Source organism: Glycine soja, chromosome 11 (assembly GCF_004193775.1).
Source record: "Glycine soja cultivar W05 chromosome 11, ASM419377v2, whole genome shotgun sequence".
NCBI classification, from domain to species: Eukaryota; Viridiplantae; Streptophyta; class Magnoliopsida; order Fabales; family Fabaceae; genus Glycine; species Glycine soja.
Window position 1 is genome coordinate 31,600,230 of NC_041012.1, and position 72,089 is coordinate 31,672,318.

The window sequence follows — 72,089 nt, forward strand, 5'->3', positions numbered from 1 at the left end:
GGGACATCTTCGGTTAGAAATTTGGCAACACTGCTCCAACCTTCATGTCTACAACTCTGCAGATAGTCTTTAGGCATTTAATGTGATCTACAAGGAGAAATTATTTGCAGAGCATAAAAAAAATCTAAATATAGAGTTTTTGTTAATGTAGTAGAATAATGCACATGTTCAGCCATTATAGTCCTACAAGGGGAAAAAGATAGAATATTAGGCAGGATCCAGACCTTCCAATGACAAACCATATTTTTAACATGATCTTTGTTTCGCCAAGACTTGTTATTGTTCAATATAATTTCAGGAGAAGAAACTATCTTCTAGCTGGCCATACCATTATAATTTACAGCGAGTCAAATTACTTTTCCCTCTATTTAAAATTCATGATTTTTGAAATTTTATGTATGTTCTCCAATAGTTCAAGAAAGAATTAACCAGTAGCACAATACCACATTATAAAGTATAGATGGTGCTTTGTTAATCCTCGAAATAATCATGTACCTGAAATACAAATTTCCAAATATAAATGGAGCGCAAAAAGACTAGTTGTACAGGCTTAACAAACAAAAAGAGTTCATGAAATCATATCCTTTAATCATAGCAAATAGAAAGATATTTTTTTGGAAGGCCAAATAGAAAGATTTTAATGACACTAATACATTCAAATAGTACAATTTTTGAATTACACCAGCAGATAACTACTAATCAGATAAATATGGACAAAATATATAGAGAAACACAAGTTTAGTTTAGTGCATACAATCAAATTATCATTATGCCTATGATATGAGGTAAAGATATTTGTGACTTCCACCCTTTTCCCTCAGAAGTTCTACAACATGATTAAAATGAAACTTATAACCCTAAAAAATCCAAAAAAAAGGACTCAGAAGATATACATCTATTAGTAGCCAAGAAAGTTTGTGGAGACCACCTTCTCACAACCAGTGGGAAGGATTTCTCTTTTACTACCCACACTAGAATCCCATACTTCTAATGTAGGACTAGTGCCATACCCTGTTGGATCCTAACATTGGATCTTGGTTAGCATGTTGCTTTTGCTTGTATTATTATAACTTTATAACGATATTTACATCTTGGTTAGCATCTTGCTTTTGCTTGTATTTTTATGACTAGTCTCACAACTATTGATGTCGATATTTGTATGTTGTTGTACGTCATCAATGTAATTTGCTATATAAACAACTGTTGTTCATGCTGAGTGAACCTTAGATTCCCATTTGAGATTGCATGCAATGATTCTTGTGGACAGTTTGCATTAGTCATTGTATTTAGTCTTGAAATGTCCGTTTGGACAGTTTGGGGAGACTGGTATTTTTATGTTAGATTCATTCGTTAAGGTTATTATTATTTTGATTAATTTGATCAAATTTCGGTACAATGCATTTCACGTTGTTCTCTGAGTGCATACTTGATTATCGGGAAATTAATTTCACCGATGTCATGTCGTGTACTTGGAGACCAATGCAAAATGCTGTCGAAATTTAGTCAAAATTTTCAAAATAATGCTAACCCTGACGTTTGAAGCTAACATAAAAGACAGTCTTCCTAAATGGGATAGGGCCACACATATAAATAAAAAAGTGAGATTTTCATGCATGGAATTGATTAGATGGATCAAAGTTGGATGAATGAAAGTCGCATGAGCCTAGAATATGAGGATGGCGTCGAGCAGTTCTTGCAATTTGCTTCAGAAAGAGGTCGACCGAATGAAGAAGGAAAATATTATTGTCCTTGCATCAATTGTTTGAATGGAAGACGACAACTACTGGACGACATACGGGACCATCTGTTGTGTGATGGGATTAAGAAGAATTACACGACGTGGATATGGCATGGTGAAGTGACTACATGCAGAGTAGGTCCCAATCTGAACCGTTTAATGTACAAATAGGAGATCGCTTGGAGGACATGATTCGTGACCTTGGACAAGAGTCTTTCCAGCAAGCAGATGCCCTTGTGTATGAAGGATTGTAGAGTGATTCAAAGAAGCCTTTGTATACGGGGTGCAAGAATTCCTTAACCCTGTTGTCTGCGGTGTTAAGTCTGGTTAATGTGAAGGCCATGTATGGGTGGAGTGACAAAAGTTTCACATCACTGCTTGAGGTAGTGCACAATCTACTTCCAAAGGACAACACGTTGCCTAAAAGTTATTATAAGGTGAAAAAGATATTGTGTCCGATGGGTATGGAGTATTAGAAGATTCATGCTTGCCCCAATGATTGCATACTGTACAGGCATGAATTCCAAGAAATGTCAAAATGCCCTATCTGTGGGACTTCACGATACAAAGTGAAGGATGAAGAGGAAAATAGTTCTGATGAAAACTCCAATAAGGGCCCCCCAGCGAAGGTTTTGGGGTATCTTCCAATCATTCCAAGGTTTAAGCATCTTTTTTCTAATGAGGATGACGCAAAAGACCTTACATGGCATGCAAATGGAAGGATTTCTGATGGAATGCTCCGTCATCCGACTGATTGCTCGCAATGGAAGAAGATTGATGGTTTGTATCTGGATTTCGGGAAAGAGCCAAGAAATCTAAGACTTGGACTAGCCAGTGATGGAATGAATCCATATGGCACCTTAAGCACTCAACACAGTTCATGGCCAGTTCTGTTAGTAATTTACAATTTGCCTCCTTGGTTGTGCATGAAGTGAAAATACATGATGTTGTCTATGATGATATTGGGCCCAAGACAGCCAGGAAATGACATTGATGTTTATCTAAGTCCGTTGGTTGAAGATCTGAGAAAGTTGTGGGACGAGGGGGTTGTAGTGTTTGATGCGTTTCGCAAGGAGACATTCGAAATGTGTGCAATGCTTTTTTGTACCATTAATGACTTTCCAGCATATGGGAATCTCAGCAGTTACAGTGTTAAGGGTCATCATGCATGCTCCATCTGTGAAGAAAACACAAGCTACATACAACTAAAACATGGGAGAAAAATAGTCTACAATAGGCATCGTCGCTTTCTAACACCCAATCATCCTTACAGACGACTGAAAAAAGCTTTTAATGGAAGTCAAGAGCATGATATTGCACCGATACCGTTGACTGGTGAGCTGGTATATCAGCAGGTTCAACACCTAAATACTATATTTGGAAAGACCCAAAAGAAGGATAAAAGTAAGAGTTGCATATGGAAGAAGAGGTCCATTTTCTTTGATCTTCCGTACTGGTCTGATCTTGATGTTAGACATTGTATTGATGTTATGCATGTGGAGAAAAATGTTTGTGACAGTGTGATTGGGACGCTCCTTAACATTCAAGGCAAGACGAAGGATGGCTTGAATACCCGTTAAGATCTAGCTGATATGGGCATACGATCACAGTTGCATCCAAGGTCTGATGGGATGAAAATTTACTTGCCACCAGCCTGCCATACTTTGTCCAAAAAGGAGAAGATAACTGAATTTAATTAATGTTTACTAATATACTAACCCATATTTGTCTCCACTACAGCGGACACTGGCAGATGGTGGTCATCCTGCCCAAGGAACACCTAGTTGTCTGGTTTTGTTAATTGCATAACAGGCCAGACAACTACCTTAAGGGGATTATTAACAGGTTAGTATTCTTTTCAATACATTTGCATTGAAATACCTCAACGTACAACACCAGTTTTTAATTGTTACTCATTTGGAACAGTGCTTTAAAAGGTCTTGATGATGCTCCACAGCCTAAATCAAAGGCTCCTGCTAGGTGGTTGTCGTCAAGGTACGTCATTTTCATAAAACTTCCATTTATATATATTTCTCATGTGTCTGTACACTAATTGTTTAATTAATATCCAAATTTCATTATGTATTTAGTGTAATAGACAAAAAGGAAATACTGAGTGCAGTTACTGTGTCATGCATTGGATGTCCACCATCATTTTAGGAAGTTTTAGGAATAATTGGGAAGCGGTACATTTATTTCAAACAAATTCGATTTTTTATAATTTGTATTATATTATTAACTTATTATCATTTATTTCATCATGCAGTATTTTAACGATCCTAGACCATTGGACCCAGAGAGATTAAAGGCGTTGCGAATCCAGTGGGCACAGTATTATCTCCGAGTTAGAGATCAGACTTAAGGTATAGGGACATTAAGTTTAGCTTAGTTTACTTTGGTTTAACATTTTTGACATTTCCTATGTAATTTGAACATTGACACTATTAGAAATTACACTTTCAACATCGGTTATTTAGAACATTCTACATCGATTCTAAAACCGATGTTGAAAGTATCAATGTTAACATCGGTTTTGTAAAACCGATGTTAACATAAATATGATAACATCGTTTCTCTAAATACCCGATGTTAAACCCAATGAACTACAGCAAAAAAAGTGTACGCATGATGAACGCTGACATCGGTTTTGCAGTAAAACCGATGTTAATATTGTATATTAACATCGATTTTTTATAAAAACCGATGTTAATATAATATATTAACATCGGTTTCCTACGATAACCGATGTTAATATATTACATTAACATCGGTTTTTCTAGAAAACCGATGTCAACGTTGATGATGCATACACTTATTTGGTGTAGTTCTTTGTGTATAACATCGGTTATGTGTAGATAACCGATGTTAATATACAAGCATTGACATCGGTTATTTACAGATAACCGATGTTAAAATACAAACACTGACATCGGTTATACACAAATAACCGATGTGAATATACAAATGTTAACATCGGTTTTCTATTACAACCGATCTTAAGGTTCATGTTGACATCGGTTTTTGTAAATAACCGATGTTGTTTACTATATTAACATCGGTTTTTGTTAATAACCGATGTTGTTTTGAAGTTTTTTTTTATATAAACTTTCTATTTTTACAATAACCCAAAATTGTACCTGTAAAATTCAATTTCAGACCCAATTCACAGCAAATAAACATTTTATTCTGGTTTCAACCAGTTTTAATCATAATAAACATCAAATAATTCATTTATCATAAAGAACAATCAACAAATGAATTTAATGTTCAAATTACATAGGAAATGTCAAAAATGTTAAACCAAAGTAAACTAAGCTAAAGATAATGTCCCTAAATCCTAGGTCTGATCTTTAACTCGGAGATAAAACTGTGCCCACTGGATCCGCAATGCCTTTAATCTCTCTGGCTCCAATGGTCTAGGATTGTTAAAATACTGCATGATGAAATAAATCATAATAAGTTAATAATGTAATACAAATTATAAATAAATCAATTTTGTTTGAAATAAACTTACCGCTTCCCAATTATTCCTAAAAGTTCCTAAAATGATGGTGGACATCCAGTGCATCACATAGTAGCCGCACTCAGTACTTCCTTTTTGTCTATTACACTAAATACATAATGAAATTTGAATATTAATTAAACAACTAGTGTACAAACACATAAAGAAATATATATAAGTGAAAGTTTTATGTAAATGATGTACCTTGACGACAATCCACCTAGCAGGAGCCTTTGATTTAGGCTGTGAAGCATCATCAAGACCTTTTAAAGCATTGTTCCAGATGAATAACAATTAAAAACTGGTGTTGTACGTTGAGGTATTTCAATGCAAATGTATTGAAAAGAACACTGACCTATTAATAATCCCCTTAAGGTAGTTGTCTGACCTGTTATGCAATTAATAAAACCAGACAACTAGGTGTTCCTTGGGAAGGATGACCACCATCTGCCAGTGTCCGCTGCAGTGGAGACGAATATGGGTTAGTATATTAGTAAACATTAATTAAATTCAATTATTTTGTTTGACTTACCCATTTAGGTAGGCTCCCAGATAGACATCGCGTTTTGAACTCTGCATCCAACTCTTTATGTAACTTTCAGACTCAAACTACGATTGCCCAAACCTCTGAATGGACTGTGGCTCGAGGAATCCATAGATATCAGAATTCCCTGCTCGCATACATGTTTCAGTGAGATGCCTGTTTATGTTAAGTCAAAGTTAAATATTTATGAATTGAAAGCAATAACTTAGGTAATTAAAAGTAATATAAAATGACTTACAGAATCCACAACTGTAACACTGATATGCTGAGACATTGACCACCGTGTGCGATTTCAAAGAGGTCTTCATGCTTTATATAGAGTGGGAAATCTGGATTAAAGACCCTGAACACGGTGGCATCCCATGTAACCTGATAAGGCCTCAAGAAAAGCTCTGGGATGGTCAATGTCATCAGATAAAGCGGATCATCGACCTCCGGATTGGGCTTTGGAGGTGGTTTTGCCGGAGAGACAGTTACCTGTTCATTAAACAAAGTTAAATTGCCTAATTTGAGGCATCCTGCATGAATTAATTTAAAAATAAGAAACATATAGTAAGAGTAAAGTACCTGCTGTGATAAAGACTTGACCAGATGTGTCGGCAAAGCAAGGAAGGTGTGAAGTGCCTACCCCACTAAGGAAACCTCATCAGTGGGAACAGGAACTGGAGCATCTGCATCTGTAACCTCCTCCACACCCACCTTTACTTGTCCAGGCAACAAAGGAGTGTTATGAACAACAGTGGATCCCTAAAAAACTCTCCCTAGGGCAACCAGGCGGGCAGGATTTGCTTCAATGTACAAGCTGCACCTATCTGAGTCACCCGTCTTAGGATCGTTTCCTGAGGGATCAACACAACTCCCCTTTGTGCTCACTCGAGGACTGGAGGGACCAACCAAAGGGTCAGGAGGTAGTGCAAGTCCTTGACTTTGCATCTGCGACTGAATCTGAGACTGCATCTGGTTGAAGGATGCCATGACCTGCTCGTCACTCTCTCTGTGATGGACTCCTTTAGCTAGTCCCTGATTTGCTAGGTCAGTTGCTGCAATTCTTCAGGAGGCAGGGAGGAAGAGCTACGGGACATCCGTGGAGCCGATCCAAAGTATTGCTTGATGGTGACACCGGCTCCAGCAGCACGGACACGTCCAGGGTGCTCTGGACGTCCAATAGCAGCGGCGAGAACATCCTAACATCCATGGGGGACGAAGGATCCCTGTGTCGCCTGATCCTCAAAGGAATCCTGCAGAGAAAACACACAGTTGTACATGGCATTCACAAAATATTGAAATATAATTCTAATGGTTAGTTGAAAATGACTTACGATCTTCACAGCGATTTCCTTTGCGGCCTCAGTCGTCATGTCCCCTGATTTCTTCGTGCGGGCTATCTTCCACTTCACGTGGCACCTAACCGTGGATGGAGGGTCGATGATGCCATCAACACTTCCTGTCTGTGCAGCTTCCTCCAGCTTCTTCTTGGTCTTCTCAGCCAGGAGCTTCTGCTCCAAATAGTCATAACCCCCACGAGACAAAACGTGGGGGGCAGTGTTCTGCTTCTGGATGACCTGTGCCTTTTTGCGCACATCCTGGAAAAATAACAAAATAATGTTTCAAATGGCTTGAATGAAGTATAACAAGTTAATGTCTTTTGGAAAACAACTTAAATGGCAAGGAACATACCTCCCAAGAAGGGTATCTGCGAGTCTGGCAAAACTGGGCCCATTTTTCCTTCCTGATGCCATATTTCTCACAGACAATGTCCTCCTCACCGTCTTGATCGGCTGCAAGGGCCCATTTCCTCTTGAGGTTTGATTTAAACTACCTCCATCTCTCGCCCACGGTATGAAGTAACTTCCATTTCGTCCTACTGTTAGAAGCCTCTGGGATTTCAAATTCCGCCTAATAACATCAAATAAGGTTTATTTGTTACAATAATGTATTTTTTGGCTATTAATTAAACAAAATCAAATAAGAAAAGAAAAATACCTGAATATCCTCCCAAATCAGGTCCTTATGAGCAGTAGGGACCTCCTTCCAGTTCTCGTAGGTAACGTCCACCTTATCACATGCCACAATTCCCAAATATGTTCTTAATTTCTTCCTATGGGGACCATCGGCCTTGCCGGTAGCAGGATCAACATGGACCACTGGTCTTTCAGCACCAGGTGGTCTAGTAGACAACGATCGTAGATGTGAGGCTTTGCGTTTCCGCTTCATGGAAGACGGCGAAGCCGATGCGTCAAAAGGAGCAAGAGGAGGAGGAGGAGGAGGCGAGGCAGGTGGAGAAGCCATGATCCTTTATACAATAACATACAATAACATTCAAAATGTAAATTTTGATTACAGACAATTATCAACACGAACATTTCTTTATGTAAGTAATCTGGAATAGTGGGGTTCGGGGGTGGTCATGCTTTATTATTGTAGATGTGTGTGTGTCTCTTTCTGTGTGTGTGTGTGTGTGTGTGTGTGTGTGTGTGTGTGTGTGTGTGTGTGTGTGTGTGTGTGTGTGTGTGTGTGTGTGTGTGTGTGTGTGTGTGTGTGTGCTTTCAAAAAAGGATTAATCAAAAGAGGATAAGCCATAAGTGATTTACTTGTGGTTTTTAATTGTGATTCAAAACAGGATAAGATGTAATAGTAGTGAAAATATGTCATAAATGAAAAGTCTGATAAATTGAAGTTGATGATGTCTTGTGATACTTGTGCTGTAAATTTGTTTCAAGACATGAAAGAAAATTACTGTATAGCACAAATAACAATAATCGTAGACAGGTGAAGATTACATAGTGTGCACTGAAAGCTACATTTCCATGGGATTTAAAGGATGTCAAAGTGGGATCAATGGAAGCAAACTTTTCTTAGATTTTTGGAATTGTAGACAAATCATTCAGAATAGTACTTCAAACTGTCGGGGAAGGAATGACATGAAGACGTTGAATGATGAAGGAATGACATGAAGACCTTGAAAAATACACATCTAGATGCAATCCTTAGGACTTCAAACAGCTCATGTTTGTCGCCAGTTTCATCATCCACCACCCTTACCTTCTCTGGCTTCTCACGTTTATTGTTGTTAAACCCATATTTATGCTGTCCTCCCTTCATGTCTTGTTTTATCACAACTTTAGTCGAATCTCCTATCTTCAGCACAGTTGAATCTCCTGTCTTATTCTTCAGTGACACACTTTGATGGCCTGTATGTTTTTTCTTCATATGTTCTAGTGGTTCAGCTTCAAAATGCATAGACTAATCTGAACTTTCCAGTGATCACCAAAGGCTTTTGCATCTGCATTGACACTCTCCACCCTCTTTGGTTTATGCTTCTGTGCTGCATTCGCTGCTTCCTCCTTATAAATCTCAGATTTATTAGAGGTTTCACTAGAACAATCAGCACCAATCGTTGGTTCTTCCTCCTCTATCAGCTCAATATCTTTCCTTTCACCTTTGCTTTTGTAAACTACACTGTAATTTACAAAAAAAAAGTTGGTTACATCCCCCGCAGATATAGGCTTGGAGAATATCATGTCATTTCTTTGTTAAGGGAAGACAACTGCTCCATGCAGTCAGCCTTTGTCATGTATCACCTCTTCCAAACTCTTAGATGAATGGGGTTGGAGAGGTTTGGAAGAGGGACCACCAAAGCAACATTTCTCCCACTGGTGGTCTGATTTGAGGTCCATTATTCATCACAGCAGTATGGCTGTTGTCTCTAAGCAGTTCATTTGGAAATTGGGTAGGGGTGATCAAATCCTTTTCTGGGAAGACTCTTGGGTGGGTGGTGGGATAACCCTTAAAGAAAAATTCCCAGAATTTTATCAAATTTCATCTAAAAAACTTCAGACTGTGGCAAGTATGGGTTCCTTTTGTGAAACTGGATGGGAATGAAAATTTTCTTGGAGGAGAAATCTATTTGACAATGAGATGGGGAGAGCTTCAGCTTTTATTGATCAAACTGTAGCAATAAGTCCTAATGTAACATTGAAGGATTGTTGGGTGTGGGGGAGCTGATCCTAAGGGGATCTTTTCTACTAATTATGCTTATCTTTGTATTAAAGCTAAGCAGTTCTCTGAAGATCAAAGTACTGGTTTCTGTCAGTTGTGAGACATCAAAATTCCTCCTAAAGCACTATCTTTTCTACTATCAGAGGCTTTACATAGTTAATGTCTATGCCCCTTGTGATCTAGCTGGGAAAAGAGCCTTGTGGGAGGAGTTAAGGCAGCTGAAAGTGTCTAATCCTAATGGTTTATGGTGCTTCCTTGGGGATTTTAACAGCATGAGGATCCAGGAGGAAAGAATTGGCTCATCCCAAAGGATGGCTGACACTTCTGACATTTCAGATTTCAATGAGTGGATATTTGATATGGAACTTCAGGAAATTAAAGGCTTTGGTGGCAAGTTTACTTGGTTTAGGCCCAACGGTACTATCAAGAGCAGACTTGATAGATTTCTGGTTTGAGATCAATTGATATCTCTATGGCCTGATACCTCTCTTTGGTGGCTCATAATGGATTGGCCCACCAGCTTATTATTAAAATAATCCCATATCTTAGGAAACCTCACTTGTTTCTTAGCAAAATCACAAAAAAAAATTGCAAGTGGAGGAATGACACAAACAAGGTAGAACAGTCCCAAAGACTTGACCCACAATTATGTCATCTTTATAAACAAAAATAGCCAAGGAACTACTACAGTCAATGTTTAGTTGGGTCAGCCATTATGATGTTTTCAGAGGATTCCTTTGCAGATAAATCATAGTATTATTCTCTTTCTAATGAATAATAATATTTCACTTTGTTATTACTACATAAGTACGATTTAAATAGAGATGTTTTGGGTGAGTCATATTGATTTGCAGAATCAGAATCAGAATCTCACCTGTTTTATATTAGGCACCACCCTAACTGATGCAAGCTCTATTGGAGCTTGTAGGCCTAGGATCTTCTTCATCAATGGATTCCTTTGCTTCTTGGAAGATGAATGGCAGCGGAATGGAGAAGGAAGAGAGAGAGGAGACGCCACTTCAAGGAGAAGATGAGTCTAGAAGAAGCTCACCACCATAGGAGGCCATGGATAAGAGCTTGGAGGAAGAAGGAGATGAATGAAGGGAGAGGGAGAGAAGAGCATGAAATTTTGTGCTCAAAAAGAGCTCTGAAATCTGAAGTTAATATTCAAATGATCAAAGTTGAAAAAAATGCACACACATGACCTCTATTTATAGCCTAAGTGTCACACAAAATTGGAGGGAAATTCAAATTTCACTTGAATTTGAAATTGAATTTGTGGAGCCAAACTTTGGAGCCAAAATTTCACTAATTATGATTAGTGAATTTTAGTTATGGTTCAGCCCACTAATCCAAGATCAATTCCAAGATTCTCCACTAAGTGTGCTTAGGTGTCATGAGGCATGAAAAGCATGAAGGACATGCACAAAGTGTGACTATATAATGTGGCAATGGGGTGTAGTAAGCAAATGCTCACCTCCCCCTTTAAAATTTAATTGGATTGGGCTTCTACCAATTCAATTAAATTTATTTCCAACCACACACATCAAATATCCACTTAGTGCATGTGAAATTACAAAACTACCCCTAATACAAAAACTAGTCTAGGTGCCCAAAAATACAATGGCTGAAAAATCCTATATTTCTAGGGTACCCTACCTACAATATGGAGCCCTAAATACAAGGACCAAATATAATGACATCCTAGTCTAATATGTACAAAGATAATTGGACCCAACCTTGGTCCATGGGCTCAGAAATCTACCCTAAGGTTCATGAGAACCCTAGGGCCTTCTTCAGCAGCTCTAGCCCAATCTTCTTGGAGCCTCTTGCTCATGGTTCTAGTGATTGGTCCCTTCCTAGGGAGGATTGCATCACTAACTTACGTAATTAAGCAATGAGAATTAAAAATATATGCAACAGAAACTATACTATGATTTTGCTTGTGATATCATGCTTTCAAGATGGGTTGGATTGGATATACTTGTTTGTGACAGTCTGAAAAAGTCAAATTACATGTACCATGACATATTTTTGGTACTAAGCTAACTTTCAGATTGCAACATTTTACGAATCGATCAATTGGATACTCTGCATTACCTTAGTTGAAAAATTATTGTACTAAGGTGGAATCTATGGGATTTTTTTTATCGGTGAAAGAGAAAAAGAGGCCCCCTATATGATTTGATTAATAGTCTTAGTCTAGCATAGCAGTTGTATTATATAAAGTTTATTAACATAGAAGAAAGAGGGACAGTGTCTTCTGAAAGTCTTTGCCAGGTATCAAGAAACTATAGGTTATTCTCCAATGTCAGTTTTCTAGACTTCTCAACTATAGTTTGGTTTAAACCTAAATTTACAAAATATTTCAAGTCTTACTTCTCAAAAATTGAATTTTGAGACAATTTTACTTCAAATATACGCGATATAACTAAACATGACTCAAAATACACTTAAACATACTTTTGGAACACTTCCACCGGAAATCTAAATATATACTTAATGTTTTTTTCTTTCTCTCTCTTTTTGGCATGCTTGTAAAAAAATAGTATAAGGTTAAAATATACTATATAATTTTGTATTGAGTTTGTCAAATTTAAAGATTAAGAATATTTGAATTTATACTAATGTTGGTTTATACTTTCATGAATTTATACAAATAAATCTTATTTGCTAAACAAAATTTCTTATATTGAGAGTCATGGTTAGTCAATTAGAATTTATTTGTATATTTATGACAATGCATCGAGACATAATGATCTACCCTTTAGCCCCTTTGGTTTTTAATATAGTGGGTGAAGGTCTCACCGGTATGATGAGAGAGACCCTTCATAAAACTACCCCTATAGAAGCTATCTGGTTGGGAAGCAAAAATAGCCTACTAATATCCTTCAATATGCTGATGATATAGTCTTTGTTGGTGAGTTAGCAACAAAAGCCACTTCTCAAGTACAACAGCAGCTACAAGATATGACAAAGCATGCAGAAATGCTACAAGGATTACAAAGTTGATCACTCAAAGGCAGAAGCTGACGACAGAAATAGTGAGAATAACAATGACTGGGGGTACAAAATCAGCAGTTTCAGGAACATAGGTTGCCTGACAAGAATGGACAAGTTACTGAAGTTTCCAAAGTTGATCACTCAAAGGCAGAACCTCAGGAGAGAAATAGTGAGAATAACAATGAGTGGGGTACAAAGTCATTGCTAAAGGAGAGAAAGGCAGAACTTGATCACTCAAAGACAGAAGCTAAAGGAGAGGAAGACCCGAAGAAGGGTAACAAATTCATATCAAGACAATTATTCTTTCCAAATAATACTTTGGCCTTAGAACCTTGCACTTAAACTATATATGGCTTAATCCTTCTAATTATCACCTTAACAAATTTTCATAAAGACATACATTTAACCAAAAATTTCAGATCGGATATATGGTAAAAAAGCCAGCAATTTCAAACACATTCTCAAGTAAGTAAGCTTGAACAGATGCAAAAAATATCAATGAAAACTCACAGCTTCAAGTGAGATTATACAAACTTCTGAAGTCTCTCTCAGCTTGAAGCTTCAAGGACTTTAACACGTACCTGCTAGTTGTATTTGCATGTAGTGTTTTAATACAGGTTTTAATACATGGTTTAGACATATACATGTATATATAAAAAGTAGTAACAATGTGCTTTACCTGGACTTGATATAATGAAACAGCCACAAGAACACCAATGGACAAACCAACTTCAACTACAACAAAGTAATTAAGCTTCACTTGGAGTTCATATAATGAGTAATGGCATTAGAAGAAGTCAAAGCCAAACCAACTTCAAGTACAACAAACTAATTCAGCCTTTTCTCAACCAAACTATGTCAAACTACTTGTTGCCTATTAAAAGTGTTAGTTATTCATGTGACAAGCATGCTATTGTAGTTTCTATTCATCATTAAGATTCACAAAGCACATATAGTGTTCTCATAGCAATACCACACTGAGACAGGGGTGCAGATAGCAGCCACAGGCCCACAATCAGACCAGTTTTGCCTTGCTATTATCTTGTCGGGAGTTTGTTATAGCTAATAGGATAATTTCACAAATTCTGTTAGTGATATTTCCATTTTGTTATATTCTTGTCCCCCACCATCAAGTGTATCAGCCATTATAAATACCATGAATGAATGAAATAAAGCAAGCAAAAAAAATGTTATTAGTATAGTCTCATAGCAGTAGCAGTAGAAATTAGCTAAGTATAGAAATCCATTCATATCATGTTCTTTCTCCAATGATTGCTATCAGCTGAACAAACAGATTTGTTAGAGCACAAAGGTATGAACACCAGATTTTGGGATTTCAAGATTGCTCCCTTATGATGTAAGCCATGTCTCCATAGCTCCACAAGGGTTTATAGGGTATCTTGACCCTCAATAATTCGAATTATACATGCATTGGATAGTTGACCCTCAATCAATCACACCAAATTCTTTTCCTTAAAGCTCCTATCCCACAAAATACTACGAATCAATGGGGATATTAAAAACAACAGGCAGAAGACTATGAACAATAAGGCCAAACAACTTGAACAACCACTATCCCAAAAAGCTATAAGATATGAAGGAAGAAAGTAGATGCTTCCAAGCAATAACTCAACAAAATAAGGCAATATTTTTATACAGCTTTCCAAGCAAGACTACCTGCATTCCAAACCCTAGCTAGTAGTAGTAACTAATTAAGAAACTAACTAACAATCTATAAGAACAAAGAGCACAAAGACCACGTACGCGGAAGCACAAAGTTACAATGAAGACATGAAGCTTACCTCGAACACAACAGCGACAATGCCGGTGAGATTGTACCTCAGGTGAAATGTACCTCAGCTGACCACAAAGACCACGTACTACCAGTCAAATGTACCTCAGGTGACCACCACTTCGCCAATCCTTGCACCAGAAACCAAAAAAGGTCCTTAGCCTAACCACGAGTTCTAGAAATAGACCTAACACGGTCATGGTCTTCAGTTCAATAGAACAACACAGGTAGACGAAACGTACCTGTCATGGTCTTCAGTGCAATGGAGAACAACAAGCTTCGATGTTAACAGTGCAATGGAGAAGAGAGCGCGAAAGGGTACATAGAGAAGAAGAAAGCGTGAGAGGGTAAACGGAGAATAAGGGAGCGCGAGCGAAATAGGTCGTGTCAAATATAATTTAAAATGTAAGTTCAACATCGGTTTTCAATAAAACACCGATGTTAACAAATTGATGTCAACGTTGACATCGGTTTTATTCAAAAAACTGATGTTAACTGATGATATGTTAACATCGGTTTTTTGAAAATTGATGTTAACAAAGCGATGCTAACATCGGTTTTGAAAAAAACCGATGTTAACTAAGCGACGTTAACATCGGTTATTTAAAACCGATGTTAACGTCGCTTCGTTAACATCGGTTTTCTTCAAAACCGATGTTAACGTCGCTTCGTTAACATCGGTTTTCAAAAAACCGATGTTAAGGAATACACATTATTTACAATTATGCCACCACATTTACGTTAACATCGGTTTTGTCAAAAACCGATGTTAATCCACCAATGTTAAATCTGGTTTTTCTAGTAGTGTGAATTCATTTGTTGATCGTTGTTTATGATAAATCAATTATTCAATGTTTATTATGATTAAAATTACTTCAAAGCAGAATAAAATGTTTATTTGCTGTGAATTGAGTTTGAAATTGCATTTTACAGGTACAATTTTGGGTTTATTGTAAAAACAAAAAGTTTATATAAAAAAAACTTCAAAACAACATCGGTTATTAACAAAAACTGATGTTAATATAGTAAACAACATCGGTTATTTACAAAAACTGATGTCAACATGAACCTTAACATCGGTTACGTAAATAACCGATGTTAATATACAAACGTTAACATCGGTTAATTATACATAACCGATGTTAACCTTTGTACTTTAACATCGGTTATTTATAAATAACCGATGTTAACATTTGTATATTAACATCGGTTATTTATAAATAACCGATATTAAAGTACAAAGGTAAACATTGGTTATGTATAAATAACCGATGTTATATACAAAGACTACAACAAAAGAAGTGTATGCATCATGAACGTTGACATCGGTTTTCTAGTGAAACCGATGTTAATGTAATATATTAACATCGGTTTGTTAATATATTACATTAACATCGATTTCGCTTCAAAACCGATGTGAATATGTAACATTAACATCGGTTTTACTGGAAAACCGATGTCAAGGTTCATCATGCATACACTTATGTTGTTGTAGTTCTTTGTGTATAACATCGGTTATGTAGGAAACCGATATTATCATTTTTATGTTAACATCGGTTTTGGAAAACCGATGTTAACAATAATTCACTCTACATCGGTTCTTTCAACATCGGGTTTACAATCGATGTAGAATGCCGTAAATAACCGATGTTGAAAGTGTATTTTGTAATAGTGTGTGAGGAACATTATGTTGAATTGTTTGGTATACACCAACATAAAAGTTACCAGAGAAACCCAATTAACTATAGATACCACGTGAATTTTTATGTGATGCCTACACAATTAATTAAAGACTGAAAATCAAACTTTGGAAATACCTCGTTTATGTGAAACAGAAAGAGACTCAAATGTGATACATCTGGGTGAAGAAACTAGCTATCAACATTAATTGTCGTTTAACATGTACTACTACTACTGGTGGTGGAAGACACTATAGCCGGAAAGCTTTCATCTTTCAACATTACTCGAGTTTTTTTTACCTAAATAATACCAAAAAAATTAATGATTTGTTCAAATAGTTCATATGAAAAATTATTTACATCGATGATAAATTTTATTATTTAAGGTGAGAAATGGAACCAATTTCTCCTGCTTTTTTCTTAATTAAAAAATGATTTATGAATCGATTTCTTATTTATATTTTTTTATATGTTTAGAAATTGGTTTCGCAATAACTAATTTTTGAACGCTCATTTTTTAAAAATTGTTTTTGAATTTTTTGTGTTATTAATTGTATATATTTATGATTTGTTTAAACTAATAATAATATTATTTTGCACATGTTGTTATTTTTTTTTTGCATATTTTATGTTTTATCATTTATTGAAGAGTTGAAATCATTTGTATTTTCATTTTATTTGATTATAAAATAAATAATTGAAATTAAATAAAAAAAACATATTTTACCAACAAGTTGAATTGAACTAAAATATTTAAATCATAAAATATATATAAAATTACAAAAAGTAGAACAAAATATCTAAATTTGAAACAATACAATGAAAATTTTATAATACACAAGATATGACATAAATTTAACGTTGTTGGCTTAAGCCTATACGGTGGGATAATTTTTTCTTTGAATGACCTAGGATGCGACACATGGAACATCACTTTGGTTTTCTCAGTTCTCAGGTATACATTTCAGTGTGTATACGAAAAGAGATAAAACGACCCTTAGAATTTCTTTTCTTCTCTGGGTCATGGCAAATTATTGGCTCATGACATGATGACCAATATGTTTTGTCGCACAATTCTCCAAACAATCCTTTGTATACATTGGAGACACTTTCCAACGTATACACAAGATGTATGTAATTTCTGTACTCATCGTGAGCATGCTTACAAGTAACAATAACATGAGAATAAGACATGTGTAATTTTTGAAATTTGTCATAGTCACACCACCTTTCCTCCAACCCGACCCTGAAATTTTTAGTGGGTCGAACCTCTCTCTCATTAATTTTCCCTAGACTAAGAACCATGTGTCGCATCGATCGAACTCAAGAACAATATAAGAGTTTGTCTTTCTTTGTGTGTCTTCCATAGCCTTGTTTAGTACTTGTGTATAAACTTGGTCAAATGCATTTATTGTTGTGACTTTTCTCCCTCTTTGGTTGAGCAATGCATTGCACCTTCTATAGGTTGATTTTATCATCGGACATATTGGCAAATTTCATGTTTTCTTGAGTACCGAATTAATTGACTCAACAAGATATATTGGTCGTCATGTGTCTCCATTGTTGGCCACCATCCCATGCGAGAGTCCATTTTTCTTGAGGAATTTCCTTGAGCCAATTAATTACTAGTTCAGCTTGTGCCTCCTTCCTGAGAGAGAGTTATAGTAGTGATTGAATTGAGGCTCCATCTTTGCATATGTTGAATAGTTATAAACAGACAATTTCAATTATTATTCATAATATAAAATTAAGTGATATTTACTATGAAGACCACATTTAAAAATTGATTTCCCAAGAATGGATTTATAAATGTATACAATATATATAAATAAGAAGTTGATTTTTTAAGATCCAATTTTTTTAACTACCAAAACGGAAAGAAAAACAAGTAAGAAATCGATTTGAAAAAAATGATGTAAATAATTTTTTGAATGTATTATTTAAATAAATAATTAATTTTTGTTTCTATTATTTGGATAGCTTACATTACTCATCATGCTATATTAATTTGATTTGATTTGAACTATTTTACTACGTGTTTGTATTCCTCGTTTAGGAAAACTAGGAGTTACCAGATCGATGCTTGCAGACAAGATATATATAATTGGCGATTATTTTGATGCGAGACTTTGGTAGATGATATACATATAGCATTAATAAATTATAACTAGACACGCAAGTAAAGACACAGTGATGAAAACAGTGTGATGGATATAAAGAATAAAATAGTAGAGCTTTAAATTCAAATTCACTCAACAAATTAAATGAAACAATAAATATAACATAATGTTAGATAAAACAAACTCTGAATTGAAAGAATATATTACATCAGGCATCGCACTATAGTCTGTCTGAGATATATTATTATATATGGTAGTAGTATTTAAAGTTATATTATTCAGGTTTACATATAGTTTTATTTCTTCTAATTTAATATTTTTTTTTCATTTTAGTACTTATAATGTGATTTTTTTTCTTAAAGTGTCACTACTACAAAAGGGATTTTTTAAGTCGGTTATTTGGGTCATTTAACGACGGTTTTGAACCGTCGTAGAACGCAGTGTCGTAAAATGATATGCCGATTTCTATGACGGTTTTTGAACCGTCTTTGTATAGTCGAGTTTCTAAGACGGTTATTTGAATACCCGTCTTAGAATGTATCGTTTATTAAAGGCGGTTTTTAGTTGAACCCGTCTTAGTATAATCAACTTTCTACGACGGTTATATGAAAAACTGTCTTAAAAAGTTGACTATACTAAGACGGATATCCGGATAACCGTCTTAGTATAGGCTATATAATTAAGACTTTCTAAGACGGTTATCCGGAAAACCGTTTTAGAAAGTCTTGATATGATTATATTAAGACGGTTATCCAGATAACCGTCGTAGAAAGTATACTATACTAAGACAGTTTTTTTCATAACCGTCTTAGTATGTCTAGTTTAAAAATTTTATTTTTTTTGCTTGTGTTTTGTTTTTTGTAGTTTGTTAGAATTTCTTTAACTTAAATAAACATTGATTTGAAGCATAAGTATACTACTCATCATTTTTAAATACAAAAATTTACATAGTCTACATTTTTGCAACAATTTACATTATCATACAATAGAAGTTTCAACTAATTGTCATTAGAATATCTAATAATGGTTCTTAATTGATTTGAAGCTAACATACAAGTTTGTGACCTAAAGGACATCCTTGACATCCACTGGTTCAAGAACTGATTTGGGCGTAGCCCCTAATCAAACCAATTAACAAAGAAAGATTAATTGAATTAATTTATTCCATATAAGACTAATCATGTTATGCTCAACTATGTCGATAAAGGACTTTAATTTTGATTCCCCCTTACAGAGAGACACCAACATATGTAACATAAAAAAAAATTATTATTATTTTTTAGACAATTTAAAAAAAATTATTATTTATTGCTTTTAATCGTTGTGACAATTCTTAAGGGGTCTAGTACTTCAATCAATCAATTGTATAGTATAAGTGAATTATTATAAATTTTTTGATATTCAACTTTGATTTTTTTTTTAAACTTTGATTCTTTTATGGATATAAAAAAATCATTGTGATAACTAAACGGTACATTATAGTATCCGATTTTCAGAACATGTAACTAAGCAAGATTTTTGGCACCTCTGATTTTTATCTTCTTATATATAATAAGGATTTAACTCCTTTAAATGGGAAATACATATAAAGTAAAAAAAAGGGTTTATTCACCATTGATTTAATGTGGGTTACATTAATTACCAAAATAAAATGTGGGTTACATTTAAAAAATGCTTTCTTTGAATTAGTGGTAAATAATTTACTGTTTGGGATAGGTGTCCTTCACAGTTACGTAGTGCTTTGTAAGCAAATGCCAAGGCATGGGCATTAGTTTCGGTTTGTGCTGTGTTCTTTTTACTTTCTTCATGGTGAAAAAAAATAATGGTAAATACTTTACCCATCTCCCCACTTTAAAAGAATTAAATTTAAATAACTAAATCACGTAACAATAAAGTTATTTTGAATTAATTTATAAAATATTGTAACTAAATTATAAGAAAATAAATCATCTAAGTATATAAAATATATTTTGAATTTTTAATTAATAATTTAATTTTTAATATAAAGTTATTTTTAACCAAAATAGCTAAGTGGTTAAAAAATTAAGAAAGATAACAATAAAGTAGCAATAACAGGCTCTTCAAAACCCTCAGGATAGTTAGATTTCATTATATGAAGATATTAATGTAATAACAGGCTAGCAATTCAGTGATACTTCTCCTATTTTTTTCAAGCATATCAATTTATATGTTCTTATAAAATCTAAACATACTCTAAGAATCATAGATTCAGAATCATGTGACATTAACACGCAACTTCAAGTGTCAAAAATGAAAAAGTTAAAAAAATGAAGAGCATTAAGTCAAAAAAATAATTCCAATAGTGTTGGGAGGTACCTGAATAACTTCATCTAGTAGAATAACTTCATCTAGTAGATTAACATTCAGTACACTTGGAATGAGACCATTACCAATTCCTTAGATTTGGTGATCACCTGAATATGTACAAAATAGTCATGACTATTTTACTAAATAAAGAATTCTAGAATTCCAGAAAAATTGAAATAAAATATTCTAAAATACTAAAAAGCTTTCCTTTATTACGTAATCCACCAAATAAAATATTTGAAAATATTAAAATCTTACACGTCAACATATTTAAAAAATTTACTTATAAATATGGTCAATAAATAAGTATAAAAAAACAGTTATTAAAATGATCAACCTTACAAATTTTCATATTTCAAAAAAAATAATCTTTGATCAAACAACATTAAAAAAAATTTATTTTTTTTACTATGATTCATACTATACAAATTCTTAACCCGACACCATTTTGACAATTAAATTCAAAAAATAAGTCAAAGATAATTATTTAATTGATATCATTAAATATATCTTAATTGCTATTTTTTTCTCCAAAACTATTCCTATCAAAAAATCTAACCAACATGGTGAATATATGTGTGCAAATGGTGAAGTAATTATTGCAGGGTGATCATCCCATTTCTAAAGATAGGCCAGGCCAAGGTTACCAAATCAAAATTCAAATGATAATGAAAAATAACTTTAAAAACATGAATTGTGAAGCTAATTTTTTAATCAAGAATCATATAATTTGTATTGAATAGTAATATTCAATGATAATGAAAATTTTAAATATATCACATAGAGGATATGTAGTGTTCAATGCAAACACGTATGAATAGTACTCTGCCATGGTACAGTGGTCTAGTATCTATGGCTTAGGCTTAGACATGAAGTTGGCTTAGGCTAAGAACGCAGTGTCATAATCATCCTTGACAAGTTCATAATCACCATCACCCAAATGGATAAAAACTTTCATCACAGGAGGGATAAAAGCAATTTTAGAAATTAAAAAGAATGAAGAACACAGTAAACAAACTTACCTTTGATCGGCATGGCATACTGAAAACAATACCTTCAGCTATTCCATAAGGATTTCCGTTCCTATATACCTGGTATTGCAATTGGCAACTTTGTGATTGAATAGTAACTCAACAAATAAGAAAATAAAAAGACATCAAATGTATAAATGAAAGCTGGACATGCTTAAATTTGCAAGAAAAACAAAAAAGCCAAGACAAAATATAATTAAAGAACTAAAAATAAATAAAAAAATTCACGAACTAAAAACAATTTTTAAAAAAGTTTAAGGAATAAATCCAAAGAAATATTATATGGTTCCTGGTCATATAATCTAGAGTTACAAGGTCTTAGTTAATATTTGTCTAAGACATATTATATTTTAATCTATGTATCATAAAAATTAATAAGAGAGAAGTTTCACATTGTGCTTCTTTTTATCTGCCATATTAGTTGCATGCAACTTGCAAATAAGAGAAAAATTACAAGTCTGCAAACCTACTCATACTCCTCTGGCATGTTTTTCTTGATTTCTGCATATGCCATACCATCACACACCCCTGCGTTTATCTCATCAAGTGCACGCCATTGTATCTAACATATAGATAGTAAGTCAAAATGTGTACATTTGTCAACCTATTTCTCGTGAAATAAATAACATGACTGTACACAACCATAAACTTAAGTATGACACTAACCTTGGGAAATCCAATAATTGGAGTGGCTGTCAGAATTGTTCGTTGCAGTGTACTAGTCCATATCTAGACAAGAAGTTACAAATATCACAAATCATCATTCCCTTTAATACTTGCTTATACATGCTGTTTAGCAAATTCACTATAAATGATATATAATCATTGGCACTGGATCACAGTTCAACATAAATGTTATATGCAGATTTAGAAGACAATGCCTAAGCCATAAGTGTAAAAAGATAGTTTTCAAGCGTTAACTTTGTTTGAGCATTGAATTTCAAGGGAAAAGGCAGAGTTTGAATCTATACAATAGATAATGCTTACAGAAGCAGCCCATTCTGATTTGAGACGCTTTCCAACAAACTTGGCAAGCTTCTTTGAATAAAGTTCTCCAGCCTCACTGTTATAACAAATTGCATAGTGTTCTAGGTATTCAGCCAAATATTGAAAATGATTCTAATGCCACATATCACATTAGAAAAGAGAGTAATGAAGCAAGAATTCAAGGATAGAGAAGTTAGAACTATTACACCATTTCAACCTTGCAACAAAGTCCTTGAATTTATTATCTAACTACCTTTGTCTTCCCTCAGAAACCAATTGTACCAGATACAAACTCTTCTCATCGTGCACTACATCCTACAACCTGCATTCCACACATACACCAATGATAGTGAGGAAATGACTAAGAGACAAATAACATTAGGACAACAATGTATGAACTAAATGAAGCAACATAATTAAAGGAACTAAAGTCAACAAGTTTTCTTGGCCATTCAATCCTAATTGGCATACATAACACCCCACAAGCATGTTTTTAGTAGACCTTATAAAACAGTGTAAACAGAATTATGTCCCTTGGGAGTATTATGCTGGGACACTGGAAAACATAGGGACATTAAGTATGGTATTTTTTTCTTTACATAAACAGCCAGACTCAAAAATGATAATGTTAAAAAATTATTGATGCATCCAAATGTCACATACACGAACAATTCACAGCTGCAGGGTTTGTCAGACAATATAATAGAACCAAAAAACAACACAAAATGAACACCATGTCGAGACACCGAGGCTCACACCGAACATTAAATCTTCCAAATTTTCTAATTTCTATAACTATGTCCATATAATATTCTTTCTCAGCACATGAATTGCACAAACCAACACATTCTTCAGATATACTATATACCTAACAATGTTCTTGTGCTGCATTTCTTTCAAGAGAGAAATCTCGTGAATGGCGGTGCTGGGAACCCCCTCATCCTCCTGCTCGAGGCGAATCTTCTTCAACGCGATGGTCTCGTTGGTGACGCGGTCGCGACCCTATCTTCTCAACCTTTTCGTACTGCAAAAATTCACAAAACGCACACATACGCTGAGTAAAGGGAAAGAATCGAAACTCAAAAGTGAAACTGAAGCTTCAAAATGCAATGTGTTTTACTAACCTATTCCATCAAAGAAGCTCTTTGAGTTCCAACAATCACCGGAGAGAAAAGAGGAAAAGTAGATGACTGAAGAGGAAGATGACAATCTGGGAAGTTAGGAGTTACAGTGAGCCTCGCAGATTTTGAAGATCCCGTTCTTGAACTTGCTACTAACTCTGTGAAATCATTTCGGATACCGGCAATTACATCTTCTTCTTCTTCGTTGTTGGTGAGCACGGAGAAATCCTCTTTGACGCCGCACGCGGTGGGACTGGGGGTGGATGCGGAATCGGGTTTCTTCAGAGGTGATTTTAGGTCACAGTCATTGTCGTCGTATAACTGTTGATGCAGCACAGTAGAAAGAACTCAGCTTCGAGGTTGTGACCTTGCTTAGGGTTCAGAACGCGTATAACTTTTTTTTTCTAAACTAACAACGACGTTTTCTAATGACACTCGTCTTAGAATAAAGTCTTCGAATTACAAAAATGCCATCGTGGCCTACCTACAAAGACGGGTGGCATAGACCGTTATAATTATATTGACGTTAATTACAAAAATGTCACCGACGCACATTCTAAGACGGTTCCAGAGAACCGCCTTAGAATGTGCGTCGTAAAAACAGATTTTTTTAGTAGTGTGTTTCAGATAATATTTTTTTATTATTCAATAATTTTTTATTTTTAAAACACTATTTAAAATATTTTAAAGATAAAAAATAAAAAAAAATAAATTTTACACAACGCTAAATTTTTCAAAGAGGGATGTGGTGGTGATGAGCTGAGAAGGGAGAATGGGTTGCAGACATGACAAAGGAGGCTTCAGTGCTGGCAATAGAAAGAGGACTCCTTTGGTTTGCAGGGTTTCTTGGTCTTGTGGAGGCCATACGATGGTGACCATTATTATGGCCTCTATCACCTCTCCTCCTTGGTCCTTTCTCAGCCCAATTGAGCTCAACATGCTTCAATGTACTTGGATACCTCAGACCGCAACACCCTGCCATCCCTGCTCTTTCTATGTACCTGTGTCAAATTAAAACAACCATATCCCACAAATAATTTATATTCCAAGATTAATTTAAAGCTAGCTATGTACACAAAGAGCCTAGAATATATAACTTACATTTCAAGATTAATTTGAAGCTAGCTAAGTATTTTTGAGTCTGTTAATTTGAATCCAAGGTTCGAAATATTTTTAAGAGTTTCTCTACTGAAACAAAATTTATATTTTTAGTAAAAAAAAACTCTCAAAAACACTTCTAACTTATAATCAAACACGTTTAAAAATTAACAACATATATATCTCACCTTTGATGAACGTGTTGTATAATAAAAAAAAAATTAAAGGCAAATTATAATATTATTAGAAGGGCATAAATCAGCATACCAATTTCAAACATAAAAGCACATTCAGATGCCACAACAATACAACTAAGCTGAGAAACACAAACTGAACACCAATTGGCAAAGGAGAATGAACCATCAACCAAAGAATTTAATTTTAATATATTGTTGAAGACCTATAGACTTTTACATTGTCGACCAACTAGTTAAACGTAACATTTCATAATTAGATGAAAATGTAACATTATATTCTAATTAAATTCTAAAAAAATTGAATTACACTGCCTATCTAATTTCTTCTAGGTTTAAAAAATATATAACTGGCATTAATCATAGTTAATCTCGCGTGATGACTAATGAGTATGTCACATTTTTCTTCATGTTCTATATGTGTTTGATTAAGACCAATTTTGGCTTGGACGTATGCATAATTTCTTTACTAATTGTCTACACAACAGCATTGTTGTTTTCTTGTGGGGACAAGAGACGGCAAACAAACGCAAATGCCGTTTCATGACTCATGTAGAAACAATTATCTAATAACCAAAGTCTGTTAGAGGTTTATAACTAAAATCCAACATGCATGACAGGATAGATGTTTTTAAATTAAACTAGCACTAATCTGTCATGGTTGTAAATGCTTGGAATTTTTCCCTAAACAATATGAACCGGTAGGGTTGCCACGAGTAGTTAACTTGAATGAGAAATGTAGTTAATTGATGACAATTTTGTTTTTCTTTTCAGATTTTGAAGGTACATGCTTAAATTCTCTTATACACCAATTACATCATGTACAAAGGAAATTTTCATAAAAAAATGCTAGCAAACACATTTTAATTTCTAACGTATTTTTAATTATCAAATGTGTAGATTTTACTTAACAAAAAGTGAGACTTACTAAAGAATAAGTGGAATCAGGGGATGATTTTTTTTTTTTAAAAAAAATTATATGTAGAATTTAACTTTTCTATTAAAAAATTGTACCTTCTCACTTAAAACACTGGATTAGGAAATCATTACCTTTGGCTGAATCTCAATCCAAGGCACTCCATACACTTTCTTCCTTCTGTCAAATCTCCCATGCCTATTTCTACACATTGCCTGCAATAAACCCTGCCACATACCTGCATGCCCCAGAAATATCATTCAACTATCATAAAAGTTGTGAAATTAAGTTAAACTTTACTTAATTATACAGTCCCTTCTTATATACATTACCATTATTGAAAGATTGAAATAATGTAATAATAATTTTGTAACTTGTAATGTACTAATAACATCGCCCTTACTCTCAATATGCATGAATAAAAATGAAATTATAAATCTTTTCATTTAATTTCAAGCTATGGAATTGTAACTTTGTAAGTAGTATTATAGAAAGACATACCAGACATCTAGTCCTGAAAAGATAAACATAGTCACTGCAAATGGTGCAAATCTTAGAGTGAGGAATCCCCGGCCGCCTTCGTCAACCAGAACCTCCTTTTCTGGAAGCAAAACTCTCACCGCTCTTCATACCATCATAGCTCATGCTATACTCACCAGCCCTACTTGGTACACCACCACTTGCATGGCTAAAACGACCCCATGGTGACTCACCACCACCTCTATGACCAAATTCCTGATGATGATGATGGTGATGACTGTAGTTTTTTTCATGGTGGTGATGGTTGTGATTGGATGCCCCCAAGCCTTTTTTGATGTCAAGACTAGGCACTGTAGAAAGAGAAGGTGATGGTACCTTTGTAGAGTTGCTAATTATACCTCCTTGATCAGAAACGCGTTCATTAGTGGCCATTGTGTTGTTTGATGAATTCACATTGGCTAGGTCTTGAAAGGTAAGGTTAACAGATTCATCTGGGATTCCTTGGTAAAGTTCTTCAAGTAGTTGAACTTGCTGTTTTGGCTTTGCCTGCAGATCAGTTTTCGTGTGATCATCACCACCCATTTGAGTTCTGAGGGTAATTGAAATTATGATGCTTTAGTTATTGAGCTTATGTGACAGACATATTTAAGGCCAATGTGATGGGAAGGTAAAAGTTGTAGCAGGCTTGTTAATTACGTCCATTTAAATAAAGACCACCATATGTAGCCAAAGTTTGCAAGGCCGGTTGAAAATTAAGATACAAGTCACACTCCTCCTTAATCACTTTCTATTTTTAGTTGTGTTGTCACATGAATATTCAATGATTAGCCGAACGTAATTTGACTAACTTTGAATCAAGCGATTTAAATGTCAAAAGAAAATTTTTGTCTTTCTATTGGATATGGACTCTCAATTTACTTAAAGGAGCCACTTGTTTGAAGGTGAAAATAAAAGGAATACAAAACAACTTCAAAACAAATAATTTCAGCTAACTAATTTGGGCTCTTATCTTTACCCCATTGGCTAACCAATTTCAGCCAACATATTTTGAATGGCAACAATTTCAAATTTATTAAAATCTACAAAATCACATGTAAGACTAATTAAATAAGAAATGAAACCACATTAGAAATATTAAATTTTACAAGTTTTAGATTTTATTTAATGAGTCTAACGAATGATATTATAAATTTAATAAATTTTAACTAATAATAATGTGTTAAAAAAATGTTGTTGCATATTATTATGTTAATCACACTCCTTAATCCTTAAATTAAAATTGGTCGATCACTTCATAGAGTTTTTGTCATAAAGTAAGATTCTTTTTTTTTTGAATTATTACAATCTTGCTATATACATTATTGTGAATATGTGAAATCTAGTATAAATTCTACAAAAATCTTATATAGAGACAATTTTTCATCTCTAATACCCATTCTTTCTATCTCTTAGCTATTCAGAGACAGACTTTGGGACAAAAACAAAGTTGTCGCGTATTGGGAGTCTTTGAATATTTAGAGTCGGACCATTAATCTGCGTCTTTTATTAGACACGGACAATTCTGTCTCTGTGAAATAGAATCAGTCTCAGAAATCAAATAAGAAAATGTTGTTGGGATTATAATAAACCATATAAAATATCATATGAACAACAAATACATTATGTCAAATTATCGAGAAGGATTTAAGAAATACTTGAATTCATAATGATTGATCAAACAAACGCAGCGAAATCTTGACAATGGTCATGAACAATTGGTGTAATGACCTTTCTCAATCAAATCACCTTATTTCTTATCGGTCTGTTGTTTTCTCTTCAGATGGGAAGAGGAGAAACCATTTCTTGATTTGGTGTGTTAAGGACCATAATTGTGCCTCAGGTTTTAAACATATTAGGATTTTCATTATCCTCTAATGGGTCAAACTGATTTTCGCTCATTAAACCCATATCAATTTTCTATTGGCAGCCTAATAGACTTACTAAATTAGATCACTTATATTAAGTGCATCTAAATGTAAATAACAAATATAAATGATAATATAATATGCAGCCCATATTAATTAATTAGGAATCATAAAATTCTTAACAATCTCCCACTTGAGTTTCATATTAAATTTAGACATTTATACCACAAAACTTTTTAAGTGTGCAATCGTATGTTATTTACTTTAAAACTTTCCTTTAAAAAATTTGGTCCATCTCATATAACAATAAGGACTCATTGTGGTTTTCATGACAACCTAAAATGACTAAGCCACAATAACCATCATTATCACTCATACTTGATGATATAGATCAAATATGGATAAGTGACATGGAAATTAATTACATGCAATGTGATCTTAATCATATTTATTTTCAAATTGTCCAAACTTTATTCTTTATAGAGATTAATCCTAATGCAACATATAAATATTGCACACAAAACAAGCTCGGAATATAATGAAAAACATCAACTTTATTTTTGCAGAAAATTCAAACAATACAAATATATGAAAAACATAGGATACCAAACCTTTAGTATGTGGGTCAGGTAGCATGGAATCAGTTTCTGTGTGTTTTATGGAAATCTGCCTATTCTGAACTTTTTCCTTAACAATCAAAAACTTGATGTCAATAAATTTTGACTTGGTTGTACTTCTATTGTTGTTTGAATATTGAACTACAAACTTATTATCACAATAAATCCTCAATGGTCTTTGAATGCCATCAACCACACGCAAACTAGTGACAAATTTTCGCAGTCATATCCCATGGTTGGATGCCTCAAAATAAGCAACAAACTCTACAACCATGGTCAAAGAAGTTATGAGAGCCTGTTTAGCAAACTTCCAAGAGATAGCTCCTTCAGCCAACATATATATGTATCCAGATGTATAGTGTTTCTTGTCTTGAGATCCAGCAAAATCAAAGTCTGAGTACCCATTGATCTCTAAATTCTCAGACTCATGATAAATAAGCATGTACCATTTTGTTCTATTCAAGTAACGCATCACGCATTTTGTTGCCTTCTAGTGCTGCATTCTAGGATCACTCAAGTATCTTCCCAAAACTCCTACGACAAAAAAAGCTATGTTGGGACAAGTACAAACTTGAGAGTACATCAAACTTCCTACTGCTGAAGAATAGTGAATCTTTTATATCTCAGTTCTTTCAAGGTCATTATTGGGGCATTGTTTGAGATTGAATTTATCTACTTTAGCTATTGGGGTATCTCCTGGTTTACTATTTTATATGCTAAATCTATCTAGGACCTTATCAATATAGTTCTCATGTGACAACCTTAGGATACCTTAAGATTGATCTCCTAGTATCTTGATACCTAACACAAAAGAGGCTTTCCCAAGATCTTTCATTTCAAAAAATTTCATTAGAAATCTCTTGGTCTCTTGCAAGAAGCCTATATCATTGCTAGCAAGTAGTATATTATAGACATATAATACCAAGAATATGTATATAATCCAACTGAACTTATGATATACACAATCATCAACTGCATTTGCCTCAATATCATATGAGGTAATGACTTGATGGAACTTATAATACCATTGACAGGGAGCCTGTTTGAGACCATAGAAGGATTTCTTCAGTTTGCACACCATAAACTTTGAGTCACCTGACACAAAGTTTTTTGGTTGCACCATATAAATCGTTTATTCAATGTCACCATTTAGAAATACAGTCTTGATATCCATCTGATGCAGCTCTAGATCAAAATGAGCTATCAGTGCCATTATTATTCTAAAAGAATCCTCTGAAGATACTAGAGAAAAGGTCTTTATAGTCGATGCCTTCCTTTTGAGTGAAGCCTTTAGCGACTAGGTGAGCTTCATATCTTCAAATATTAGCCTTTGAATCCTTCTTGGTTTTAAATATCCATTTACAACTAATAGGTTTCATACCTTCAGGCAATTCAATGAGATCCCAAAGGTTGTTGTCTTGCATAGACTTCATTTCATCCTTCATGACATCAATCTAATTTTGAGAGTTAGAACCACATAGCTTGGCAGAAGTTGATTGGATCTTCCTCTGTTAAACCAACACCATTCTCGTATTCTGAGAGAAAGATAATATAATCATTTGGGATTTCACTTCTCCTCTCTCTAATGGATCTTCTTAATGGCACTTCTTGAGGTTGCTCTGTGGGTATTTGAGGGAGACCCTCATTGTTGTCTTGTTCTAGGACAATGTCATCAATAATAGTTTGAACATTTTTTCTATTACCAGAGTTGTGTCTTGAGCATTAATAGGTGTTCGACCAGAATACTTGTTTACTCCCTCTTCCAAATTGGTATTACTTGTTTTTATATGGGAGTGGTCTTACCGGCAAGCGCACCGGGTCACCAAGTAAAATAATTAAAACGGAATGAACTGAGTATCAAACACAGGGAACTTGTTAATTTAGCAAAGTTTTGTTAAGTAAGCAAGCATTTGCAAACAAAAATTAATGATTGTGAATTAAAGCTAAAGTATGTTCTATCCTAAGTAAAAGCAATAAACGAGAACAAGTAAGTGTGGAAACAAATATCTAAAGGTGTTGGGTCCTCTTACTGAGTAAGTTGATGTAATTAAAGATGTTTTTCTAATTAAAGATGTTCCTGTGTTCTATGCTGAGGACAAAAATACCAAACACCGATTCCTCCAGAGTTTGGACTAATTTAAATCAAACTTCATTCGCAGATCCCTCTTGTTGAACTTAGCCTAATTTAAACAGCATTATACTCACAACATAATAAAGAAAACTAAAACCCTGCACACTATCCCTAGCAATGCAATTATTTAGTCCCTGCTCTATCAAGTTCTAAGGAAACAGTACATTTCCCAATGCTAAAGTCCCTAACAGCACACACAAATGGGTGATCAAGCCACAAGCATGCATACAATAAACATAGATAGAAGCAGTGAACACATAAAATAACCTTAATTAGATATGAAAAAGAGTTTACATCAACTACTCAATAAGAATCCCCAACTGAGGGTTTTAGCCTTTCATGGCAAGGAAGCTCCTTTTACACTGAAGAAGAGGAATCAAGAGAAATTGCTTGCTTACAAAGGAGTGGGGATGTCTCCTCCACCTCTAGGAATCTCACAATCACTCAAAAACTCACTAATCTCCCTAAAATATGAAAACTTGGCCCCTTGCTCTACTCTACACTCTCTGAAATTCACTATCTTTAGGCCTTTAAGTAGTGAACAATTCTCTTGGCTCTCTCAATTCTGTGCAAATCAGGCTTAAAAAGGGCTTCCTGGTCTCGACGTTGCGCCTAGCGCCATTCTCGCGCTTAGCGCGAGTAAGTGAATTTGAGCTTAGCGCCAATCTCGCGCTAAGCCTGGAAAGCGATAGACGACTCGCTTAGCAAGCTGATAATGCGCTAAGCGCGTGCTTGCGTAGCAGATGTCTTTCCAGATTCCCCTTTACTCTCTAAGCGCGCTGGTGCTGGGCTTAGCCATTTATGCGTGCTAAGCGCATTGAGCTTGCGTAGTGCGATGACTCGTTTGGCACTTCATCATAATAGCTCATTTTTGTTTGAAATTAAAGAAAATTTAACATTAATTCCATGTAAAAAGGCTTCTACTGAGCAGACTTCAAAACAAAGCAATTTTATTTACAATCCTACCAAAAAGAACCATAAATTGGGAGATTTATATACATTTTGGAAAAATTTTCTATACAAAAGTTAGTCGTAAACAACGACTAACAATAGGTATGAGAACTTGATCACTATAAATAACAGGTTTTCAAAGACAACATTCCTTATGTTCTCTTCCCTCCCAAACTCAACTTCCTTAAGAAATCTTGCATTTCCCATCTTGAAAAAGGATCTTGAAGTGGGATTGTAAAACTTATAGCCCTAAGGGTATTCAGTATAGCCAACAAAATAACAATTAATTGTTCTTGAATCTAGTTTTCTTTCATGTAGCCTATAAGGTCGTGCCACAATTGGACAACCCAAAATGTGCAAGCGTTTAATGCTTGGCCTTTTGCCAGTCTAAAGTTCATAAGGGGTTTTGTTAGATACTTTACTTGATACCCTATTAAGGATGTAAACTATAGTCTTTAAGGCTTCTCTCCAAAGCGACTCTGGAAAAAGAATGATTAATCATACTCCTAACCATATCCTTAAGAGTTCAATTTGTTCATTCTGCTATACCATTCATGCTAGGTTTGCCTGACATTGTGTATTGCGGAACAATTCTACACTCTTTTAGGAAAAGCGCAAAAGGCCCTGGACATTGTTTTCCTGATCTGTCATATCTGCCATAGTACTCACCACCACGGTCAGATTTGATAGCCTTAATTTTCTTTCCAAGTTGAAGTTCAACTTAAGCCTTAAAGGTCTTAAAAATGTCTAGGGATTAGGACTTCTCATGTATCAAATATACGTAACCATATCTAGAGCAGTCATTTATGAAAGTAATGAAATATTGTTGTCCATTCCAAGAAGTCGTAGGGAAAGGACCACAAATATTCGTATGTATTAGTTCTAAGACGTCCTTAGCTCTTTCGGCATCTAATTTTCTTATGTTTGTTCGTTTTTCCTTTATGCACTCAACATAAACTTCAAAGTCTGATAAATCGAAGGGATCAAGAATTTCATCCCACACAAGTCTCTAAATTCTCTATTTAGATATATGACCTAAGGACTGTGCCATAAGGTGGCTCAATTCTCATTCAATTTTTGTTTTGTACCATCTGAACTTGTTTGTAGCATTTCATTATAGGAACTAACAACATCAAGCATGTAAAGATTATCAATTAAAGAACTAGAACCAACAATATTTGAATTTTGGTAGAGACTAACTTTATTATTTCTAAAAGAAAATGAAAATCCAAATTTGTCCAAACTAGAAATAGAAATCAAGTTCCGCCTAAAAGACGGTACAACAAAAGTCTCAAATAAATCCAAATAAAATTTAGTCTTCAACAACAATCTGAAAGTTCCAATAGCCTCTACTACAACCTTTTTTTCATCTCCCACAAAGATGAATCTTTCATCATCACTTGGCGGTCGACTTTATAGGCAACCCTGTAAAGACATACTTATGTGAGTAGTAGCACCAGAATCCATCCACCAAATATCCTTAGGTACAAAAGCCAAATTAACTTCGAGACAAACTAAAGTAAGAAATTTATCTTTCTTTACATGCCAACTAGCATACTGGACACCCTTTCTTCATGTGCTCCGACTTCTTGCAAAAGTAGCAGGTAAATTCCCCAACCCTATTTTGTTTCCTTTGCTGAGAAGACCCTTCCACAACATCCTTAATCTTCTTCCTTTTCTTATTTTGATAGGTTAGAGTCAAGTAAGCACTCTTAGTCCTATCTCTTTGTAGTCTCTCTTCCTCTTGAACACAGTGAGATATAAGCTTATTGAGGGACCATACCATTTGTCCTTATGAGTATCATAACTCACTTTGAACTGCCCAAAGTGTGTAGGAAGTGAGATCAAAACCAATTGCTAGAGCATGTCTTCACCAAGCTCTAACTTAAGTGACTTAAGTTTCGATGCAAGATTAGACATTTCCATAATGTACTCCTTGATGTTTTCTTTGCCCTTGTACTTCATGGAGATGAGTTTAACCAAAAGGTTACTCGTCTCTCCGCCTTTTCATTTTTGGAAAAGTATTGCTCAATTTCCTCAATAAATTTATTTGCACTTTGACCTTTAGAAATAGAGCCTCGAAATGCTTCTCTATAATAGAATGCTTCTTGATCATAAGACACATTTAGTTGCACCAATCCCATTTCTTAAGTTTCCCCTCATTAGAGTTTTTCGGAGTGGAAATGGATCATGATGTCCTCAGTGACAAGTCCAAATCCATACATCCAAGAAAAATTTCTACGACTTCCTTTCAGACCTTAAAGGTAGTCTTATTCAACATTAGGATAGAATTCACTTGAGCATATACATTTGCAGCACTAACAATTTAACTAAATAGAGAACACAAAATTAATAACATGCTCATATATATATATATATATATATATATATATATATATATATATATATAGATGTGTGTGTGTGTGTATGTGTGTGTGTGTGTGTGTAACAAGACGTGTAAAGATCTTGCATAACAGACTCATCACAAGATAACTAGCACAACATTAATTCCTAGTCTTTGTACAGAGAAATTAATTTTTAATTGATACTCTCAACGAAATGATCAAATGTTGATAATTAGTTCTATCAAATAATAGTCTTTCTTTTGACCGACTATTATTCATATAAAAATCTATGTAATTTCATCACATGTATGTTATTATTTGGTCAAATTGTGTCTTCTTTGGATTGAACGTAATTTGCATAAATATTCCCATACAAAAATCTATGTAATTTCAATTTTCACAATAGAGATTACTTTGACAATATATTGGGTCAGTCAATTTAATTAAAATAATTACTAGACATGCAAATAAATGGGAATGATTTATTACTTCTAAATTTATAGCCAATCATGATAGCAAAAAAAATATAAAATATTAATTACAGTAAATAAATATCATATTCTTAAATTATATTTAACATTATCATTGATTTATACTTAAATTACAACAAGTAAATATCGCATCCGTAAATAATGCTATCACAAGTTCATGAAAGAAATTAGAAAAATAATAAATCATGTATTAATTCCTGAAAGAAATCTTTACGGATAATCAAAGAAAAGAAACTATGAAAAGGCAATTATATAATTCAAATTTTTTTGTCTTATTTCCTTAATCCGGTAAAGAAAGCTGATTTACATGAAAGAAACATGTCATGTGCATAAGATCATTATAAAGGCATCCAAGAATGGATTAACAAATCACACACAACAATAATATGTAAAAGTAAAACCCCCGTGACTTTGAATTCGAAGAAACACTACTAAAAATTTAGCTTTTTATGTCGGTGATTCTAAGACGGTTGTAAAGGACCATCTTAGAAAGTGCGGCGGTGACATTTTTGTAATTAATAGGAACAAAATGAAGACGTTTGCGCAAACCCGTCTTTAAATATTGTTTGATGGCAAACTTGTAAATTTTTTTTATTACCATACAAAGACGGTCTAGTCCTGAAAGCCGTCTTTGTATGGTTAGTGATTGCACGTCGTTCTAATCAAGTCTCTAAAACAGTCTCACGCCTTACCTAGCTTTAAACCTCGTCTTATTGAACCTGCAATCACCGTCGTCTTCTGAAGACCATCGTGCCCCTGTCGACGTCAAAGTTTGAACTCCTCCACATTACTCTCATCATTAGAAGGTATGAACCCCACTCTTGCATTTTGATGTCTTCTTTGTTGAATTCTATTGGGGTCGGAGTGAGTGTGGGTGTTGATGACATTGGGTTTGAGGTGTGGCGGAAGGAGCATTGGGGTTTGGGGTTGTGGTCTAGGCCATGGCGGAGGAGCATGGGTGTTTGTGGTTAAAATGCACCATGCTAGCTTTAATATAGTATGAAACCATTCATGAGAGGGCATGTTAAAGATTTAATATAGTATAAAACCATTCATGTGCCTTCACATAATAGCTTAAGCTTTTGGGATACTTGGTTCATAACAATATGCTCTTTGTCCTGAAATGATATTTTAGCAACAATGTGATACAACTCTGGGATCTCTTGATTTCCTTGAGTTTCAATATTTGTTAGCATTTACTACTGTTTTGCATCAATTTTATCTTCTATGACCCCCTTATAATGTGGATTAATTTAATTGAGCAAATCTATTTTTTTTATGCTCAGCTTCTATAAGTCTTTTCATTTACAGATATATTGTAATATTGTTATTGAGTTCTTGGTTTAAAACTAGTTATTGTTATTGTAGGTTTGTATCTACCCTTGATTTAAAACTAGTTAAATTTATCAGATACTTTAACTCAAAAGGGCAGATAGATCCAAACTTGATACACATTTTCACTTGAGAGAATCCAAGTCTATGTGTAATCATTGCCTTGGCTTTGAATGGGATTAGTTGATGGTTTTTACTCATGTTTATGACTGCTATCATAAAACTACAATCAAATATGGGTAAGGGCTTAACTAAGGCTAGCTAGTTGTAGCAGAGAAATGCCAATATGGGGGAGAGTGTACACTTATTTTTTTTTTTACTTTTATTGCCATTGATTGAGTGTGTTGTGGATGGCCCCCGGCCGTAAGGTAAGAAAAAGAAAAGCAAATGGCTAAACTAAGAGAAAATGAAAAATAGACCACCCTGCCCTGCAGGGTCTCTCTTGCCACTGCCTTTTCTCTATATAATATAACCTCAACTGCCCTTACCTTCCTTTCAATTCCCTCCCTTTTTCTTTCAACTCACTTCTTTTTTGTCCTAAATAATCAGTATCTTTTAATTCTCACCCAATTATTTACTATAAACAAATGAAAGCTAATAGGTAAGAGTTAACTATCCTTTCCAAGCCAACAACTTCTTCAACACCTTATGAATCAATACTTTGCAAGAGACTTATTCATTGTCTAATCTATATTTGGATTATGAGATGATATTTGACTAGAGCTTATAGATAGGAATCATAAAATGATGTCAATCTCATTGTCAAACACACCCTTGGAGAAAACTGCAATGTATGTCACAAATATATCGCTTGAACCAAATGTATTTTCCATTGGAGGAAACCTAAGTTGGATAGAATCATCATTATGGACAACAAAACTGTCATTGAACAACATATGTAGAACTTGAATTCAAGACCATTGGTTAAGCTGAAACAATCCAATGTCTCTTGATCCACTCGCATCTCTTAATTTGTTTTCTACTTTACATTTCACACGAACAAGTTAGAATATAAGCAGTATATGTGCTAATTGTTCTAATTATCTATTCATGTAGTTTATATGCATGTAGTTGTACATATTAAAAAATAAAAAATCTTGGGGAGCAACTGCCCCCAAACCTCAAAACCTAGATCCGTTCATGTCCTTAAAAACATTGTCCATAGTGTCGCAACCTACCCTTTTGCGGGCGAGCGAGGTGAGGCTCACGGGTACGTCTTCCAAAGGAGGAAAATGCGTGGAGTCGCCACCAACATTTATTTGTGGAAAACGTCGGAAAAACCGAAGGAAACCGGTCATGAAGAATATTCCAGATTCGGGAGTTGTATTTACGTTTGAGGAAGGTATTAGCACCTCTCACGTTTGTCCCAAAGGACAACAGCCTTAAATTAGAATTGTGTGAAATTGTGTATCTAAACTTTTATTTCTTTTATAATTTTTGAGGTCGACAAAAGCGGGGCTCTTGCTCCTACGTACCCTCCATCGAAGAGGAAATCAGACCTACGTAGTTCTTTCAAAAAGGCGAATCAAGCGATTCTTTTTACTTGGAAGGTGGTCCTTTTAAGGTGTTGGACCTTAACATGATCCATTTTTACTTGGTGAGAAAACTGAGGTATCGAACCTTAAAATCCTTTTTAGTGATTTTTTGCGGACGAGCTTGACTTTGCGAGTTGATTTTAGCCTTAGTTTCACTTTAGTTATTAGTCAATTCAATTAAGAAAGAGAAATCCCAAAGAGAAATGTCCGATGGATTTTTTTGGTTTATTTTACTAAAAGATATTTTTTTACTATTATATTATTGTTTTACCTCTTTTCGGTTTCCAAGAACGACGAAGAACGAACGACGAACGACCAAGAATGGTTGAAAATCGTCGCGAAATCACTCACGGAAACGTTACGAAAGTGCCTCGGCTTGGATTTTCTTCACGGAAACAATTTTTCTCACTAATTTTAAGTGATCCTGAAGTACCAAAAAGGCTGAACCCCTTTCTCCTTCACTCCTCCCTCTATTTATAGGAAAATAGGGGAGGAGCTTGCCACCCAGCTCGCCCAGGCGAGCCAGGTTGCTTCCTCCAAAAGCAACCGCCTTCTGGAGGAACATCCTGGAAGGCCCAAGTGGGCCTGGTTGCTATTTGCACCCTTTTTTTTACTAAATACACCCCCCCTTTGCTTTTTTGGTGATTCTTTTCCATAACATTACGAAACTTTACAAATTTCGTAACGATACTTGTTTTCTTTCCGTAAGGTTATGGAACCTTACGGGTCATGTAATTACTCCTTTTTTAGCTTTCGGAATGTTATAGAAACTCACGGATTGCGTAACAATACTTTCTTTTGATTTCCAGCATGTTACGGAATTTCACGGATTGTGTAACAATGCTTCCTTTTGATTTCTGGCATGTCTCGGAACTTCACGTATTGTTTAACAAAGGGTGTCAAGTACCTCGAAGCGGTCAACCAAAGGTTGCATGCCATCAAACAATAGTCCCCGGACGAAATTAGGGTATGACAGTTGCCCCTCTTTACTTACCTTTTATCGGAGATAAGAGGGAAGCAAAGATAAAACACTGATTTCGTCCATCTTCGCTCTCTCTGTGATTAGTCTATGATGACTCCCGTCTCTCTTTCTTCTTTCTCTGCACAACACAAAACAAACACAAACAAAAGACACCAATAACATAATATATAAGTATACACATATTTGGTGAAGGAACTGATCGAGAAAATAACAAAAAACCATATTTTCCAATCACCGGAGGCTTCGTGCTTGATAACGGGGGACGCATGAACAGCGCTAGGCAATCAATTCATGGGGCTCCGAATTCGATGGTGGAGGATGCATGAATGACAATCAATTCATGGGGCTCCGGATAAGATTTGAGGGTGGAGGATAGACGAACAGCGCTAGGCAATCAATTCGTGGGGCTCTAGACTCGATGGTGAAGGATGCATGAATGACAATCAATTCATGGGGCTCTGGATAAGATTTGAGGGTGGAGGATAGACGAACAGCACTAGGCAATCAATTCGTGGGGCTCCAGACTCGATGGTGGAGGATGCATGAATGACAATCAATTCATGGGGCTCCGGATAAGATTTGAGGGTGGAGGATAGACGAACAACGCTAGGCAATCAATTCGTGGGGCTCCAGACTCGATGGTGGAGGATGCATGAATGACAATCAATTCATGGGGCTCCGGATAAGATTTGAGGGTGGATGATAGACGAATAGCGCTAGGCAATCAATTCGTGGGGCTCCGGATAAGATTTGTGGGCAAGACCGAATGGTCCACCGGGTTCTTTCACGTAAAAGGAGAACATGCTTTAGGAAGGAAAAATAAATCATTCACGAGAGCACCAGATTTTAGAGAAACAATATACCCATGCCAAAAGTAATTTTCCTTGTAACCGAAAATGAAGGGCAGGATGTCAACATTTAGCTTTAAAATGAACATTCAGGGAAAACGTCGGGTCAAACTGAAACTGGGAATGAAATCACTCATACCATATAAAAACTCACACAGGTAAGTGTTTTACCCTAATCCCAAACCATAACTGCACCATGACTTTATTTTGCACATGATTTCCTATCGAACCAAAAGATCACACGCACGATCACAGATCAATAGGATTTTCTCGAAGGTAGTGTTTTGGAGAGGAAGCTGGGTGTTTCGGTCTTTTCCTCTTTGTTTAGGTGGGGCGGGATATCGCCAGTCGAGAGCGACTTTGAATGGCAATCCCAAAGGAATAACCACTTTAAAAATGGGTTTTCCCTTTGCCGGCGGTTATTTACCTCGCTGAAAATTTATTTGGTCCGAAGATCTCCTGTCCTCTTTCTTGCTTTCTGTTATTGATAAGGAATTATTTTGTTTTCCTCCGATCTTTTCCTTTTTACTTTCTTCCAATCTTCGACCGGGAATCCTTCTTTTCCTTTTCTTTTCTTTCTTTTCATTTCTTTCTTTCCGATCTTTGTTTAGGAATTCGGGTTTTAGCATTAGTTATTTGCTCTCCCTTGAGGAGATTCTGCTGTCCTTTTCTTCGGGGGAAAGGATGAGGATTCTTTTCATGGGCCAAGGTTCAAAGTAGCTTAAGGTTGCATCTTAACATGGTCTTTTCATTGTGCGAGCCCAATTTTGATATCTGGGGCAAAACAAATTCATGTGTCAAGGTGTTGGTCTCGGGTTGAATTTCCATATTATTTCCACGAGGCACGCGTAACAATGATGATTTGGAAACAACGTGCAAAATTAGTCATGGCTACAGCTAGGTGGGTACTCAAGCATCCAGTTTATGGCATTGTGATACTAAGGCTTGGGATTTACACCAGTAGACCCAATATTTCCAAATTATGTTCTTTCACCGGTTCAATGAATCCATCCATTCTTATCTCGGTTATTCCGGAAAATAAACTCTTAACGTCAGTCTCTTGTTTCCAAAAGATATGTTTGTTCCCTGCGAATGATTTATGCTTCCTAGGACCATAACATGCCGACCTTCGAGGTCTTTCTTTCTTTCTCTTTTTTGTTTCATTTTTTTGTTTGCAAAAACTATACATCCATCGCTATCTATGAGAAAAGCTTTTCTTTGTACACCTACATTCCTATACACGACAAACTTTCTCTATATACACACATATAAAAAACTCTTTCTCTTTATATCAACACGGTCTATATAACAACTCTATTCCTGTTCAAAAGGTTTCTTTTTCGTTTTTCAACATACACTCGTGGTGTATACAAAAATTTCTTTATATACCCTCATTACTCACACACAAGAATTTCTTTTCACACCTTATCTACACACACACAAAATCTTTCCATACATTTTTTACATATAAAAAACTCTTTTCTTTTCTCTATATATAGACACGACATTTGTTCACAACGCCTCTTTCTTTTTTCTATTCTTGGCGTTATCATGATTTTTTGTTCGTTTTATTTTTAGGACGACGTTCCTAAAGGAAAACTCTACAAGGTTCTGGAATTTCAACAAACATTATCGACAATAATGAAGTAAACACTAATGCAACAGTCCAAACAAAACGTATGCACAAAACAAAAGAAAATCGAAAAGACAAAACAAACGTTAGTCCCCCAAGTCATAGCAACAAGATAAGATACAAATGATAAATGATGGAACATACGAATTTGGGGATCCTATGTTCATGTGGCTCCGCATGCCACCGGACTCTTGGGTCATGGTAACAAAAGGTGGGGTAGTCGACAAAAGCAGGGCTTTTGCTCCTACGTATCCTCAATTTGTGATGAGGAACTCAGACCTACGTAGTTCTTGATAACTGTGAGACTAAAAAATAGTCTTGGTGTTTTCTTCACTAAAATGCGGACATGCTTTAGTAAAGAAACAAAACCTTCAATTGATCAGAGCAACATATGATTTTTTGATGAAAAACAATGTGTCTATTGGGGAAGGAGAGTATGCTGATGAAATTTTCTCATAACCATAAATGAGATTTTGGATGTTAGCATTTCGTTTCTAAATGACCATTTTGAGGAAGCACTGGGTTCAACAAAAATAGAAGAAAATCACTCAAAGTGTATCAATCTCACACAGGTAAGTGTTTTATCCTAATTCCAAACCATAGATATGTCATGACTTGATTTTGAAAATCATTTCCTATCAAATCAAAGATTACATGCGTGACCATGGATCAATAAGACTTTTTCTTGGGAATGGTTTGTTTTTCTTGGTGGGAAATTTGGCTTTGAGTGCTTTTGGCCTTTTCCTTTTTTTGTTTTTGTTTAGTGTGAGGTGAGAAAGTTGCTAGCGCACAGGATTTTGGTTGGCAATCAAAGGGAGAGGACCACTTTAGGTCGTGTTTTCCTTTCTTTTTCTGTTTACTTGGTGACAATTCTGTATTGTTCAGATATTGTCTGGTCCAAAGACCTTTCTGGATGTTTCTTCTGTTTTCTTTTGATCCTTGATCGGGAATTTTCTTTCCTTTTTTGCTTTCTCCCACTCTTTGATTGGGAATTTTCTTTTTTTCTTTTTTTCTTTCTTCCACTCTTTTGATTGGGAATTTTCTTTCTTTTTTGCTTTCTCCCACTCTTTTGATTGGGAATTTTCCTTTTTTTGTTTTCTTTCGAGGGTAAGGATTGACATTCTCACCCTGGGTCAAGGTTTATGGTAAGTTGGGATTTTGGCTCATGGTTTGTAGAACAGCTGGACATGATATATGTCAGGGTTTGGCCAGCGGTTCGGGGATAAAGGGGATGTTCCACATTATTTCCATGATACACATGCAACAATGATGATTAGGAAATTTTATGCAAAACTGGTCACGCATGCACCCGATGACCTTGCTGGAGGCGACAGGCACTCCGTAGAACTAACAGAAGCCCGTAATCGGAGCTGGCAGCTCCAAGACCCTGTTGGACTTCTTCGGGTCCACTGGGTGTCTTGCGGGCGCGATCCCTGCAAACAATAGATGACATCAGAAATCAGTTGAGCGATGTGCATACTTACCTATGTCATGATGGCGTGACCTTGCTGGGGGAAATGGGCACCATGTAGGACTAACAGAGGCCCATAACCAGAGCTGGAAACCCCAGGGCCCTGTTGGACTTCTCCGGGTCCATTGGGTGTCTTTGTGGGTGCGATCCCTGCAAACAATAGATGGTATCAGAAATCATATGAACCATATGCATACTTACCTATGTCGGGATGACACAGACCAACTAATACTTCCGCAGGGGGAGATCAACATTGTGGTCGTTGGATGGAATGTTGCTAAGTAGCAACGTCATCCATATCTGTGTAAGAGTGGTCATGTTGGTGCCCATGATCCGCACTCGTCTCTTTGTAGTGACACAGGTGAAATCTTGCCCCGGTATGCACAGTAGCTGCGCGATAGCCTCCTCCTCTGGTTGTACTTGCATAGTTGGCCCTCCTCCAGGATCAGGAGGTGGCCCAGGAACGGTTGAAAGGAAATTACTGGCCCCTTAACCGGGAGTTCAAGTCTCGGTTAAGCATTTAAGGGCAGAGGACCTTAAATTCTCTTAAGGTGTGGACATGGAGCCCTCTAAAGGCGAGGGCGTGTAGCCCTCTAAAGGCGAGGGCATGTAGCCCTCTAAAGGCGAGGGCGTGTAGCCCTCCGAAGGCGAGGGCGTGTACCCAAGGGTCCACCCTTATGAGAAAGCAAGAGATTGACTCATCGAGAGGGCCGATCATCCCAAATTCAAAAGATTGGACATTAGATGTAGGAAATCTATGTAGTTAATATGATTTTTAGGGATGCATATGTATGCAACCTTTGAAATTTGGTAAATATGGACTTCATATGAAACAATGCAATGAAACGAAAAGTTGTACAATGTTCATGACATTCTTTCCCTATTTTGTGATTTTGATTTTGATTTAAATTTTTTGGAAAACACAGATTGATCTGCCCCTATGTTCGCTCGATGCCGCTCATTGCCCCAGTGTAAGGCTTTGAGGTACCAATTGTTATCTTTCGTCATGACCTTGTAGCTGGGAACCTATTGGGTGAGAACTTCTAATCTGCCCCTAGGTTCGCTTGAGGTTTTTGCATGGTGCCTTTCATTGCCCCAGTGTAAGGCTTTAAGGTACCAATCGTTGTCTTGTTTTCACAACCTCGTAGTGGGGAAGAATGAAAGAAGCAGTTGATTCTTGCATAAAGAATTTTCCAAGGACGAGAAATAGTTGAAGGATTTTTTTCAGTTGATGGATTAAGTAAAATGACTCCTATGTAGAAGCAAGATGTTTTGATGTTTGGATGATGCCAAAGGATCAAGTGCTTCTAAGTTTTATTCAAGACAAGAATCCAAGAATCCACGAAAATCAAGATATATGATCAAGTTGATCTCTAGAATCTTAGGAAGAAGTTTCCAAATTGAAAAAGCAAAAGGTTTGGCCAAAGAATTCTATCTAAATCATTTCAAATTGAGATTTACTTTCTGGTAATCGATTACCAGCAGCTGAAAATGTTTATCACAGTCACTAAAAATTTGAATTCAAAATTTATAATGTGTAATTGATTACGCATGGATGGTAATTGATTACCAACAGTTTATTGAGCATTTTAATTCAAATTTTAAAGCCTGTAATCGATTACACAAGTCTTGTAATCGATTACCAGAGGAGATTTTCAGAAAATAATCTCCAAGAGTCACATCTATTCAAATAGTTTATGAATGGCCATCAAGGGTCTATTTATATGTGACTCGGAAACAAGAATATAAAGAGAGTTTTCATTGCCCAAAAAGTTTTATCCTCTGAAAAGATTAAGAGAGTTTTTCTGAACTGAAATGTCTTATCCTCTCAAAAAGATTCCTTGGTCAACCACTTGTATATTCAATAAGGAATTTTGATTGATCTTCATTGTACAATCTATCTCTTTTAAGAGAGATTTCTTATTCTCTTCTTCTTATTTTTGAAAAGGGATTAAGAGACTGTGGGTCTCTTGTTGTAGAGGATTCTTGAACACAAGGAAAGGGTTGTCCCTGTGTGGTTTAGACTTTGTAAAATGAGTTTTACAAAGAGAGTGGAAAATCTCAAGTGGGTTGCTTGAGGACTGGACGTAGGCACGGGAAGTGGCCGAACCAATATAAATCAAGTTTGCATTCCTCTCTTCCCTTAAACTTCTTTTATTTATTGCTATTTATCTTTTGCTTTAAAGAAGTTTATTTTGAATTGTCTTTTGAGTAATTCATATTAAGGGTGCATTGTTAATCCAAAAAGAGAGAGTGAAAGTTTAATTGGGGAATAGTCTTTGTATCTTAATTCAACCCCCCCCCCCTTCTTAAGATAACTGAGCCCATTTGTCCCACATCCTATTCTTGATAACTCACTTCTCTCTAAAAAGACACTTTCCAAAATGATAAAATGAGGTCACATGAACGTTTTGGAAACACAGTCAATCAAATGCTTTTCTTTTTCCTTTTCTTTTTGAACCCCTTTTTTTATTTTATTTTTATTTTGAAACTTATTTGTTTTGAACTTTACTCGTTGTTTTACGGCACCCCCACCAGCGTGCAAGATGAGTAATCTCTGATGGAACGGTCTTGGAAGTCAACACTTAGGAACGCAGGTCGTTTTGAGCAAACAAATCAATGGCTCGCGCCCATATTCCAGTGGAAGCAGAGATGTAATTATGAGAGGATGAGGGACAAAGATGTCAAATTTATCCATTTATTTAGTGTTGTAACTGTGGCATAAACTTGAAAATTCTGATGAGTCATTAGAGACATCTAACAACAGCTTTCAAAATTTCCCCATGTGTGGTGTCGCTTGTCAATGTTAGGATTTACATGCGATTCTCCTCAAATTTCAGCCAGCCCGCATCAATTGGACCTTGCACCTTACGCTTTGAGATCATACAGTGCTCAATGGAATGCCCCGGGGCTTATCCATGACAAGCACACGTTGCGTTCGAGTCGTATCCTCGGAAAAATGGAGGTTGAGGAAACCTAGCAAAGGTTATGGCTACCATTGCATTATCGAGTGGATATGGGAGCAAGTCAGCATAGGACACCAAAATTGGGGTGAATTCTACAGGTTTTTTTTGCTGCAAAACTCATTTCTTGGTTGGTGTTTTGGTTTGTGCTAAAGGTGGTGTTTAGCATTGGTCGTGTGGTAGGTGGGTTTTGTGGTTTGATTTAGGGATGGCCTTTGTGGATAACTGAGTGGTGGGTAAGGAGATGGGTTGTTATTGGCTGAGTAATGACATTGTTGGATTGGTGGGAAACTTGGCCATATAGGAATGACAGCCACAACATGGGTTTCTCCCTCATTCTCATCCTCTTCATTTGCCCCAGTTTTTATCAAAGCAGGATGACCAAATTTGCCTCTTTTTAGACCCACTTCGATCCTTTTGCCGGCGAAGACCATATCTGCAAAGCTGGAAGGTGTGTAACCCACCATTTTCATAGTAGAATACTGGTAATGTGTCTACCATCACGATTATCATCTCCCTTTCCATCATTGGGGGTGCCACTTGGGCTGCCAGATCCTTCCACCTTTGGGCATATTCTTTGAAAGATCCGTGCCCCCTTTTTTTGCACACGTTCTGTAATTGCATCCTATTCAAAGCCATTATACTGACACTGCTTAACGAAGGCAACCATTAGGTCCTTCCAAGCATGGACTCGAGAAGGTTCCAAGTTAGTGTACCAGGTAACAGCTACCCCAGTAAGACTTTCTTGGAAGGAATGTATCAACAATTCCTCATCTTTTACGTATGCCCCCATCTTCCGACAATACATCTTTAGATGGTTCTTGGGGCAAGTAATCCCCTTGTACTTGTCAAAGTCCGGCACCTTGAACTTGGGAATGACCATGTTTGGGTACTAGGAACAACTCTTCTAGGTTAGCAAAGGCATAATCTCCGCCTCCTTCAATGTCCTTGAGCCTTTCCTCTATATGATCCAACTTTCCCTTTTCAGTCACAGCAGGAGGGGCTCTTCCCACCGTAAAATGTAAGGGTTGTGGTTGTGGGCAAAACTGAGGGCCCTCCAAAGTGTTTGGCATGGGTATACCACCAACTGCTTGCCCTTCAGTGGCATCTCTGAGGCAAGGCTCAAAGTCTGCTAGATTGTGGTGGGAAATTTCATGTGTCTCCCCCATGGTTTGAGAGACATGTGCATGATCAGTTTGGGAGGCAAGCCATACAGCAGGAAGGCGTGCTCATTTTGAATTTGCACATCATGGGGCCGTTCGTACTTCCCAAATCTTTGCCTACCATATCTGAGGTTGGATGATTCATTTGGTCGAGGCCAGATGGGGGCATCGGGTTCATCTTAACAATAGCGCTGGTAGCGGCAACTGCAACCGCATTGGCTTCCATTATCTTCTTCATGCTCATTATGGCCTCCATTATTGTGACAATTTACTCTTTCATGGCCTCCATGTCGTAAAGCGTGTTATTTTCTTTTTTATGACAATGATTAAGTTTTTTTTTCAAGGAAAGAATGCAATGAGCAATGCAACCAATGAACAACATAGATGTATGCGAATGATGCCCAGTTGAAGTATTGCGAATTTTTACGCAGGACATGGGGTTGAATCAATTTAGATTTTCAACATGGTCCATGACATCTTCATCAAGGTGAAACTGGAAGTAACAGGGACATCGACAGTCCTAAATATGTTTGGCAGTAGACGAAGCAGCGATGTAACTCGATCCATCTTTTGCCCCAATTTTTCGCAAGATGGTTACTTCCATACTTCAACTTGACTTGATGAACCTTTTTGTAAAAGCACGAGCTTGGTTCAACCCCATAACCCAGGGAATGGCAATTTTGATCGCCAATACTTCAACAACATTTCATAGGGATGAAAGACTCGGGAATACGCATGCTATGAATGGAAAATGTAATTATGAGATTGAGATGCCCGAAGAGACATCATTTCTTAGTTAACCACGCATTAGGTGTCATGCTCAATCATTTTGTTTTGTTGTTATTATTTTTTTTAGAAATGGGTTTATGATCCCAACATGGTTGGCTCATAGTACCTCACACATGCAACTAAGAATGTAGCATGAATTTTCACACCTCCCCTTTTTGTTTTCATTTTGCAGACGAAGATGCAAGGATCATGTATGAGCAAACATGAAAACAAAAGGTATGTGGTTTGTAGAACAAAAAGTATGTTAAACGCATATGCATGATGATGCAATGACTCATGCAAAATGTGATGCTGGAATATGATAACGGACAAATGCAGGAATGATATGTTCATTATGATGTCGTGAAGAGATGCTTATGCGATGCATGATATGAATGCATTTACGGACACGAGAGCCCGGAAAATTATCTCTTCTTACTTGCGCATTTGGGGGTGCAGTGCCCCATGTGTGCAGTTTAAGAAGGTGATATGGATCTTCTGGCTTCCCATGACAAAAGACGAGACCAACATACAACGTGTGCGTGACGACATGATGTAGACGCGCAAAAGCATAACACAGGGATGCACATAGCATGGCAATATCCACAAATAATCATACAGCAAAGGCGTGCATGACATTTAGGTCTACATGCATGGTAGTGTTAAAAATGGCACGCAACGTGTTTGCTCTGTGCCCCTATTTTAGGGACCTATAGGATAATATCTAGGGGTCTCTAATAACTACTCCCAACGATCCATATCTCACATGGTTGTTTTCTAGAGGTATCATCACTCAAGATAATAATATTGCGGCGGTATGGAATACTAGCGACAACACATTATAAAGAGAGAAAGCTCTAGACGAGGTTTCACTATTATCAAGCAAGTCGGAGACCTAGCATGACCATAGATTCACCTCCACTCCTTAGATTCCCATGGACCCGGGTATAGGGCCCCTTTTTACTCAAACCCGTGGGTGCTTAGAATGCAGTGTAAAAATGTGGAATAGATAGCATTTATTATATTTACACAGTTCAAAAAAATGCACACACAAATTTTCACAATTCCACACTTTCCTAAAATAGGCCTAACTCACAAAAAACAGTCCCCAGTGGAGTCGCCAACTGTCGCAACCTACCCTTTTGCGGGCGAGCGAGGCGAGGCTCACGGGTGCGTCTTCCAAAGGAGGAAAATGAGCGGAGTCGCCACCAACGTTTATTTGTGGAAAATGTCGGAAAAACCGAAGGAAACCGGTCATGAAGAATATTTCAGATTCGGGAGTTGTATTTACGTTTGAGGAAGGTATTAGCACCTCTCACGTTTGTCCCAAAGGACAACAGCCTTAAATTAGAATTGTGTGAAATTGTGTATCTAAACTTTTATTTCTTTTTTAATTTTTGAGGTCGACAAAAGCGGGGCTCTTGCTTCTACGTACCCTCCATCGAAGAGGAAATCAGACCTACGTAGTTCTTTCAAAAGGGCGAATCAAGCGATTCTTTTTACTTGGAAGGTGGTCCTTTTAAGGCGTTGGACTTTAAAATGATCCATTTTTACTTGGTGAGAAAAACTAAGGTATCAAACCTTAAAAACCTTTTTAGTGATTTTTTGCGGACGAGCTTGACTTTGCGAGTTGATTTTAGCCTTAGTTTCACTTTAGTTATTAGTCAATTCAATTATGAAAGAGAAATCCCAAAGAGAAACATCCGATGGATTTTTTTGGTTTATTTTACTAAAAGATATTTTTTTATTATTATATTATTATTTTACCTCTTTTTGGTTTCCAACGTGGTTACGGCATGACCGAACGGTCGGATTTCATTTTAATAGAAATTAACCGATATTACAATTCAAATGATCGGTGGAAATTTATTTTATTTTTTGATTAGGCGAGAAAATGACTTAAGTAAATGACTAAAGCACGTCAAAAGGGGGTACGGAAAATAAATGAAACGAAAATAAAAGTACGTGAAACAAATGGGGACCACCAAGGGTACATAGAATGAATTGAAAAGTTCGATTTCGGGAACTTACCGGTTGAAGACCGAAAAACAACGAAGAACGAATGACGAACGACGAAGAACGGTTGAAAATCTTCGCGAAATCACCCATGGAAACGTTACGGAAGCGTCTCGGCTTGGATTTTCTTCACGGAAACAATTTTTCTCACTAATTTTAAGTGATCCCGAAGTACCAGAAGGGCTAAACCCCTTTCTCCTTCACTCCTCCCTCTATTTATAGGAAAATAGGGGAGGAGCTTGCCACCCAGCTCGCCCAGGCGAGCCAGGTTGCTTCCTCCAGAAGCAACCGCCTTCTGGAGGAACATCGTGGAAGGCCCAAGTGGGCCTTGTTGCTATTTGTACCCTTTTTTTTTACTAAATACACCCCCTTTACTTTTTTGGTGATTCTTTTTCCGTAACGTTACGAAACTTTATGAATTTCGTAATGATACTTGTTTTCTTTTCGTAAGGTTATGGAACCTTACGGGTCATGTAATTACTCCTTTTTTAGCTATCGGAATGTTACGGAAACTCACAGATTGCATAACAATACTTTCTTTTGATTTCCGGCATGTTACGAAATTTCACGGATTGCGTAACAATGCTTCCTTTTGATTTCCGGCATGTCTCGAAACTTCACGTATTGTGCAACAAAGGGTGCCAAGTACCTCGAAGCGGTCAACCAAAGGTTGCATGCCATCAAACAATAGTCCGCGGACGAAATTAGGGTATGACACATAGCTATCTATGGATTTGATTAAGCCACACATGAAACTAATAGGATAGAAGAGTACTTCATAATTGGTGCTTATAAATATTGATCATACTTGAAATGTTACCTCCAAACATATATTGTCAGGAATAGATTTAGCAAGTTCTGCTTCATCCAATTTTCCTTTATTTGTTGCAGAGAAAGCTTCAATATCTTCCATGCTGGGGGAACCAGACCTATAGGTAGAACTCAACAATTAAGCCAACCATCCACTATAATAGCAAGTTCAACAACAGATTAAGCGTAAATGGAATATTAATTCGAGCCACAAATTGCATTGTGTGAAACAAGAAAAGGTATGCAATAAGGGAATTGTCTAGAAAGACATTATGATTACAACTATTTAATGGAACTCCATTCTTTCTAGCAACCATGTGAGGACCCTGATATTGATGCCAATTTAGTATGGTTGCCAAAATATATAAACATTTGCTTGTTCCATTTGTTAGGTGAACAATTTCATATATAATGTATATTCTCAATTGCAAGTAGTAAGATTAGGTCTCAATCAATTAATTATTACAAACCATATGAACTACATAACAACTAAGCATTGACAAACCTATAATTCCTCCTAATTTCCCCCTCATTTCCTGTAAGAACATTGATGTTTCCCATCTTAATCATAGATTTAGCAAATGAAGCAAACAAAAGTTTTTCATTAGAGGCATAAGCCCACACCTGCTCTGTAATCTTTCCATCTAAGTCATGGTTGATAAGAGCATTGTTAGAATCTAACAAGCCTTCCCCTTCAAGAATGTTTATGAAGTAGTGATTGTCAAATCTTTTTGGGGTTTGAAAATCCAAGGGTGCAAATTTATTGTCCCTTCCCTCAATAGGGCATATGGACTGCAGGATTCTCCTGAAACTTGGGTATTGTTTGTAGTGATCATAGCCATAGTCATATTCCTCTTTTGCATCATATACCCTCTACTTGAAGCTTAGACATCTTGCTCTTCCTATAGTATGGCTACCTGTATTTTGTCAAGCAGGAACTCTACGTGCTTAATCTCTTCTTCCCTCTCTTCTTCCTTTGTCAAAGCCCCAAAATATTAACATTTGATTGAACTTTGAACAAATTATAAGGACAAAATTAGAGTTTTTTTAGGTATTGTTTGTTTTATTCATCAATTAGAATTGGGGTTTTGTTTGTGTTATTTTTCAATTAAAAATTAGTTTCATTTCAATAATTCATTAAGGTGGGTCACTATTTTTTTTTATGGAAATGTGGGACACTAATTTTTGATTAGAAAATTGTACTAACAACAATTTAGAAAGTTGTATATATATGTTGTCAACATAATAAATATACCAGATAGAGTTACCAAGTCTTCTATGTCGAGGCCTTGTTGCTTAAAATTATCTGAGAACCTCCAAAGATGAATTTGGAGCAGGAATTAATATGTTAGCTCCACTGAAACTTGACTTATAAATATAAAAATATAACTACATTCATTTGACCCTTGTGACAAAGCAGTGTTTACCAATTCAACAACATGATGTGCAACCATGGCAAGGATGTCAGCACACGAAACAGTAATAGGACATTCTTCTTCAAGCAAATACTTTATCTTGTCTATGACCTCAAATCCACGTAAAGAGTTCATATTTGGTCCAACCAAATTTTCACTTGTCATGCCTTCCATGTTGTCCAAAATCAGCCAAGGTCATTAATACATGAAAATCAATGCTCAAATCAATATTATTTTACATAGAACATGTGCACTGTTACAGAAAAATCACCCAGCCCAATTGTTTATTGTCCAAAAATATAAAATAAATGGGACACATGCGACTGATAAGGCCAGAATCGAATAATGATTGTTTACTAGGTATCAAAAGAAAAAAAAATAAACCATCCTTTTGTACGGCTATATACAGTTTACTATTATAACTATCTCAATGGCTTCCTATGCCAAAATAGATTGGCAAAATGCTTCATATATCAGTTAATCACCTCACAATGGATTCTTAGCTCTTAGAGCTAACATGAGAAGAGTGCTATTTGAATTTGATATCTTGACGCTCGATTTAGAAGAGAGTACACCAGTTTAGTTGTCTCTCATTCGCAACATGACTTCAATGACAACCAAGATTTTAACACCCTATTAGATGAGAAATCCATGTTAACACATGCATGCAAGCTAAATCATGATACAAACACAAACTTCAACACCCTGTTAGCAAGCGTTAAGACTGTAGTTTTAGCTAATGCTAGAAAGCAAAGTCATTTGTTATTTTTTCCATTTAACTTTATAAAAGAGAATGATCATTTTTACTTACAGCTTATAGCCTTAGTTTATACACGGAATTCTCAAAAAGTGAGTCAAATAAATTAAGTGGTTGTTACTTGTGAAAAAAAATGTCAAACTATTGTTTTGAAATGAATTGAATTACGGTCTAGCAAATCATATATTTGAAATGCATTATGATGGTTAGTCTTTTTCTATATATCTATCCAAAAGCATATCCTACACAGTGTGTCATGAATTGGATTATTGTAAAGAGAAGATGGAAAACTATATTTACTAGTATTTAATATGATAGTGCTACGATGAATGTCTAACATGATTATATTTCCCCATCTTCATCAAGGAAGATCTCTGGGTGTACTGCTGCCCTAGTGAAATTTAGAGCTCTCTTTAGCTTGTGATGGTCAAATACTTCAACTTCAACCAACAAGGCTGAACTAACTGGTTTATGATCCTAGAGCTGAATTTATACAACGTCCATATTGTAGTTGTTTTATTCCTTTGCCTACCCACAATATATGATCACACCTGCATAATCTTGCTAAGATTAAACTATTGCACTTTACATTGCCTATTCAATAGTGTTTTTCATTGTTTGCAAGTGAAAAGTTTAGATCAGGGAAAGATAGTTATTATAATATATGATGTACCAATTTTAATATTCATAAGTTTGTAACCCTATGTTGCACTTACCAGGCTGGAGATTTTCTTTTTCCCCCTTCTTTTGGCCTCTCACCAACATATCTATCAGAGTTAATTTCATACTTGTAAGTGGGTGGGAAGTTTATCAACCCCTCTTTCCATCCATCAATACATGCCCTATACGAAATTCTTTGCTTAGCTATAGACAAATTAGGTTAACCAATTAAAAGTTATATAGGATACATTGTATTAATTATAAAGAACATAATATAAAAATGTACAGTTGCCTATCTCGCTCATAAGAACACTGTAAAGAGCATAAAAATGAAAACAACTAACAGTGATTAGTTAATAAAAATAATGGTCATTTACCCTTCACGTGCTTAGTTAATAAAAATAAAATATCAGCAACTACTAACATATTTTTATAAAGCCAGTTAAGCCCAAATAATAAGAGATGGTTTTTGTAGGGGGTTATCATTAGCTAACATCATGGGCCAAAAAAAAGTAGCTAAAGTAGAATCCTCTATAATATAGATCTTTGATCTAGCATTTTGAGTATTTAATCAAGCTTAATAGCCAAGAAATCTAGTTAAAGTGAAAAGTACATCAAGCTTAACAGCCTAGACCATAAATTTGAAACCAATGCAAAGCCAAAGCTAGTAGATACAAGTTACGATCCCAGAAAAAATCATTACAAATTTATAACACAATTTTATATTAATTTTAGCATTTTAATCACATGTCATTTTGTTAAAAGGAAAATTCAGTTATTTTACATATGCACTGTGTAGTGCAAAGTAAGCATGCCGATCTTTATTAATGGGACAAGAGGAAGTTGAACAGAAGTTGGATAACAACCAGGATTAGCAAGTAGACGTGCATTCTTTATTTCCTCCCTTAAAACCTCTGTCAATCCGTATATAGCTTCTTTTAGATAACAATATATATATTTCACTGTATTCAAACTTACTGCTTATGTTTATCACTTACACATTTTGCAATGTATTGTTGTAGGTAATACTCTTTGGAAGGGATTGGAAGTTAACATGCATTTATCTTCTTGTTGCTTTAATGAAGATACATTCATTCAGTTTTTAACCTACCATCACCACATTGCAGGTATGTATGTTGATATCCCCCTTAATTGTTACTTAGAATTGTCTTAATATATGAATTTTGTTTATTATTAAAATTGTATGCATTATGAGTGAACCTTAGTTTCCCGTTTGAGGTTCAATACAATGATTAATACGGACAGTTTGGATTAATCATTGTTTTGAATCTTGAATTGTCCTTTTGGACAGTTTGGGAACATTTTTTTTACTTCATTCACAGTCATAGGTTAAGTATGTTATGTTAGATTTGATGAAATTTTGGTGGTCTCCATATTGCTTTGTTCTCTGGGTGCATACTTGATCGTGGTTAGCTGATGTGACCGCTTTCATTTCGTGTACTTGGAGACCAATGCGAAATGCTGCCAAAATTTCATCAGATTGACCATAACATACTTAACCTATACGAATGAATAAAGTAAAAAATGGTGTTCCTGAATGGGATAGGGCCTTACCTTTATATGAAAAAAGTGATATTTTCATGCATATATGATAACGTAGTCGGTATGACAGACTACAAAACATGGATCAAAGTTGGATTAAAGCATCGCGCATAAGTGATGAGTATCAGAACGGGGTTGAAAGTTTCTTGCGTTTTGCACAAGAAAATGGATCAGCACTAGGTGGAAAATATTTTTGTCCTTGTGTTAAATGTGTCAATGGGAGACGTCAGTCACTGAATGACATTAGATCACATCTCATATGTGAAGGCTTCAGTCTGACTTACACAAATTGGATATGGCATGGTGAATTGGCACAAATGTCAACTACCCCTAACACTGAGTCAAATGATGCATAAACAACAGATCGTATGGAAGACATGATATGCGATCTTGGGAAAGAGGGTTTTCGACAAGCTCATGCAAGTTATTATGACAAATTAGAAATAGATTTGAAGATGCCTTTGTATTTGGGATGCACATCCTTCACTCGGTTATCAGCGGTGTTAGGTTTGGTTAACTTGAAGGCCAAATTTGGGTGGAGTGAGAAAAGCTTCACTAACTTGCTTGTGTTGTTGAAAACTATGTTTCCTAAGAATAGCATGCTACCCAAGAGTCACTACGAGGCAAAGAAAATATTATGTCCCATGGGTATTGAATACCAGAAAATTCATGCATGCCCTAATGACTGTATTTTGTAAATAAATGAGTTTGCAGAAATGCACAATTGCCCAACATGAGGAGTATCACGATACAAACTGAACAATGACCAATGCAATGATGATGGAAGCACAAAAAAAATCATCCAGCAAAGGTTTGTTGGTGTCTTCCAATAATACCAAGGTTTAAGAGATTGTTTGCTAATGCGGAGGATGCAAAATACCTTCGATGGCATGCGGATGGTAGAATAATTGATGGTTTCCTCCGACATCCAGCTGATTCTCCACAATGGGAGAAAATTGATCGGTTGTATCTAGAATTTGGACAAGATCCCATAAACCTAAGGCTTGGTCTTGCTTCAGATGGAATGAATCCCTTCAGATACTTGAGCACCAACCATAGTTCATGGCTTGTTTTGCTAATGATTTACAACCTCCCTCCTTGGTTGTGCATGAAGCGAAAATACATTATGTTGTCTATGATGATATCAGGTCCAAGACAACCGGGAAATGATATTGATGTTTATCTGACTCCCTTGATTGAAGACTTGAGAAAATTGTGGGTTGAAGGGGTTGATGTCTAGGATCAGAGTGTTCAACAAAGCTTCAGGTTACGCGACATGATAGTTTACACCATAAATGACGGCTTATAGGAATTTGAGCGGATATAGTGTGAAAGGACACCACACATGTCATATTTGTGAGAAAGACACAACTTACATTCAACTTAAACAGGGAAAGAAGACAATATACAGAAGGCATCGAAGATTTTTAAAACCTATTCACCCGTATCGGTGATTGAAGAAAGCATTTAATGGACAGAATGAGGTCGAAAGTGCGCCTAAAACCTTAGGTGGACACGAAGTGTATGATTGGGTGAAAGACATCGATACTATCTTTGGTAAGACACAAAAAAGGGAAGCGTCTGGGAATAACATTTGGAAGAAAAGGTCAATATTTTTTCATCTTCCTAACTAGTGTAATCTACATGCACGACATTGTCCAGACTTAATGTATGTCGAGAAAAATGTGTGTGATAGTTTGATTGGCACCCTTCTTGATGAAATCCTACTCCCCAAGGGAATTGAATAGAAGACTCCAAGAAGATTGGACCAGAGATGCAAGAGAAGGCCCTAGGGTTCTCATGAGCCTTGGGGTAGATTTCGGGCCCATGGGCTAAGTATGAACCCACTTATCTTTGTACATATTAGATTAAGGTTTCATTATTTTTGGGCCTTGTATTTAGGACTCCATAATGTAGGTAGGGTACCCTAGAAATGTAGGATTTTTCAGCTGATGCAATCCTACCCCACAAGGGCATTGGATAGAAGACTCCAAGAAGATTAGGCCAGAGATGCAAGAGAAGGCCCTAGGGTTCTCATGAGCCTTAGGGTAGATTTCGGACCCATGGGTTAAGTATGAGCCCACTTATCTTTGTACATATTAGATTAAGGTTTCATTATTTTTGGGCCTTGTATTTAGGACTCCATAATGTAGGTAGGGTACCTAAGAAATGTAAGATTTTTCAGCCCTTGTATTTGAGGGCACCTAGACTAGTTTTTATATTAGGGGTAGTTTTGTAATTTAACATGCATTAAGTGAATATTTGATGTGTGTGTTGGAAAATAAATTTAATTGAATTGGGAGAAGCCCAATCCAATTAAATTTTAGAGGGGGAGGTGAGGATTTTCTTGCTACACCCATTGCCACATCATATAGTCACACTTTATGCATGTCCTTCATGCTTTACATGCCTCATGACACCTAAGCACACTTAGTGGAGAATCTTGGACTTGATCTCAGATTAGTGGGTTGAACCATAACTAAAATTCACTAATCATAATTAGTGAAATTTTAGCTCCAAAATTTGGCTCCACAAATTTAATTTCAAATCCATGTGAAATTTGAATAGAAATTTAAATTTCCCTCCAATTTTGTGTGACACTTAGGCTATAAATAGAGATCATGTGTGTGCATTTTTTTTAACTTTGATCATTTGAGAATTAAACTTCAAAGTTCAAACTTCTTTAGAGGCACTAAATTTCGTGCTCTTTTCTTCCTCTCCCTTCATTCATCTTCTTCTACCTTCAAGCTCTTATCCATGGCTTCCTATGGTGGTGAGCTTCTTCTTGACTCATCTTCTCCTTGAAGTGACGTCTCCTCTCAACTCTTCTTCTTCTCCATTCCGCTGCCATTAAAATTCATGAAGCAAAGGACTCCATTGATGAAGAAGATCCAAGGCCTACAAGCACCAATGGAGCTACATCATCAGCCCTTGTATTTTAGGGCACCTAAACTAGTTTTTGTATTAGGGGTAGTTTTGTAATTTCACATGCATTAAGTGAATATTTGATGCGTGTTGGGAAATAAATTTAATTGAATTGGGAGAAACCTAATCCAATTAAATTATAGAGGGAAAGGTGAGCATTTGCTTGCTACACCCCATTGCCACATCATATAGTCACACTTTGTGCATGTCTTTCATGCTTTACATGCCTCATGACACCTAAGCACACTGAGTGGAGAGTCTTGGACTTGATCCTGGATTAATGGTGTCGTAGCCTACCCTTCGGCGGGAGGGCGATGTGAGGCTCATGGTTGCATCTTCCAAGGAGGATGAGTTTCCTGACTTTTAGGGAGAGATTTAAACACTTTGAGTGGTTTTCCAAGGAGGATGCGAGGCACCTGCCTCCCTGCGGTGGTCTGGGCGAAGTCTTGCCCCGGTATGTATAGCAGCTGGGCAATAGTCTCCTCATCAAAGCTAGAGACCTCTCTCTTTCTCTGGTTGTACTTGCACTGCTGGCCCTCTGCCAGGATCAGTGGGTGCCCCAAGAACTGACTGAGGGCATCTGTGTCGAAAGGAATCCATTGGCCCCTCACCTAGGAGCGCATATCACGGACCCCCTCCTTGGTAGGCCAGGCATTAGCGTAGAACTCCATAACTATCTCTGGATCGAATTTAGCCATGGGTGTCACAAGTGGTGCCTAGTGCCTGCGGGCTATCTCTCCTTGAAAGTCAGGAAACTCATCATCCCTTAGCTGGAAGACGCACCTACATGTGTGAGATTTATACACTTTGAGTGGTTTTCCTCTATTTTCAGTTGGAGCTAGTGTTTCTTCTAAATGATCATTTAGAAACAAAATGCTAATATCCTAAATCTCATTTGTGGTTATGAGAAAATTTTATCAGCAGACTTTCCTTCTCTAATAGACACATTGTTTTTCTTCAAAATATATGTTGCTCTGATAGGTTGGAGGTTTGTCTCTTTGCTAAAGCGTGTTCAAATTTTGGTGAAAGAACACCGAGACTACTTTAGCCTCCCCCTCTTCATCCAAAGATAATAAAGTCCGATGACACGCAGAGACCAACATGGTCGTCTGCACCATTTGTCGAAGACTCAATGTCTGTCAACCGAGACTATTGAAGTCTCCCCTCTTCATCCAGAGGGAAGCGAGCCCGTTGACAAGCAAAGACCAACATGGTCGTCTGCACCCTTTGTCAAAGACTCAATGTTTGTCGACTGAGACTACTGAAGTCTCCCCTCATCATCCAGAGGCAAGCGAGCTCATTGACACGCAGAGACCAACATGGTTGTCTGCACCCTTTGTCGAAGACTCAATGTCTGTCGAATAAGACTATTGAAGTCTCCCCTCATCATCTAGAGGCAAGCAATCCCGTTGATACGTAGAAAGCAACATGGTCGTTTGCACCCTTTGTCGAAGACTCAATGTTTATCGACTGAGACTACTTTACTCTCTCCATTTCGTCATCCAGAGATAATCAAGTCCGATGACACGTGGGGACCAACGTGGTCCTCTGCTCTTTTCATCAAAGACTCAATGTCTATCGACCGAGACTACTAAAGTCTCCCCTATTGCTATCTAGAGACAATAAAGTCTAATAGCACGCAGGGACAAATATGGTCATCTGCCCCCTTTGGTCGAAGACTCAATGTCTTTCGGCCGAGGTTGTTATAGTTTACCCTTTGCTATCTAGAGACAACTGAGTTCGATGGTATACAAAGACTGTAATGGTCGCTAACTTTTGTTGTTCTGACACTATCAAAGTCCTCTATCATCCAGAGACAAGAAAGTCCGATGGTATGCGGGGATGATGATGGTCGTCCATTTCTAATTGCTTTTTCTTGAGATTGTTGCAGTCCCCTTTGCTATCCGGAGACAATCAAGTCCGATGGCATGCAGAGACAAACATAGTCGTCTAATTCGCTTGTCAAAAGACTCAAATGTCTATCGACCAAAGCTACTAAAGTCTCCCCTGCTATCCCAAGACAAGCAAGTTTCGTTGATTGAGCTAACAGTCGGTTGGGTGAAAATTCGGCTCGAATGAAATTAGTGTCTTATCTTTACTTCCCTTTTATCTCTAATAAAAGATAAGTAAAGAGGGGCAACTGTCATACCCAAATTTCGTCCTGGGATGATTGTTTTTCAACATACGGATTTTTTGTTGGTCACTTTGAGCTGCTTAAAGCCAATTGCCACGTGATCCGTAAAATTTTGCAACGTTTCGAAAGGAAATGAGCAAACAAAACTCAAAATGGGGGTGAAAAGATCAATTTAGGGGGTGTTCTTCAGCATTGGGCCCATCTAGGCCCATCAGGAAACTTCAACATGAAGCAACCAGCTCGCTAGGGCGAGCTGGGTGGCAACCTTCTCCCCCATTTTTTCTATAAATGGACATGGGGGGGCTGAGGGGAAGGGGTTCAACACCTTTGGCAATCAGATTTCACTTAAAATTAGTGAGGAAAAGAAGAAAGAAGGAGAAAATCAAGGCCGAGGCGCTTCCGTAACGCTTCTGTGACATTTCTGTGATCAATTTCGCGAACGTTCTTCGCTTTTCTTCATCCGTTCTTCGATCTTCGACCGGTTAGTTTTCGATTTCGAAGCTTTGAATTCATTCTTAGTACCCTTAGGGGTCTATTCTTGCTTTGTATGTTTTCATCCTTATTCTTCTACTTTTGGTACTATTTTTCTTTGTTTTAAGCGAGTTTCGACCGATCGTTTAATCCGTAACCTCACTTAATCAATGTTTAAATGAATTTTAACCGATTATTTGTGTTGTAATCTCATTTAATCACTATCAAAATAAAATTTGACCGATCGTTCATGCTGTAACCTCAGTTAATAAAAAAATAAATAAGTTTCAACTGGTCATTTACCTTGAAAGTTCTCTTTAAATAAGTTGACAAATAACCAAGTGAAACTAAGGCTAAAATCAACTCACAAATCAAGCAAAAAAGGTCATTTGAAACCGTTTCAAGGTCCAACGCCTTAACGATCCTTTTTTACTTTTATCGGTTAAAATGAACCATTTAAAAGTCTAAAATCAACACCCCACATAATTTTCTTGCTTTCCGAAGAACTATGTAGGTCTGAGTTCCTCATCACAATTGAGGATACGTAGGAGCAAAAGCCTCGCTTTTGTCGACCCCAAAAGATAAAAAACCATAAAAAGGGAAAATAAAATAAGTTAAAAGTCATGATTTCACACATTTGATTAGAGGTTGTTGTCCCTTGTGACGAGCACGTTGGGTGCTAATACCTTCCCTGTGATTAAAAAACAACTCCTGAACCTTTTATTCTCAAAGTTCGTAGACCCGCCTTTGGTTTTTCCTAACGTTTTCCTCAAATAAACATTGGTGGTGACTCCGCGTGTTTTCCTTCCTTGGAAGATACACTTGTGAGCCTCGCGTTGCCCTCCCACCGAAGGGTAGGCTACGACACCTTGGCTACTCTTGTCATGGAAGGGTAGAACCCCGAAAAGGGATATGGCTTTCTTCCTCCCAGCAGACATCCCAAGATCTCTTCAAATTCTTCCACAGTTGGTACTAGCTAGAAGTCCCCAAACGTGAAGCACCTTAGGGGCTGATCATAATACTAAGTAAGGGATGAAATTGCTTCCACGGAGACTTCTACCGTAGTTAGGTCCTAAATCTTCCCATAGGTCTTGCGGAAGGCTTGAGGTTGGAGCTGACCCATCAATTGCTCCAATTCTTGCAAACTGGCGACCTCTAAGCTTTTGATTTTGACTTGATAGAACCTTTTCTTAAGCAGAGGTGTTTGATTTGATCCCATGTTTACTAAAATGAAAAGTTCTGTTTGAATCAATACTCTGATATCCTATCATGGAGGAAATAGGATGAATTCATGAAGGGATGCTTATGCTATGCATGACACAAATACATTTTACGGACATGAGAGCCCGGAAGATCGTCTTTTCTTACTTGCAACATTTGGCAGCACAGTGCCCCATGTATGCATTTAAGAAGACAATACAGACCTTCCGACTTCCTGTGACAAAATGACGAGACCAAATGCAATGCATGCGCGACAACACAATACAAACATAAACGCATAAAAACGCATGGTTGATAGCACAAAAGAGGAACGTACAAGCATGTCAATATCATCAAACAATTATACAACAGAGATGCACATGAGCATGACACTAAAAATATATGCTTGGTAGTGTTAAGGAAAACAAACGCGCAGTGTGTTCGCTTTGTGCCCCTATTTTAGGAACCTAAATGGGAGGAACTAAAAGGTATTTAGTGATAATTCCCAAGATGGTTGTATCTAGCTTTCAACAGTTTCCAAAGATATCATTCCCTTTGATATCTACATTGTGGCGGTAGGGACTACCAACGACAACATATCATCAAAGAGAAAAACTCTAGATGAGGTTTCACTGTCATCAAGCAAGTCAGAGACTTGGCATGACCACAGATTCACCTCCACTTCCTATGTTCCCACAGACCCGGGTATAGGGCCCTTAACAACTCACCATGTGTGTGAAAAATGTAGGTGTTTGTGTGCATCAAATGAACAAATATTTATTAATGCATACATAAAAAATATAGTGAAAGCATCAAAGAGTTATATACAAGAATGCAAGAGAAATAAAGGGGAAAGTCATGATAAGGAATGCACAAGATTAAAGGGCCTATCTCTCTAAAAACAGTCCCCAACGGAGTTGTCAACTGTCGTAACCTACCCTTTGGCGGGAGGGCGACGCGAGGCTCACGGGTGCATCTTCCAAGGAGGAAAAACGTGCAGAGTCGCCACCAACGTTTATTTGAGGAAAACATTAGAAAAACCAAAAGTGGGTCTACGAACTTTAAGAATAAAAGGTTCAGGAGTTGTTTTTACACACGAGAAAGGTATTAGCGCCCCACGCATCTGTCACAAGGGACAACAACCTTTAATCAAATGTGCAAAATCATGACTTCAATTTTATTTTATTTTATTTTCCTTTTTTATGTTTTTTATCATTTTAGGGTCGACAAAAGCGGGACTTTCGCTCCTACGTATCCTCAATTGCGATGAGGAACTCAGACCTACATAGTTCTTTGGGAAGCAAAAAAATTATACGGGGTGTTGATTTTAGACTTTTAAACAATTCTTTTTAACCGATAAAAGTAAAAAAGGACCGTTAAGGCATTGGACCTTGAAATGGTTTCAAATGACCTTTTTACGAGCAAAAGCTTGATTTGTGAGTTGATTTTAGCTTTAGTTTCACTTGGTTATTTCTCAACTCATTAAAAGAGAACTTTCAAAGTAACTGACTGGTTGAAACTTATTTTTTTATGATTAACCGAGGTTACATCATAAACGATCGGTTGAATTTTATTTTAATGATGATTAAACGAGATTACAACATAAATGATTGGTCGAAATTCATTTTAACATTGATTAATTGAGATTACGGCTTAAACGATCGGTTGAAACTCACTTAAAACAAAGAAAAAGAATACCAAAAGTAGAAGAATGAAGATGAAAACATACAAAACAAGCATGGACCCCTAAGGGTGCATAGAATGAATTCAAAGCTTCGAAATTGAAAACTAACTGGTCAAAGAACAATGAACGATGAAGAACGGATGAAGAAAGGCGAAGAACGTTCATGGAATTGATTAGGGAAACGTCACGGAAGCGTTACGGAAGCACCTCGGCCTTGATTTTCTCCGTCTTTCTTCTTCTCCTCACTAATTTTAAGTGAAATATGCTTGCCAAGGGTGCTGATCCCCTTCCCTTCAGCCTCCCACACCCTTTTATAGCCAAAATAGGGGAGGAGCTGGTTGCTTCTCCCCAAAGTTATCCAGTGGGCCCAGGGGCTGAGTAATATTCCAGAATGGACCATTTTGCCCTTACATTGAGTTCTTTTCCCATTTCTTTCTGAAACATCGCAAAACCCTACGGATCGCATAGTGATCACTGTTAATTAGCTCAACTCGGCTGGAAAAAATCCCTATGTTGACAAAAATTGCCCCCAATCTGAGTATCTTGCTCATTTCTTTATGTAACATCGTGAAACCCTACGGATTGCATAGCAGTTGATGTTAAGTAGCTCAACTTGGCTGGCAAAAATTTGCATGTTGACAAACAATTGTCCCCTGACGAAATTAGGATATGACAAGTGGGCTGAGCCATAGCTAAAATTCACTAATCATAATTAGTGAAATTTTGGCTCCACAAATTCAATTTCAAATTCAAGTGAAATTTGAATAGAAATTCAAATTTCCCTCCAATTTTGTGTGACACTTAGGCTATAAATGGAAGTCATGTGTGTGCATTTTTTGGAGCTTTGATCATTTTAGAATTACACTTCAAATTTCAGACCTCATTTGAGGCATAAAATTTCGTGCTCCTTCTCTCCTTCTCCCTCCACTCATCTTCTCCTACCTTCAAGCTCTTATCCATGGCTTCCTATGGTGGTGAGCTTCTTCATGACTCATCTTCTCCTTGAAGTGGCATCTCCAATCATCTTTCTTCCTTCTCCATTCTGCTGCCATTGAACTTCAAGAAGCAAAGGACTCCATTGATGAAGAAGATCCAAGGCCTACAAGCTCCACATGGAGCTACATCATGTGGTATCAGAGCATCTTCATCTAGGTGATGTTCTTTTGCTTCCTCTATCTTTTTTTTCGGTCAATTGACTTTAATTCCTTGTTCTTCATCTTATTTTCCATTGTCTTGTGGTTTGGTGCTGTTTAGAGTAGATTCAAAAAAATAAACCGATTAAACCTTAGATCTAAACTTGTTCTTGCATTTCTATGGTTCAAATTTTATAGATCTATTCTTGAATCATGTTTTTGTGTTGATTTTATGTTCTATCATTTTTCAGTCATAGTCTTCTTGTGCTGAACCTTTAGATCTAAATTTTCTTCCAAAATATTGATAAGAAAAAAACACAAAAATCTAAGTGTAAATCACTTAATCCAAGTTGTCTTAGAGTCATGTTTAGTCATAATAATTGTCACATTATGTTCTAAGTTTGTGTTGAATTTTGATTTTGTTGATTGAATTCTAGATACATTTTTTTCATGTATTCTTGTCATTCTTAGCCTATCATTTGAATTTTGAGTCTAATTCATGCATGTTATTTAGTTCATAACATGTTCTAAATCAATTCCTAGAAGTAGTCTTGTTGAACTTTGTTTTGTTTTCTAAGTTTCCTACATGATGCCTATGAAGAAGTTGAGTTGTGGTGCTGAGTTGTGGCTGGATTTGTGAATCAAAATAAGTCTTAAGATCTCTTAAATTGTGTTATTCAAGACAATTGAGCATAATCAAACACAAATTGTAACTATCCAAGCCTTAAGCAACATAAGCACTACTCTTGATTTCTAGGTTAAAATCGTTGGTGCTGGTAGCTTGAACATACGAACTTGTAAAACTTACTGGGAATTGGTCACTACGAATTTTGATCTGAAAGTTTTACTAAATTTTCTAGACATCTGGACCAAAATTACAAAAAAAAGAACCAAGTGATTTGGATAAAAGGAAAAAATACTAAAAATCACACAAGTTGGAAGAAAAATAAGTGTCCAGGAAAAAAAAGTGAAAGGGAAGTGTGCTTGTTGTTTTGACTCGAAATTTATTCTATAATTGGTGCCTATTTTATACCAATATTAGTTCTGAAATTTCAATTGAAAATTAGTGTGAAAACTAGTGCCAAAACTAGAGGTTTCTTTAGTATTTTTTTTTTTAGTTTTTCTACTCTACTCTAGAGCCATTCTAGGTTTCTCTTTGAGTCTTAGCTTGCTTTTATATGCTTGTCATTGCTTTAATTGTTGAATAATCCTTGAAAATTTGTCTTGATAAAACTCTATTGGTTTAGCTTTCATTTCATTTTTTTGGTCTTTGGTTATTGCTTGTCTCTTTGTTTCCTTGTTTGTGAGTTGCCATATAGGAAATTGTAAAGGAGGATTGGTTCCATCCCTTTAAGAATTTGAGTCAAGAAGTAAGAGGCCAACTATCTTAAGAGCTATTGGACTAAGAAGCACTCCAAATTGAGTGAATCACCAAGGAGAGAACAACCACCAAAATTGAGAACCTTTTTGTAATTTTGTAATTGACAATTTACTTACCTTCATTGCTTTCAAGTTTGGTAACAAAAAGGTCTTTCATTGGAAGTAAGTTGGGAGCCTCCAATAGGTCACCCTACTTCCATTTGTGTGTAATAATTTTAGGCAATTTTTCCTTAGGATAGTGACTGTTTTGTTGGGAACCTTAAAAGAGGTGATCCAAACACTTTTAGGAACCTCCTTGTTATTGCATAATACTTTCTTCTTGTTTATCACGCTTATCTTGAGTTCTTTTGGAACCCTAGATTTTACCTTTTTTCAAACCCCCAACAAGAAAGAACCACAACTTAGGAACCAACATGAATCAGCATTCATCTAGTGTTAATGGTGAGGGTACTAGTCATAAGAACCCTCTATCTAGAATCTTAGATGAGTTGAGTTCCCTCAAGTTATGAAAAGAAAAAATAGAAAGAAAAGAAGAAGGAAAAAAGAGGGTAAAAATAAATCAAGATGAGAGGGAACAGATAAGGGAAGAAGAAAGAAAGAAAATACTAAAAGAGTTAAGAAAAGAAAAACCTGCCTCCTATAGTAGTCATAACTCTTGCAAGAGCCTAAGTGAAGAACTTCTTGACTATTATGAAGGAAGGCATAGGTCACATATTAGACCTCACTCCCATAGGAGAGAAAAGGAAAGAAAGCCTCAAGAGGCTAACATTAACCTCTCATACTTCCATGGGAAGGACAATGTAGAGGCTTACTTAGATTGGGAAATAAGGGTAGAGCAACAACTTAAAAGGAATTCTAGCTCAAAATCTTATGACTCTCACTCTTATCCAAAGAAAGACCAAGGTCAAGGAATCTTAGGGGTGACACCTTCTAAGCCCAAAGATGATAAGGGGAAGACAATAGAAAAACAACCCCTTAAGGCTAGTATGCAAGAGAAGACTAGCTCTATAATGTGCCTTAAATGTTTTGGAAGAGGACACATTACTTCTCAATGCCCCACCAAGAAAACCATGATTATGAGGGGCCAAGAAATTTATAATAGCCAAGATGAGGCTACTACTTCACCTTCCTCTAGTGAAAGTGAAGAAGAAAAAGGGGAAGAATCTAGTGAAGAAATCTACCCCCAAGAAGAAGGACAAACTTTAATGGTTAAGGAGGAGTGTAAGGATGTAAGTGTCTCCTCCAAGAGATTAGCTAAGAAGGAAAGTCATTTTGAAATAAAGACAAATATTATAGAAACTTCCCCTCTTAGACAACCTACACATCTTCTCCTTTGTAAAAAGACACTTGTTAGCACTGCCACACCTCTTGGGCTTGATATTATTCCTCAAGTAAAGGAGTTATTGGATGAGGGTTTGGTTCATAAGAACTTAAATCCTTGTGCTTTGTTGGTGCCTAAAATAGGTATCATTAGGCATCAAATCCCTAAAATAGGTGATATGATTAATGTGTTGAGTGGCGCAACCCTCTTTTGTAAAATCACTCATGCGCCCAACATCTTCAAGATTCGTGTAGATAGGGACTCATTAGGTAGGTTTGTTCTTATTTTTAGTTTCAATACAAACTTAGGTGCTCATATGGGACACCTTAGGTTTGGCGTACTCTTTGGTAAGAATAATCAACATGAAAATACAGAAAAAAGTATGCTTTATTGCATTACTTTCTTTAATTTTTTAAATAGTATTCAAGGGGTTCCCACGAACACTAAGAGAATAAAGGTCATTCCTGAGTGGCCCACTCTGTCAAGTATAAGGAAAATTTAGGGCTTCCATGACTTAACAAACTTTTACAAAAGGTTTTTCCCATATTTTTTTATACTTGTTGCACCACTCATTGAGTTGGTGAGGAACCATGTTCCCTCATGGGAAGATTCCCTGGAAATGGGTTTTCAGACCTTACCTTACTCCAACATACCAAACACCATTAATATATATGTTTTTATTCTTTTTATAGGTGTTGAGGAAAGAACCCCAGAGTTTCAAGAACCTCTGAATTTGAGGTCAAATCCTTTTCAAGGGGGAAGGAATGATGCAATCCTACCCCCCAAGGGCATTGGATAGAAGTCTCCAAGAAGATTGGACCAGAGATGCAAGAGAAGGCCCTAGGGTTCTCATGAGCCTTAGAGTAGATTTCAAGCTCATGAGCTAAGTATGAGCTCACTTATCTTTGCACATATTAGATTAAGGTTTCATTATTTTTGGGCCTTGTATTTAGGGCTCCATAATATAGGTAGGGTGCCCTAGAAATATAGGATTTTTTAGCCCTTGCCAAGACTAGTTTTTGTATTAGGGGTAGTCTTGTAATTTCAAATGCATTAAGTGAATATTTGATGTGAGTGTTGGGAAATAAATTTAATTGAATTGGGAGAAGCTCAATCCAATTAAATTTTAGAGGGGAAGGTGAGCATTTGCTTGTGTCGCAACCTACTCTTCGGCGGGAAGGCGACGTGAGGCTCACGGGTGCATCTTCCAAGGGGGGAAAATGCGCGGAGTCTCCACCAACGTTTATTTGAGGGAAACGTCGGAAAAACCGGAAAGGTGTGGTCTACGAACTTTAAGTGTGAAAGGTTCGGGAGTTGTTTTTACGCATGGGGAAGGTATTAGCACCCCACGCGTCCGTCACAAGGGACGACAACCTTTAATCAAGTGTACAAAATCATGTCTTCAATTTGTTTTATTTTCCCTTTTTTATGTTTTTATGTCTTTTTATGCCTTTTGTATATTTTTTTTATCTTTTTGTGGTCGACAAGGGTGTTTCCCTCGCTCCTACGTATCCTCAATTGCGATGAGGAAATCAGACCTATGTAGTTCTTTCAGAGCTAAACATTGGTTAAGTTGTTTTGATCTTTTTACGCAATATCAATTTTAACCGAACAAAAAATCATTTAAGGCGTTGGACCATTAAATGATCTTTTGATTCTTTTGAAAGGAGAGAAAAATTAAAGCGTTGGACCATTAATGATCTCTTGATTGTGAAATTGGTTTTGAAAGGAGAGAAACGTTAAGGCGTTGGACCATTAACGAACTCTTGGGGTGGTCGACAAAAGCGGGGCTTTTGCTCCTACGTATCCTCAATTGCGACCTACGTAATTCTTGCAAAAGCGGTAAAGTTACATGTTGATTTTATGCTTTTGAACGGTCCATGTTAACCGATAAAAGCAAAGAGGACCGTTTAAGGCGTTGGACCTTAAAACGGTCTTTAGTGATTTTTGCGGAAAAAAGCTTGATTTGTGAGTTGATTTTAGCCTTAGTTTCACTTTGGTTATTAGTCAATTCATTCAAGGAAACTTCCAAAGAAAAACGTCCGATTGATTTTTTTTAATTATTTTATTCAAAGATATTTTAATTATTTTATTATTATTTTTCAAGATATTTTGATTATTTTATTATTATTTTACCTTTTTTTGGTTTAACCGTGGTTACAGCGTGACCGATCGACTAGATTTTGTTTTAACGGTGATTAAACGAGATTACAAAACAAATGATCGGTTGAAATTCATTTTGTCATTTATTAGGTGAGAAAACGGCTTAAATAAACGGTTAAAAGCTCGTTAAAGCGGAAGAAAAGAAAAATGAATTGAAATATTCGATTTCGGGAACTTACCGGTTGAAGACTGAAGAACAACGAAGAACGAATGAATAATGGTGAAGAAGGATGAAGAATTTCCACAAAATCGCTTACAAAAGCGTTACGGAAGCACTTCGACTCGATTTTTCTTCACGAAAACGTGTTTTTTTCCCAAAATAGCCGAAATGCATAGCTTAGGGGTCATGAATATTTTTGAAACAGCCCCCCTTCTCTATTTACAGGAAAAAAGAGAGGTGCTTGCCTCCTAGAGGCTTCTTCAGGAAGATTTCTAAGCGCACCCCAATTACTAAATTCACCCCCTTTTCATATAATATAGAAAAGTTACGGAAGCCTTATGGAAGTGTTTCGGATTTGATTTTCATCTTTTTTTATCTTCCCTTTCACCAATGTTAAGTGAAATATGCTTACCCAAGGTTTTCGGAAATTTAACGGAAGCATTACGAAAGCCATGGAAGCCCCGGAAACCATTTTTCAACAACATGGAGGAGCTTTCCGCCCAATTGCTTCCTCCTTAAGCAACCCAATTTCCAAAATGTTCCGAAAAGGGCCTAGATTTGTATTGCTATTTACACCCCTATCTTGATAAGTTCACCCCCCATTTTTGTGTTTTTGGCCATTTTCTTTCCGAAATCTCACGAAACTTTACGGATTCCACCGTGATGAGTGTTAAGCCTTCCGAAGCGATCAACAATGGTCCTCGGATGAAATTAGAGTGTAACAGTTTATTTACACACACCCCATTTTGCTAAATACACTCCTGTTTTCATGTTTTTGACTGGTTTCTTCTCGAAACATCTTGGAACTTTACAGATTCCACAATGATGGGTGTTAAAAATTTTGAGGTGGTCAAGTGAAAGTCGCATGCCAACAAACAATGGTCCTCGGACGAAATTAGGGTATGACAACTTGCTACACCCCATTGCCACATCATATAGTCACACTTTGTGCATGTCCTTCATACTTTACATGCCTCATAACACCTAAGCACACTTAGTGGAGAATCTTGGACTTGATCTTGGATTAACATCTTTAACTGATACCATTTGCCATTAACTTGCAGGCTTCAAACCACGTTGAACTTTGGCCTCGAGAGAGTATGGAGTAATACAACGAAGGATCATCTCAGTAATTATTTGAAACTTCCTATGATTCAAAACATGCAAATTTAATTAAAATGTAATCATATGATGTGGATCTATTGCATGCTGCATCATTATTGACCTTTATAGGTGAAAATTTAATTAAAACGTATTACCCTAAATAATTATTATATATAGGTGATGTAAGCTCCATTGGAGCTTGTAGGCCTAGGATCTTCTTCATCAATGGATTCCTTTGTTTCTTGGAAGATGAATGGCAGTCGAATGGAGAAGGAAGAGAGAGAGGAGACGCCACTTCAAGGAGAAGATGAGTCTAGAAGAAGTTCACCACCATAGAAGGCCATGGATAAGAGCTTGGAGGAAGAAGGAGATGAATGAAGGGAGAGGAAGAGAAGAGCATGAAATTTTGTGCTCTAAAAGAGCTCTGAAATCTGAAGTTTAATATTCAAATGACCAAAGTTCAAAAAAATGCACACACATGGCCTCTATTTATAGCCTAAGTGTCACACAAAATTGGAGGGAAATTTGAATTTCTATTCAAATTTCACTTGAATTTGTGGAGCCAAATTTTCGAGCCAAAATTTCACTAATTATGATTAGTGAATTTTTGCTATGATTCAGCCCACTAATCCAAGATCAAGTCCAAGATTCTCTACTAAGTGTCCTTAGGTGTCATGAGGCATGTAAAGCATGAAGGACATGCACAAAGTGTGACTATATGATGTGGCAATGGGGTGTAGCAAGAAAATGCTCACCTCCCCCTCTAAAATTTAATTGGATTGGGCTTCTCCCAATTCAATTAAATTTATTTCCAACCACACACATCATATATTCACTCAATGCATGTGAAATTACAAAACTATCCCTAATACAAAAAACTAGTCTAGGTGCCCTAAAATACAAGGGCTGAAAAATTTTACATTTCTAGGGTACCTTACCTATATTATGGAGCCCTAAATACAAGACCCAAAAATAATGAAACCTTAATCTAATATGTACAAAGATAAGTGGGCTTCTACTTAGCCCATGAGCCCGAAATCTACCCTAAGGCTCATGAGAACCCTAGGGCCTTCTCTTGCATTTATGGCCCAATCTTCTTAGAGTCTACTATCCAATGCCCTTGCGGGGTAGGATTGCATCATTTCCTCCCCCTTGAAAAGGATTTGACCTCAAATCTCGAGGTTCTTGAAACTCTGGGCTTTTTTCCTCAACACCTGTAAAAAGAACAAAAACATATGTATTAGTGGTGTTTGGTATGTTGAAGTAAGGTAAGGTCTGAAAACCTATTTCCTAGGCATCTTCCCATGAAGGAACATGGTTCCTCACCAACTCAATGAGTGGTGCTACAAGTATAGAAAAATATTGGACAAACATTTTGTAAAAGTTTGTCAAGTCATGGAAGCCCCAAATCTTTCTTATACTTGGTGGAGTGGGCCACTCTGGAATGACCTTTATTCTCTTAGGGTTCATGGGAACCCCTTGATCACTATTTAAAAAATTAAGAAAAGTAATGCAATAAAACATATC

General features: G+C 36.4%; 1 protein-coding gene, 1 long non-coding RNA gene and 2 pseudogenes across 2 annotated transcripts in view; all 4 read right to left on the reverse strand.

Moving 5' to 3' along the window:
• The window catches only part of LOC114373175 (glutathione gamma-glutamylcysteinyltransferase 3-like), a 2,779-nt gene extending 2,702 nt beyond the window's left edge, over positions 1-77 (reverse strand). The window contains exon 1 of the mRNA XM_028330707.1: positions 1-77. This exon is cut by the window's left edge and continues 172 nt beyond it. Coding sequence (XP_028186508.1) covers positions 1-77 — 77 coding nt within the window.
• Positions 78-21,604: 21,527 nt separating this feature from the next.
• LOC114374873 lies at positions 21,605-22,898 on the reverse strand. The gene is made up of 3 exons (XR_003658644.1): positions 22,724-22,898; positions 22,403-22,465; positions 21,605-22,298 (listed from the first exon to the last, which is right to left on the reverse strand). It is a non-coding gene; the product is annotated as an uncharacterized LOC114374873 (long non-coding RNA).
• Positions 22,899-24,550: 1,652 nt separating this feature from the next.
• On the reverse strand, positions 24,551-27,114 carry LOC114373176 (annotated as a pseudogene).
• A 23,867-nt stretch (positions 27,115-50,981) lies between these two features.
• Positions 50,982-52,090, reverse strand: LOC114373178 (annotated as a pseudogene).
• Between the last annotated feature and the right edge of the window lie 19,999 nt (positions 52,091-72,089).